This window comes from Festucalex cinctus, chromosome 3, assembly GCF_051991245.1.
Source record: "Festucalex cinctus isolate MCC-2025b chromosome 3, RoL_Fcin_1.0, whole genome shotgun sequence".
NCBI lineage: Eukaryota > Metazoa > Chordata > Actinopteri > Syngnathiformes > Syngnathidae > Festucalex > Festucalex cinctus.
The window spans coordinates 16,447,770-16,517,361 of record NC_135413.1 but is presented as its reverse complement, the minus strand read 5'-3'; the positions used below and the strand labels follow the sequence as shown (position 1 = coordinate 16,517,361).

The 69,592-nt window shown below is 38.9% G+C and overlaps 2 protein-coding genes across 2 annotated transcripts in view; both read left to right on the top strand.

Moving 5' to 3' along the window:
- The window catches only part of lmo2 (LIM domain only 2 (rhombotin-like 1)), a 4,245-nt gene extending 1,684 nt beyond the window's left edge, over positions 1-2,561 (top strand). The window contains exons 2-3 of the mRNA XM_077516135.1: positions 1-88; positions 1,811-2,561. The exon at positions 1-88 is cut by the window's left edge and continues 128 nt beyond it. Coding sequence (XP_077372261.1) covers positions 1-88; positions 1,811-2,033 — 311 coding nt within the window. The 3' untranslated portion in view covers positions 2,034-2,561. The remainder of the gene's footprint in view (positions 89-1,810) is intronic.
- A 29,987-nt stretch (positions 2,562-32,548) lies between these two features.
- LOC144015795 (homeobox protein aristaless-like 4) lies at positions 32,549-64,179 on the top strand. Its single transcript, XM_077516133.1, has 4 exons — positions 32,549-33,158; positions 53,726-54,036; positions 60,619-60,747; positions 60,832-64,179. Exons 1-4 carry the CDS (start codon positions 32,816-32,818, stop codon positions 61,150-61,152), a joined length of 1,104 nt encoding a protein of 367 aa, XP_077372259.1. The 5' UTR covers positions 32,549-32,815; the 3' UTR covers positions 61,153-64,179.
- Positions 64,180-69,592: the final 5,413 nt, after the last annotated feature.

Sequence of the window (69,592 nt, the reverse complement as noted above, 5' to 3'; positions counted from 1 at the left end):
GCGACCTGTGCGGCTGCCGGCTCGGGGAGGTCGGCCGACGCCTCTACTACAAGTTGGGAAGGAAACTGTGTCGCCGAGACTACCTAAGGTTAGTCTGTCTGTTTTAAAGGAGACATTTTATATATATTAAAAATAATAAAACACAATTCAAAACAGTTTCGATTTGTCTAAATAACACGACGCGTTTGTCACAGTACTCAAGAATAAAGATTGTAATGCACTATGCAACATTTTAGTGTTGTCCCGCCTTATATACCGCTGGGCCAATGGCGACCATTCATCATGACGATGGGGTGGAGCTTACGTGGTTCTGCACAACAAATTACTTTTACTTTCTGAGGCGTCCATAAAGTCCATAAAGACAATTTAAATGTGTTTTCACTTGTGGAAGCAGCACTTCACAAGCTACACATCACTTATTAAAACCCTTTTACTGCCACACGTTATCATTAAAAAAACAAACAAAAAAACAAAACAAAACAAAACAGTGCCAGCCTATTTCAAGCATTTTATTTTTAACAAATCTCTGAAGGCAAACAGAATATTGTGTGCTTTTACTACATATATTATGTGGGTACCAAATGAAAGATTGTATTCCATTCTTTCATTAGAAAAAAAAAGTAAAAGTACTTTATTCCGTTGCTTAAGTAATCACTATTTGAAAATAGTTACTTTGAGTGACATTGAGTGAAAATTGAAAGGATGAGGAGAAAACAAGCTTTATGTGAAAAGATACATTTTCTCCACAGCAGTGACTTTGACACAAATATTTTTTGTCTATTAAGACTGTGAATTAGGTCTAATGCGATCCTTGTGAGCTGTGAGCGGCTCTGAAAATGGACGGATGGATGACAAAGGCTTTGATCATTCACATCATCCTTGAAAACGTTCGATTTCATCAGATTTGTCATGTTTCATTGTAATTTCATACAGCGGCAGCCCATTGAAAAGACATGCATTGCTGCCATCTGCTGGCCATAGTTAGTGTTTTTGATTCCACAACCCATTTGACCAGGCAGCGCTGCACTTAGACATTGCACTTCCCACTGATTAAAAAAACAAAAACAAAAAACAAAAAAAAAACGTAATTTAACGTTTATGGCAGCATACATCACGATTTTACTAATCGTTATTAAATGTTTTTGGCGGTTAAAGAGTCAAATGCCACAATAGAAAATAGATGCATCTAGCTGTTTGATGTCACTCACACACTTTGGGTTATTTATTTAACCCAAAAGGTTCGGTCAATTGAACCCACCGAAAAAAAACATTTGTTGTTGTTGTTTTGTTTGGTTGTGTTTGTACATAAACCAAATTTGGGTCAACTGACAAACCCAAAAACAACACAATGTTTTGTATAAAACGTCCCAACTTTTTAATTTATTTATTGAACCCAAAAAGATGAGGCAAATGAATAACCTACACAAAACCCATTTGTGTCAAATGTATAAACCACATAACCCAACTTTTTGGTTTATTTGTTTCACTCAAAAAGTTGGGTCATTGGGTCAAATGGATAATCCACAAAACAGTTGTCGTGTATAAAAAAAAAAAGCTACAAAACAACTCAATTTGGGTCAAATGAGTAATCCAAAAATAGCCCAATGGTTGAAGTTGTTTTGTTGCCAACCTATTTTTTATTTATTTTTTGTTCTTGTGGGTTATTCATTTGACCCAACATTCTGGATTAAATGAATAACCCCAAAATTCTTCCCACCTCCAAGTGCATCTAATGTAAACTTTATGCTGTAATGTGTAGCTTGTCTCACTTGAAGTAGCCTTTCTAATATTCACGCCTTCCTTCCGCAAGGCTTTTCGGTCAGGACGGCCTATGTGCGTCCTGCGAGAAGAGGATCCGAGCGTTCGAGATGACCATGCGCGTGCGGGACAAAGTCTATCACCTGGAATGTTTCAAGTGCGCCGCCTGCCAGAAGCACTTCTGCGTTGGTGACCGCTACCTGCTCATCAACTCAGACATTGTCTGCGAGCAGGACATCTTTGAGTGGACCAAACTCAACAATAACGGCATATAGAGCAACGTGGCCGTCTTGGATCTCCTTGGATATTTTTTTTTTTTTATCACTGGTTTTGCAGATGAACAACAAATAATACACAGACTTTTCCCAGCTTCCCACAGACTTGGAACTGTCTCACCTCTTCATGTTGAAACTGTTTTACTCAAAAGTGGGGGAAGCTAATGATCTCTGCACTACGACTGGCAGCTTTTTATCTCAGGCCTTACAAATGCAAAACAATCAGAATTAGCATGCAATAACAGGTATTTGTTAATCTTACGGCACTTTTGCAAAATGGAGCAAAGTTACAGCAACCTTCCAAAAATCAGCAACAAACTGTTTGATTTGTCTTTACCATGTTTGCACAAAATTACACACATTTTGCATTGTAGACTTTTTTTTTTTCCCTAAAAAGATACATTAAGTGTAAGTATAATCATAGAGGATCTGATGACAATTTTAACTCTCCAAACATACATTGAAAATGTTTTGAATATTTTTTTATATAGATGTATTCAATCAATACATTAAAATTTTGAGGAATAACAGTTGCCAGTGCTTTTTGTTTCATGCATCCACAGTACGGGAGCATTCTAATCGAGAAACTGGTGTGTCCTTACACTCCTTCCAAAAGGCAATACCAGGAGCATTGTATTTACCACGTTTAACCACAAGAGGTCAGTAGAAGATTTATAAATCGTGTTCAATTAATGGGTCAGGCTTTATTACCTTACCCGATCGTGTATGAATATGGACGTACTAACGTACTAGTTTAGCTTGCAAATCCATTGCACAGGTTAATAGCAATTTTTAATGCACGTGTCCATAACTGTTCAGTGTTTTAGGATTTGTTGTTCTCACGGATCCATGGATGGATCAAATACATTTCCCGGTTGAATTTGAATTGCTTTTGAAACAGTCCTTTTGAAAACACTGTTAAGGTTTTGAAGACGGTTTTGAACAAGACGACAACTAACAATTGATTAACAGGATGTTCTCAGAGGGAAGTGGCCACTAAGTGTCACAGTCTGCGCATCGTCATCAAATTGCAACACAGAAATACAGAAAGTCACAGAAAGGCATAGGAGGGAACGTTCTTAGAAATCAAGGAGGGAATACAGACACATAAACATAGCTACAGCTGGATATGAGTGTTTACCTGCACAAGGGTGCCATTACAAGGAACACACTTCTCTCCTTGCAAAAACACATCAGCCTTGCGCAGCTGGTGAATGAAACAAGGAACCTTTATTGAGTTCCGCTGACTCTCTGCTAAGGCAAAGATGCACCTGCACACTCAGATTGGCAACTTAGTTTGCGCATGTACTGTCAGGTGACATGGGTGGAAAACAAGCAGAAGACGACTGGGAGGTAAACTGCAGTGTTAATGTTAGGACAGCAGATGGCGCTTCTGATCTGAGCACAACGTGTGTTCCAGAAGTGTTTGCACCTTTCAAACAAACAAAAAAAATATCATGGAACACCAACAAACAAAAATGTCACAAAGAATAGATATATGTTAATTTAATTTTCTAGCAGCAGAGTGTCCTTAATAACCCTGTCAAATTGTAATAATAATAATTGAAAAAAAATATATCGAAAAAAACTTCTCGTCATCTGGTACTGTTGTACACATCTCTCGAACATGCTATTTTTGGTACAGTATAGTATAGCCTACAGTTGTTTTTTTTTTTTTTTTAAATCAAACTCTTATCTATATTATGCTGCATTCAAGGAAGGTTTGAAGTCAGATATACCCCACTCAGAATTTCTCGAAGGGTTCAAGTCGAATGTAAACAACAAATATGGTTGATTCTGGCTGATGGCTTCCTGTCAACTGAAAATGACTTCACAGTGCCGAACTGCTCGAGTAATGACCAATCACGGCTCACCTGTTTTCTGGGTCTAGTCACGTGACATTTGCATTCTCAGCCTTAGGCACTGTGACGTAATTTACAGCCGGCAGCAAAGGGCAAAACGTGGGTGGATGGGCTCCAGGTGGAGGAATGGAACCGTCACCTACGTTCGGTGCTGGTTGGCGTGGGTTCGCTCCTCCGCCTGGGAGACCCATGTGGCTTACATGAAGTAAGCTTGTGTGAGGGAGTTGTTACAAAACAAACCAAAGTGGGTGGATTTTGGCTGCTTAAGTCATATTCCATAAACACAATTAGTTTACACTCGTGTGGTCGCATAGAACATATTATAAAGAAAGTTTTGGACTTGGCTTTAATTTTGTATTTCATTGGGCATTTTTAGGCCACATTAATGCACAAAACATTTTTGTACTGTTGGCTATTTGGTGGTTTTAGGCTTTGAAAAACAATACTTCCATTTAACACTCTCAATGTTAGTCTGTTTAATTGAGATTTTCCCGGCACACAATGGATTTTGTCTTCTTTTATTTATCCTGCCGCAAAAAAACTAGGGATTCTGTAAATGAATCATTTTATGAGCAATTAGGTGAAATTCTCAACTCTCACTAATGTCCCATTGAGCACTGGTTGTGATTCTGCGCTAGCATGTGTGAAATATGAGCAATTTAAAGCAGATAAGGTCCTTACGCGGCTGTCAGCTTGAGGAAGGATTGATTCAAAGGGAAGCGAAGGCGATGAGCCTCGCCGTCCCCGCTGCGGACATGACAGGAGAGTTCAGCGACACCTACAAAAGGAAAGATGTGGTCAGACAATTATCTACAGCATCACGGCGATTCATCACACAGCGGCCTGCCAATGTCAAACCCGTATGACAAAACGAGTCCCGAGCTATTGATCACGCCCGCCTTGGGTTTCACTTGCACTCACACTTTATCAGATGGAGCTAATTGGGAACATATTCAGACCGTGGTCCTGAGAGATGTGTCTGTCAAGAGTCACATTCCTGCTCTGATTTTCCGATAGCACGTAGCGCCTGCTGTCTGGATGGGAGGGGGCAGCTGTGGGAGTTCAGGTTGGGCGTCGGTTGGGGGGGGGGTCGGGGCCTCAGCAGCACATCCAGAAGTGGATAGGTGAGTAATAAGTGTACATCCTTTAACTCTCAGCGGGCTTGTCCTCTGACTGGATTAAATATGTGCTGAGGATTTATGAGCTTGAAGACCCCCGGGGGCCCCGGAGAAGTCCAGCACGAAGCTGCCTGCACGTCAGCTTTTCTGCAAGACAGTATTTTCTCTTTGCTACATCACACAATCTTTCTCTCTATTACTTAATCTATTGTTCTGTACTATATTACTTCCCATCCATTTTTCCCCCCGAACCTGCCATCATTTTTTGTACTTACGTCTCTCCGTTGTGATGGCAATGTGTACAGATGTGGGATGTGACGGAGAAACTAGTTATTTTGCTCTATGCTATTTGGGCTGTTATTTTCTGCTGTGGTCTAGAAGCAGAATTGAACTCTCTTGGTAGGCCTGTTTCTCCGGAACAGCAATAATGTTGCCGGGTCAATTTGATCCAGGGTATATTTAATGATAAAAGTGCATCCCAATAAACATTTATGAACTGCTTTCATTGCAAATATTTCAAATGAACCATGGGTCAGTTTGACCCGGGATATGTTTAATGTTCCAAAAGCTCCCTGATAATAAATTATAACTAATGATTAACAGTTTAATGCAAATATATTAAAGTGAACCATTTTAATTGTGTGTTGACAAGTATTCGTTGTGAAAAATTACTCATTTTAAAATGGGTCAATTAGACCTGAACCATAAAATATATGAGAGAATATTCTGATTCTTTGTAAATAGAGTATTGGTCCTTTAGAACAAACATTTTTTTTTTTTTTGAAAAACAACTTCCACATATGACTTTTGATTTGTGTCATATTTAATACATCCGGTCACAGTACTTTAAATTTGTACCTTTATAACTGTCATAAATATAATAATAAACAGAAATATCAAACATATTAGTATTTACAAAAATAAGAAAGAATATTTCCTACAATTAATAAGTATAGGTGTCTCTCCTTTCTGAATTGGAACGATCTTGCAAGGTTGCTGGAAATGCCATCAGCTGGGTTATACTGCCCTCTAATGGATTATCTGTGCAATGCATGTGTCAGATCATATACGTCAGGTTTTTAATGCTCCAAAACCATTCAGATAAACATTTAACATTTAACTGAAAAGATGTCAAATGGAACCATTTTAATTGAGAAGTTTCGTAGCATTTTTGTTTTTGTAGATTTCAATGTTAAAATGGGTCAATTTGACTCAGGCTTTGTTTAATGTTCTAAAAGCATTCTGATATACTTTTAAAATTGATTTGACAATGTCAATGTGAACAATCAATGAGACGTTTCATAGCAAAAAAATTTTTTTTTTAAATAAAATTAAAAATTAAAAATATTATACTAAAAATGTTTAACATTCCAAAACCAATGCCAATACTCCCCAAATAATATCTATTTAAAACAAATGCAGTTGTTATATGTACACTTAAAGCAATAAAACAAACAATAAGCAAAAGTCTTATTAGAAAACATTACAAAAATGATCACATTCAGTTTTGATTGACGGTGTCATACGTGTTAGACTGTTATAAAAATAGTTTCTTATTGTGGTTAAGTGCAGTTCTCCACCATTGCAATCTGAAACCACAAGAACAAACTGTGAAATGAAAACTCCTCTGACAGTGTTGAAACAATTTTCTTTATTACCACATTAAAATTTATCTCCCCTTTTGGAATTTCGTCCTTCACTGAATATGTGCTGTGTGTGTGTATTTCCAATGCATATTAGTTGTTGCTACATGTAAATTGGATTCCATTCAATGAAGATGAATTGCTAAGTAAATAAACTCTGAATTAAAATTGTAAGTGTATAACTATGAGTGATTTCTTTTGGGTCACAAGTGGGGTTTTGTCTTCATTAAAAATAAAATAAAATTTAAAAAAACTATCAAGAAAAAAAAGGGATTTATTGCGATATACCCGTAAATAGTTTATGGCAAAAATAATTTAGTAATTAACTTCTGAGGTTACTTTACATTCAGCCAAACATTTCTTTTGTTCTATAAAGCACAGCACCATTGTGGATGTAGTACTTTTTCTGGACATGAGAGAAGGTGATGTCATACATGCCCCATGTCTTGCCAATACATCACAGGGACCTCGTAAGTTAAGACTTACTCGGTTTAATATGTTTTTTGTTTTTTTTAAGCCCTGCTTGTATATGTAAACGTGACTTTCACCTCCTTCTCATCAAACATCAGGGAGAAGCAAGACTATTACCAGGAAGTGGACCATGGCAAACTGCCACAGAAGTGATGGGAAAAGGTGATTATTATTTTTTTCATTGTGTTTGTGATAGTGTTGTTCCGATACCGATACTGGTATCGGCAGAGGTGCCGATACTGCATTAAAACAGTGGTATTGGTATCGGTGACTACTCACAAGTAACATGCCGATACCATTAATTCCAACGCTGATATATGATTTTGGATGCAGCATCTTGTGTCTTGCTGGTGCACGACATTCACTGATATGTGACATGTTCACTGCATGCCGATCTAAGATATCCTATTGGCCCTTGAATGCTCTGAACCAATGGCAGGACAGATTTTTCATGTTGAGGAAAAAAAACGGTATCGGTATGGTATCGGTATCGGCCGATACTGCAAACCCGGTATCGGGAGCCAAAAAACGATATTGGAACACTAGTTTGTGAGTAGGATGTCCAGGTAAGTGACCGTGCAGCAAACCTTGTTTCAGCCACAGTGCAATTTCCGACTCTAATTAGACTATGAAGTCTGCTTGGAATCAATCCAGGGAAGCGGCACATGCAAACTGGCATGAAGCTGGACCACACTCGGATCATGGACAACTTCAACATACTTTTGTTGAGGCAACTTGACCAGGCATGGATGTTAAACTTTCTGCTAAGCAACAGCTGGTCTGTTAAATGTAAGAGCCTCACCAACAGCAAGAAGGAACCTATGACGTTAACTACCCACGTGTAGAAAAATTTTGAGCCATCTTGAGTCTTTTCACCTGCTGATGGGATTCTCCCTCAAATGCCAAAATCCCAGCGATCTCTTGTTATGAATTCGTCTCTTCCATCCTTCTGAGTTTCCTCACCTGGAACCAATCTGTAACACAATCACAGTGTCTTTACATGAAAGCTCAGTTCCTGTCTTTGATTGTCCGTTTCGCTCCGCACTTGTTCCTCTCCCCATTCTCTGATCCCCCAGTGTGGAAAAGTCCTGTTTTGAATAGAATCTTAGCCGCTAACCATCATGCAGTTCTCCTTGAAGTACAGTAATTAATCGTTCCACTGTTTTTTTGCTCAGTAGGCAGCGGGGGGAGGCCCTCTGTCCGAGTATGAGCTTCCTTGTTTCAATCACGTTGACAAATTGTAGATAATTCTACTGTATGTGCACTGGGTTGATTGTGATGGCTGTTATGGTGGTGGTGGGGAACACATTTGGACCAAAAATAATATAAAAAAATTGGGGGGTTTTTGCCAAGGTTGCTACTGTAACAAAATGTCAGACCATGTTTGGTACCAGTGGGACTTAGTAACTTTAATCTAATATGTAATTACCACCATTATATCACATTTAGAATCCATCAATACTAAAAGAAAAACATTACTATGTTGCCGTCTTCTAACATCTTGGTGTCAGAGAACTATGATGGAATAAGTTGAGTAAGTTCCGTTTCATTTGGACAGAAATAGAATAGTGCTTTGGACCATCAATAGGCAATTACATAACATTTTTTTTGGGGGGGGCACATCACATTACTAGTGGTTTTGCGATTCACGGCAGCATTCGGTTCCGATCCTGATCTGAAAATAAGCAAGTCACTTAGATTTCTTTGCCATGTACATCATCTGGAGCAGTTCAGAACCAAGGAGGGTGTGTGGCGGGGCTCAGTGGTAGAGTGGTCATCTCACAACCAAGAGGCTGTGGGTTCGATCCCATGCCATTGTAACCACGTCGAAGTATCCTTGAGCAAGATACTGAACCCCCATTTGCTCCTGATGCTGTCATCAGTAGGTGCACAGAAAATTTCATAGAGTAAATTTCACTCTAAAAGGACTATATTTGGTCCCACTTTAAACAAACGTTTACACTTGGAAGAGAGTAAAATACTGAAAACAACAACAACAACAATAAAAGACTCAAGGGTTAAGAGAGTCACTCTCACAACCTTTAGCATGGAAGGCAGTCAATCTACCACTTGAGCTATGCTAGACTTATTTTTAGCTAACATATTGCTAATGTATCCTAAAGGAGATCAAAAATGGAGGATTCCACCTGACACCTGCGATAGCTTGACACCAAGCCTGCGTCAGCGATTGGGTTGGCTGTCTCCCAACCTGAAGGCTCTGTGATTGTTCCTCAACTGTTGAGTTTTTTTTAATTATTATTATTATTTTACTCTCCTACGAGAGTAAAAATACGTTACAAAATTTACTGTGTGAATAAGTAGTCGAATGTAAAGCGCTTTGTAAATGAAGTACCAATTACCAATATGTGCACACCAACTATGAATCAGTCTCAACATTAGTTTGGTTAGTTTGATGTTGCTGATGTTGTTGTTTCTTTGAATTTAATTAACTTAAATAATTGGGACTGAATTTATTTAACTTCAATAATAGGGGCTTTAGAGCGCTGTTCTTACATAATTAATAAACATGACAAAAGCTATAGTCGGACCATTTCAAATTGGAATCCTACAGGTGAGCTTCGATTGGTTGTTGCCTGAGCCCTGAGCAATTGTGATGTCATCTTCAGTCGACAGCAATTGGCAAAATGGCCACCCTCTGAGATGCATAAAAACGGCTGGGTTTTGCTTCATAAATAATATTCCACAAATGTAATATTAATTAGAATGTCATGTTTAGACTAGTGAGGTCACATATAATACATTATTGTCAAGAAATGTTGAAGGTTGACTTCCCTTTTAAGGGGTTCTGTAATATCCATCCATTTTCTTGACCGCTTATTCCTCACAAGGGTCGCGGGGGGTGCTGGAGCCTATCTCAGCTGGCTCTGGGTAGTACACCCTGATTGGTTGCCAGCCAATCGCAGGGCACACAGAGACGAACAACCATCCACACTCACAAGCACACCTAGGGACAATTCGGAGCGCACAATTAACCTGCCATGCATGTCTTTGGAATGTGGGAGGAGACCGGAGTACCCGGAGAAGACCCACGCGGACACGGGGAGAACATGCAAACTCCACCCAGGAAGGCCGGAGCCTGGACTTGAACCCGAGTCCTCAGAACTGGGAGGCGGAAGTGTTAACCACTCATTCACCGTGCCACCCCAGTTCTGTAATATGAAAAGGCCAAATGTAATTTATATAATCAAGTTTCATGAAGCTAATGCTAAAACTGGTGAATATGAGGAGGGGAAAAGGTTATTTTACAGGATTATTCACGATTGTGCTTATCCACTAAGAGTTGATAGAAGCTTCTGCTTCTCGTTTATGTGTTTCATGTTCATCAGTCATCCCTCACAGCGAGTGTCCAGTATTGTGGGGCGATTCAAATCTAATAGCAGCCTTTTTTTCCCAAGTCCAGGGGGATTTTCTTCTGAGTCAACATGCCAGACCTTATTTCCTCCTCACTCATGGTTGCCTCTCAACACCCAACTGGCTCCAGCCACCGCAGATCTCCACATGGAACTTGTATAGATTAAGGAAACCTTGGAAGTGACCCCGCAAAGAGCCTTAGATACACACAAGGAGCCAAGTTAAGAAAAGTTAATGTTCTGCTCTTAAGTAATTTGTCTACACACATGATTAAGGAGGTTGACCCTCATATTAAGATGACAAACACAGTACCTGCCTACACAGTGGCGGTTCTAGTGGAGGCACAATAGGGGCCATACCCCCTTTAAAACTGAACGGGACCCCCCCCCCATCCCCTCAAGCCAAATGAGGGTTATACAATACTATAATTATCAAAATTGTCACAATAACGCAAAAACTCAACAGTATGTTAGGATATTTAGAGAGCTTATTATTATAATTATGATTATGCTTATTAATTTTACATCTGTTATAAATGCACTAATCATTGCCATGTATTTTACATTTTAAAGGCAAATAAATATATAAGATATTAAAACAATTGTAGTGTGTGACTTTTAAAATATCCTTTTCCATTCCTCTTGTCAGTATGAGTTTGGTCCACTACAAAAAAGTCCTTCATACGACTGGAATGTCCAATTCCATAAACGTAATGAGAGAAATTTTCCACCCGTCATGAAACAAAACGAACTCCGTGCCGCAACCGAGATGCTCGCCGCATTTCGGACATCTTGTTTTGATGCTTCCCACGAGCGACAACACTGCAGCCGTTTATCTGGAGTCCAGTAGCAGGGTTAGGACAACGGATGATGTTCCTCCATGTGACTTTAATTGAGTGATTAGATGTAATTCAATAAGCAATTGAGAGGCAATGCGCGTGAGTTTGAGGCGTAAAGCAAAAGAGGACTTGGTGAGTAGATCCTTTGTCCGTGACCCTCCGTCATTGCTGCTACCTTTCAGCAGCGATCACGCGCTCCGATAGGCCTCGGGCCAGCACCCCGAGTGGACCGCTCCAACCTAATTGTCGAGGCCCATCAGCTTATGGAACCACGGAGGTTTAATGTTCGTGCCTTGTGTTTGCCATGTGAGTCAGTATAATATTTGGAGAGACATCAAGCGCACATAAATGCAGACAGAACCCAACCCTTGGAAACTGTGGGTTGGGGAAATTATTAGCTAATGCACATATGACTTTCTCTGAGCTCAGGGGTCGACAACCTTAAATACTCAAGGAACCATTTTGACTGTCCCACACAGGAAAAACAAAACAAAAACAAAAACACTGGGAGTCAAACAACATTTTTGATATCTAAAGTGAGGATAACATAACACTGCATATAAGTACAAAAAAGTTTAAGTATTCCTCCTATTCATGAAATTAAAGAAATTTTACCACATGTGGCTCATGCAGTCAGCCGTCCAATTGAAAACTGAATGAAGGACTATTTCACCAAGTGTAAAATCAGGGGCGAGTCGAGGATTAGAAGTTTGAGGATGCTAACAGTTTAAGAGCACATTTGATTGGGAATGATTAGGTGGATTCAACCATTTCTGAGGCAAGGGGAGTTTTACTGTATGGTTTTAAACAATGGACGTCCTGAACAAATAGTTATTAGCTGATCGGAATTGGGGGAAACAGATCATTATTTGTTTATTTATTTTTTAAGTAGAGCAACAAAATTATCCAGAGGCACACAGATTTTGCCAAAAGATAAATCAATGTTTTATACTACCCAACATAGCTGGAAAAGGCGTAAATAAACACAGACAGCAAGGGAACGTTCTGCTAGTTAGCGTGGCAAGCTAATGAGAAGCTAGCGTCTTGTAACAATGATGATGATCTCCAGTGTGGAAATATTTGAATGTGGAAAGTGGCGGCAGTGCAACGGCGATTTGCAATGTGTGCAAATTTAGCATTTCGTGTGGTGGAAAGGTCGAGTTGCGTTTAACACAACAACCTTTATTTAAAAATTGATTTGGACATTGATAGTTTCAACACTTCTAGCATGTTTAAAAAAAAATATTTCTAAAGATCTGTCAAATTTGGGGAATGCTTGGATTCATTGCAAGGGAGGTTGAGTAAGCCCCCAAAATGATCTAGAAAAGTCTACGTGTAAAATATAAATTTGCAAAACAATAGCCAAATAAAAGATTTTATCTGGTTAATGTAATTTTTGCTCCTGAACCTCTGCACACAAAGTCTGGAAATCATCACCTACATCTTTACACGATTGCAAGCTATGACCAATTAGACTATGTGAGTGATGTTTGTTCATATAGCACGTAGCATTAGCATTCTATTTTCTTGAGAAAAATTTCTTGGATTTATGGTTAAGGTATCTCAGTAAAACTTGTCAAGTGATACACATTGGTGCTTATAGCAAATATTTAAACAAAAAAAAAACATCGACAAACATTTAATTTGATTGTTCAAAGAAATTCATATTTAAAATCACATTTATAAAACCAACAAACTACTGTAAATTAAATTTAAATGAAGTACTCATTATTTTCCAAAGTGACAGAGGCACAGCAGGAAGATGAACAAGCCACAAGCTTCGACTTCATAATCATTGATGACAAAGTCACGTCAAGCCAGACACATTACAAGCAACGTATCACATGGGCCAGTTGGCTCCCAAGAGTCATTTAGCAATCCAACTGCTCAAGCAAATTTTTATTTTGGCAGAAAATAACTTTATGAAATTGAAAGACGCCATAACTTCAGGATGACGCATTTAAAATAGTTCCATGAGCTATTTCAAGTCGGTTAAATTGTCTGCTAAGTAAATCAAACCCAAGTGCAGTTGAAGTCTGAAGAATGCGGCTTATTACAAACCAAAGGGACACAAGAACTCAGTGAAATTAGCATGTCAAAAACTTGTAATATAACGTCTTGAATTAAATGTTATTTAAAAATCAATGCTTCAAAAAAAACCGTCAGGGAATTCTGGCCAGCACTGAGGAGGCGCTCCCTATCTTGGGCCATTACGATCCAACATGTGTCTTCAATGTTCGGCGGCCCACTTGCCAAGTGTCATATTAGACTGTTACCCTTTAGGCGTGAGCCAAAAAGACCCATCGATTTACAGTAATACCCTGCAGCACAATAGTGAGAGAAGAAGCTTGCGGGGTAGCTGCAGGCCTCCCGAGTTGTGTGTTGTTAAATGTTATACTACTATAATTGCATCAGACTCCTTGAAGTCATGACGATTAGTGCAAGTGACTTCGCATCTCCAAAGAGCCAAGATTAGCAAACCAAATGGGAGTTCAATTAACGCTCGGTTCCTAACTACTCATTTGAACAAGCAGATATAATTTTTATTTTATTTTTTAATTATTATTAATGATGATCCGTGACGTCAAACACAAGTCGTCTACAATGATTTTTGCCTCATAGCTATAAGCTGTGACTTTTACGTGTAGTCCCCAACTAATTCACTCCCAGCCATTTTCACAGAAGCAATCCCGTTCGTTCCCGGCTGTTTTACTAGATTTTGACTGATTTTGCAAGGCCCACAGAATATTGTGTTCTATTGCTATAAAAGCATAAAACCTATCAAAAGAAAGTCTCTTCTTTCATCAGGAAAAAAAAAAGTATGTTTCCATCTGTTTCCGTTTTGCAGCAATTAGCATCAGAAGACAGCTACATTTAATCAGTTTTCACAAATCAATTTAAAATTGTAAGTAATTGAGCTTTTTTTCTAGATGGCCCTGGTTGATCTCCTTTGCTCTGCTGCCACCTGCTGGCCGTTTGTGTAATAACTACCATTTCTCTAACCGTTCTTTGCAGTTGAGAGGCTGCATCAAAGCCTTTTGTTTGCTCTAGCATAAAACACAAAAAAACAAAAAAACAAAAACGTATAAATACGTCTTTAGGACACTTAAAACATTAAAAAAAAAACAAAAAAAACGTATTTACACGTTATTGGGAGCAAATGAGTTAAAGGTATTTTAGTTAACTAAAATGAAAAAACTCAAACTAATATTCAAAAAACAATTTTGTTAACGAATGCTACTACAACTAATCATAATTATAGCAAAAATGTCCTTCGTTTTAGTTTTGGCTAATTAAATTAATGCATGAGCCTTTGGGGATGATTTTAAATGTGATTATAAGTAGATTTATTTTTATATTAACCATTGTCGGTGTAAGATGTGATCGGGCTGCCAGATTTTATCGGTGTCGCCTGCAGATGACGTCACGCTTCACGATTGTCCAGAAATTGTCCATTTACAATTGTTCAAAATAACAACATTTATGGACTAAAATTGTAAAAACGTAAATAAACCTAAAAATATAAAAGCATGATACTTTAAGAGAGAAAAAAAAAAGTAAATAAATGACTGAAGCGCCTTCGAGCTTGCCGATTGACATCAGTACAGCAGCGCTAACGAAGTTACCTTCGGTTTCTTTTCTAGCTTTTCACAAATCAGTCTTAATGATAACACATTAACAATATAAACTGACAATATATGTCATATCTGAGACAATTATTTTGTGCATTTATCATTTAGTCAATCTATTTGATTATTTATTCAATATATTTTGATTTTATATTCTTAGATTTATTTACGTTTTTACAATTTCAGTCCGTACATTTTGTTATTTAAATTAAATCTTTAATATTTTCTTTCCAATGTTTGACGTCAACTGGATAATTTCCAGCCAATCCTGTAGCGGGACGTGTTCGTCAGGCGACCCCGATACGATCTGGCAGCCCGGTCACATCTTACGCCGACACCGGAATAAGGATGTTTGAAAGTGTGCCACACAGAAGTGGTGTCATCTAGCAGCAGCCAATAGAAAAGCACCTACAGATGACGTCGCTTTCATGGTGTTTTTTAAATATTGCGCACAAGGAATACACATTAAAAAAATAAAAAATAAATAAAACTAATACTGAAACTAACTACAAGTAAACTAAAACTAAGCCTTTATCAAATAACTGAAACTAATAAAAATTAACAGAACCACCCTGAAAACTTAAAACTAAATTTAAAAAACAAAACTCAAAACAAAATAAAAACTAACTAAAAAGAAAAATGTCAAAACTATAATAGCACATCTGTAAAAAAAACAAAAAAAACAATTTAATTTTCACTAGGCATGTTTTGGCCGTTCTATGTTTAAAATCCACGGTAATGGTCAGATGAAGGGGAACGTAATATGCTTGTGAAGCATGTATTTTTCATTGCTGTGTTGTACAAAAGCACAATATTTTAGTATGCTCTGTTTTTTTTTGTTTTTAACAATATTGTGACTTTTTTTTATATCGCCATCCTCCCTACAATATTGTGATAATTATCGCATTGTGGCCTTCATATCGTGATAATACCGTATACCGTACATCCCTACTATCTATTGCCATAACTTAGATGGATCTACTCTTTGAATTTCTAGCAGCGATCAAACGAAGCAGTAAAAACAATGGAAAACAAGTGTCCCGGAGACACTGATGAGGCTGTGAACCAACATCCCCCTGTGGAGGTCCGGCAGCAACGAGCGGGACGCAGAATCTCTGCAGTCATTTGAAAGAGGACAAGGCCGTTGTTCAACAAGTGTCCACCCAAATGTAAGTGCAGGCTGCATGGCTCTGATTAGCGACCCATGTGAAAAGACTTCTTTCTTGTCTCGATGAGGACATTCCAAACAATTAGCAGGATGAGTACGGTACTGTTTGTCTCTCCGAGGAAACGTTGTCTCTGTGGTCCAGTGACTACCTGGAAGCCCGAGATGCGCCCGAGCCATGTGAGCCGATCAAGTTTAACAAACAGCTGGGGAATAGTTTCATTGTGCAAAAAGGGGTCAGCGATCATCTAAGGGTTTACAACAAATACGATGGCAAGCATTGTTGTCAACTGAACCACAACTTGAACAAACAGGACCCGACCATTTTTCATCCTGGTATGCGCTGATCTGTTTTGAGTTGAAAAATGATGCTATTGTTCCGCAATTTGCAACACAATTGTTGCTCTCTTTCAAAACATTTAAGTTTCACTTAAATCAGTTATGTTGCTACTTAAAATTTCAGTTTCAGTGATCAGGATCATTATCAGGCTCCTGCAGAGCTAGCTAATGAGCTGATCATTTGATTCAGGTGTGTTGGAAGACGGAAACCTCTAAAACAGGGGTGTCAAACTTAGCTCAGGGGCTGCATGGAGGAAAATATATTACCAAGTGGGCCGGATCGGTAAAATAATGGTATATAACTTTTGCCGTCAATTATACGCACAATTTTGCTATTTGTGGGCTAGCCCTAAATTACGGAGCTTAACTTTAATCATATTGTTCCAAAAACATAACATGCAAATGTAACATGGCAACACTTTGCCTGTATGTGTTCTGGATGTGTTAAATCTACCAGTTTTGCATATATATTGTTCCCAGAATGCATTGTGTGGCGCAGTTAACGCATTCACTCACCGCCATCTTGACTGAAGCAACTCCCTTCGCTCCCGGCTGTTTTCCTGGATTTTGACTGATTTTTGCCAGGCCCATAGAATATTCTGTTCTATTGCTATAAAAACATGGAACCTACCAAAAAGAAAGATCAGACTTTTTCTCATCAGGAAAAAAAATTAATATATATTTCTATCTGTTTCCGTTTTGCAGCAATGAGCATTAGAATATAGCTAAGTTTTATTATTCACAAACCTGCTTAGAATTGTCGGGAAACAGCTTGTTTTCATCATGGCCCTGGTTGATCTCTTATACTCTGCTGCCACCTGCTGGCCGTATTTGTAATAACTGCCATTGCTTCATCAGAGTCTGCATCAAAGCATCTATCATAAAAAACAAAACAAAAAAACAACAACAACGTATAAATACGTCTTTGGAACGCTGTTAATATTTAAAATAGAACGTATTTATACGTTTTGGGGAGAAAACGAGTTAATGATGTTATTAGGATGTTAATCCTTGTCATATCTATTGTTTACCAGTAATGAATTTGTGTCGTATTTAACATGTTTATGTAGGTCTATGATTTAAAAATAAATAAATAAATAAATACATAAATAAATAAATAAATAAAAAACGTAACTTTAAGTTGTGTGTAAAATAATGACATCCAGGACGATTCCTCATACAAGTTGCATTGCTCATCTGAGGACTGCTTGTTAAATTATAAATTTATATGTTTTGATTGTGGCCAGCTGATTAATTGGTCCGGCATTACAAATTATTTTTTTACTTTACAAAATCGTCTCAATGTTTGACACTCCTGCTCTAAAACATGCAGGATTTCACTTTTTTCATCACATTTGCATTTAGTCTTTAAATCAACTGTCTGATTTAAACATTTATTTTAAAAAAATAAATGAAATACATTTTATTTTAATACAGAGCCCCTAAAGTGACCTCATTAGGATGAGAAAATTTCTCATCCTAATGACAAAACTTTTGAAGTTTTGTCATTTGAATGAGAAAATTTCTCGTTAGGATGACAAATGTTTTTACCTGTGAGCGTTTTTTAGCATACTACAAGACGTCAGACGACTTGCAATAAAGTAAAGAATTGCAAACCAAAATGTAGTTATCGGGTCTCCCATGCTAGCATGCAATTCAAACGAGAAACGTTCTCGTCCTAATGAGAACGTTTCTCATTAAATATTTCCTCTCATAGTTCATGATTCAGAGATATTTTTTTCAGTAACAAAAAAGCTCACAAAAATGTGTACAGATTCCATTTTTATTGGGTATGTTGACTATACATAATAAGCCAAGCAGAAGCCTCTACTGAAAAATAACATTTACTTCACAAATATGGCACTTTACTGTACTATAATTTATTTAATTCAATCTCCGGTGTAATAACCTTATTTATTGATTGATTGAATTTTTATTTTTTATTTTATTTTTCTTCGTCTTATTATTATTATTATTAATTCAATCTCTGGTGTAATAATCTTATTTATTGATTGATTGAATTCTTATTTTTCATTTTATTTTTGTTATTATTGTTATTATTAATTGAATCTCTGGTGTAATAACCTTATTTATTGATTGATTGAATGATTTTATAATAAATAACAATACAAATAAATAAATATTTTATAATTATTTTATTATCTGTTCTCATTGCTGCTGGACATGTACATTTCCCAGATAGAGCCATCCCAAAGGGATCAATAAAGTCAAGTCTAAGTCTAAGTCTAAATGGGTCAGTTTGACGCACAACATAACATGAGTGTTAGTTCAGATTTTACATTTTGTTTACATGACAGTGACATTTGATTATCTACTTTAGCCATGGAAAATATTGGCGGACCAAGCAGGCCACCTGTCTTAGTTTTGGTGTTAACGTTACTGTTTAGAGTGTTGTATCTTAAACACATTTTCATAATAATGATGATGATGTATCTTGGGGGGTTAGTCAGTAATCACCCCCACTGTCTTCCTGTTAACCCTTCTTTAAAGAGAGACTCTATTGGATTAACGCTGGCCTGAGGGTGCGAGTAGGTAGGGGTAACCTGAACATAGGGGAAAGTGAGGTCAGCCAACTGTTTCAAGCGAAAGTGGAATTCAGGGGCATCTGTGTTTGTTTGTAATCGGCTGTGTTTGGGGGCTGATGCTGACATCCTGTGCAGCCTCAGGGGCAGGGCAGAGGTTACCACGAAAGTGCATTTCGCTCAAATCGAAAATTTCGACCATTTCAAAGCTCAGGATTGTGCAATCATCCTTGGTCAATTGTGAATTTTCATCTTCGGGCCCAAAGAGCCTGTTGGACGTCACCATGCCGACAGGCCTGAGTTAAAAGCATCAAACAGGTTTCTGATGACAGCTTCTGTCCCCACCTCCTCACGGAGATATGATTATCTGGAGCCTCCAGCTCACCCAGACGTGCAAATCTGGACCTCTGCCCAATATCCACATGATTTGCTGCCAATATTAAAATCTCAAACTGTGCTTTGGATCGGAAAAAACAAAACACCTTCTAATAGAATACAAACGGTGTCATGGGATAACTCAACATTCAGACCCCCCCCTGATGGGCCACCTCTGAATCTCCCGGGGTGAAAGTCACTGCTGTGACAGTGCCGACTCATCAGAGGGTCTCTCTTTACGCCAAAAGCAAAACACCAGAGGGCAGAATGGTGGCTCGTCGAGCCACCCAACCCGACTCCTCGGGTTCCTGGCAGGGAGGCACAGAGCCCAGGATCATGCCCCCCCCTGCACAAATACAGACGGGGTCGTGGGTCATCTGGGGAGCTCACACAAGGCTTTCATCCCAGAGAAGCTCATTTCAAGGGAATGTGGCTCTTTCCCCATCGAGATAGGAGTCCTCCTTGCGCCCTGTGTGGCTGAGTTGAACCCTGGATCGACAGACATGTTCCCTCGGACGCGTTTGTTTTGCTTTGTTCCCGCATCTCTGCGCACATCGACTGGCCTGGCCCAGACACTGTGGTGGGAAGATCAGGTTGGGTCAACATACACATGGTGCTCTGTTACAATCCAAACAATTGCTAAAACTGTATCAAACAGGCAGATAAAGGAAACCTGGACAAAAAAAATAGTGCAGTATTTTTGGCCTTTACCTTGAAAGGCCTTGAGACGAATGAGAGATATTCATGTGGTTATGTTGTTAAATGTGAGGCAATATTACAATTTGTCACAAAATAGGAACGTTTGTTATGTTCATCTTCTATTGAATTATTTGAATAAAATACATTTGGGGACAGTGGCTTACCTCACAATGCTGGGTAGAAAAATGCAAAAACTGTACAAGCAGAATGTTTTAAAGACCCTGAAAAGGAAATTCAGATTTTTTTATTTTTTTTATTTATACTAGTGCCTGGACTTGGGGCCATCATTAGCACTTGAAATTCTCAACAACGTCACCTAGTTATTTTAAATGAACCTTATTATAGTTTACAGAACAAACATGGGAACAATTATTCTCTGCATATGTCAAACAACATAAGGAGATTGCCAGAAGGAACACGATATATACAACAAATATAGATGATTGATCACAGAAATGTAAAGATTAATAATAGGCAATAGCATAAAGTATTGATAAAGAATAACAAAAAGTAAGAAAAAAAGTAAATTTAATATTATGCAAAGGAGGAAAACAATTAAATCATGGTCAGTAGAGAATTCTTTTAAATAATCATTTTTTCTTGTGCTTTTGTACCTTTTACTAATTTCAGAGATGCATCCATCCATTTCCTTGACTGCTTATTCCTCACAAGGGGGGTGCTGGAGCCTATCTCAGCTGGCTTTGGGCAGTAGGCGGGGTACACCCTGAACTGGTTGCCAGCCAGTCGCAGGGCACACAGAGATGAACAACCATCCACGCGCACAAGCACAACTAGGGACAATTTAGTGCACCCAGTTAACCTGCCATGCATGTCTTTGGAATGTGGGAGGAGACCGGAGTACCCGGAGAAGGCCCACGCAGGCACGGGGAGAACATGCAAACTCCACCCAGGAAGGCCGGAGCCCGCACTCAAACCCGAGTCTAATTTCAGAGATTTCAGGTATAAATTGAATTCACTGAGAAAAACAATACATTTGGGAGATTACTTTAATATTCTGTTCTAATGCTAAACTAGTTCGCCTAAGCCAAGAAGGCGTGAAAAGCGGCTACGGTCCACGTTAGAAAAGTCCCTTTCGTTTATTGCAAGAAAGGCCAACAATTATAGACATAGCAGCCATAGCATTATTTTTATTTGTATTTTTTTGTTAAACCATATTGGTTTCCCATATTTTTGAACACGCCAAGTCACGAACTTGGCATGAGTCTCCGCGGTCCCCATCTCTAAACTGCCCTTTGTTTGCACCAGTGATTATCCAGTGCAATTGAAAAGTATTCTAGTCATTATTACAAAGCCTTATTTCTACCATTACACCGAGCTAGCTATGCTTATGACCCGAACATGCATCTGCTGACTTCTGACCTCTGGCACACTATCTAAAGCCAACAGCCTCAAACCTGCGTGTCAAGATGGACTGTGACTTTAAACTGGAACGGCAAATTGCCGCTGTTGTCAAATCCAGCTTTTTTCATCTTAGGCAGCTGGCTAAGGTCAAAAATCTCCTATCTCAGCAGCACTTAGAAACAGTAATCCATGCCTTTGTTACATCTCGGCTGGATTACTGTAATGCACTTTATTTTGGAATCAGCCAGTCCTCCCTGCAGCGTCTCCAGCTTGTCCAAAATGCTGCTGCTCGTCTCCTTACTGGTGCCCGTAAGAGGGAACACATAACCCCTATCCTGGCCTCTCTTCACTGGCTGCCCGTAAAATTTAGAGTCCACTTTAAAATTCTTTTATTTGTCTTCAAATCTCTAAATGCCCCACCTGATTTTGCTGAGCTCTTGCACCCCTACGCACCTGCACCGATACCGAGGGCAAAGCGGAGGCTTAGAGGAGATCGAGCCTTTGCAGTTGCTGGTCCCTCCCTTTGGAACGACCTTCCACAAAATATTAGGCAATCCGCCTCTTTATCCTCTTTTAAAACACGTTTTAAAACCCATCTGTATTCTTTGGCTTTTGGTGCACCATGAGACTTAACATTGTTTTTGGTGTTTTGTGGTGTGTATGGATTTGATATTTATTCTATTTATTTATCTATGTATTTATTTATTTATTTATTCACTCGCCTACTTCTTATTAATTTACTGATGTAAAATTTATTTACTTGTAAAAAAAAAAAAAAGACTCCTGTTTCATGTACAGCACTTTGTATATAGCAATGCCTGTTTTTAAAGCGCTTTATAAATAAAGTTGAGTTGAGTATGGTGTCATTAGATTGTTTAATATTGTCGGACTGCTGCGAAGCAAAGCAATGGATGCACACAAGCCAGTCAGCAGTGAAAGTATGTGTAACCAACTGTTTGGGAGAGAAAAAAAGGATAATCTGAGCATTGACATCACCCAGTCCCACATAAAACAATGACCATAAGAACACGTGATATTTTCATACTAAGACCACTTGCATTAGCTTGCCATTGAATGTGAATCTTCGTACAAAGTTGTTGCGGCGGCACATGCACAAGTCTTTGTGCCGAAAACCACAATTGAAGTTCACGTTCAAAAATGTGGAAAATTGGAGAATAAAAATGGAAGCAAAACGAGTTTTACAATTGCACCCTCGTAGCTGCTTTTCATGAGGATCTGGAAACAAGCACATCTGGCTTTCAGGCCCATCATAGTAAAGCTAATGTCAAAATTGCAGGACATCAGCGTGATCTTTGAAGAATGTTTGGCACAAGGCGTCATTTTTGCCTGCAATTACTTTGCATGGCATTGAAAAAAAAAAGATTATTATTGTAATTATCCTGTGTTCATTTTGCAGGGACTGTGCTGTGATCAGCTAGTGCTCAATATCGCAACATTTAACGCCATCCGAGATGTTTTTACTTGTGGGTTGCATTTCTGGTGTGTACGTGCTTGTGTGTGCGTGTGCATGTGCATGTCGGTATATTTGTAGCATGTGTCCGCAAATTGCTCGTCCTCTGAAATCTTCCATATGTCCCGCGTTAAAACAATCAAGAGTGCTGTTTCAGTTTTGACATTATTAGTGCGGGACGCCTCCATGAATATGTTAACACAGCAGAGTGATAAAATATATTCCACATTTCAGCCACCGAATGTCAAACGTTTGATCCATTGTTAGCGGCCCGTTTAATAAAATGGGTCTCTGCGGGAAAATATTAGTTTCTTATGATTTCTTTGGCTTCAAATGTCCCTCCGAATCGTGTTATTGCTGAATGCTGCAATAATTTAGAATTTATCCCAATACACTAACTAGAGTGTACAAGCCTTTTTATACAACTACATCATTTACAGCAATAACAGTAAATGGAAAAAAATGTAATCAGATTCAAGTTTTAATCATGTTATCTATAAGATATATATATATATATATATATATATATATATATATACACATTAGTGCTGTCAAAGAAAAAGTCAAGTTAATTCATTAATCACAAAAAAAAATAAAATCACATTAATCATGTATTAATGCAGATTAATCGCACTATTCATTTTGGCCACAGATTATCATTTATCTTGATAGCAGATGGTTATGTGAAAGGTAGCACAAGTTGTGTTTGAACAATAAACATAACTACATGCATTAAAGTAAAGCATTTAATAAATGTTTTTGTATGAGATTTAAAATATTCGGTAATGTCAAAATATTGGGGTCATTTTAAATTAGGCAAGTCATTAACTGATTAGAAAAAGAGGAGGATGAGCATGTGCAGTGGATTAAAACATGTTGAAGACGTCCTCATAACATTAAATATCAAAAGAATTAACATAACAGGTACTCTTTAAATTTGGCAGGCAAAAAATGTTGATAAAAAGATGTTTTAATTATGTTGATGTTTTAATTGTGATGAATCAAAATTCTAAGATGTGATTAATCTGATTAAAATTTTTTAATCGTTCGACAGCGCTAATATATATAATATATAATATATGTTTACTATAATGGAATTTCCTATCGGCTTAATAAAATATTTATTCACAAGTATGAACACAACTTCTGCTTATGTCAAAACACACAGAAAATAAGCAAATATACATTTTAACAAAGCCACATTTAAAGCATTATTTTTTGGTTCTGGTTGGTTGAAAATCGTAAATATTTCTAAATCTTGGCATTGTGTTGCTTAGTGATCATTTCCTAGCATGGGGGACCCCAGTAGGAACCTTGAATGAACTACAGTAATTGTTTTAGCCCCATACAGGATACAAATAAGTATCACTGTTTTACATTGCGATGATGGATTGATGGTGAGCTAACAAAGCGTAGAGCCGTGAGATGAAGGCGGCACAGCATCTCCTCTGTCTGTCTGTTTGGTCCGGTTTATTGAATTATACATCAGTACAACCGCTGGCTCTTTTTTTTTTTTTTTAAACTTCCTCTCATCTCTGTTTAATTTGATCAGAGAATCTGCTGATGCCTCCGACTCATGTGAAACCAATTTGAAGCTATATGCATATAACTCGAGTGCATCTGTCGCCGGCACACACATTCAGGGTGTGGTGACGCCGAGACCTCTGGCTGTTAATTAACGCTCAAATCCCAGCCAGGAACATGCGTTTGTGGCGTGCTCACAGGTGAGAGTGTGGAAGGACTTCAAATCATCATAGTGGATCAAGACTTTCATGTCTGACTTTAGAGTGGAACTTCTCGTTGAACTCTGGTTGTAAAATTAAACAATTATTCCTTTAACTCATTGACCGCCCATTGACGTTTAATAACGATTAGTAAAATCACAATGTATGCCGCCATAAACGCTAAATGACGTCAACTACATTTATTTATTTTTTTTAATCAATGGACAGTGCAACGTCTAAGTGCAGTGCTACCTGGTCAATGGGTTGTGGAATCAAAAACACCCACTAATTATGGCCAGCAGATGGCAGCATTGTATCTCTTTTCAATGGGCTGCCGATGTATGAAATTACAATGAAACATGACGGAATCTGATAAAATAGATCGTTTTCAAGGATGACGTGAATGATCAAAGCCTTTGTCACATTAAACCTAATTCACAGAGCGTCACTAAACAAAAAATATTAGTGTCAAAGTCACTGTTGTGGAGAAAATGCATCATTTCACAAAAAGTTTGTCTTCTGATCTTCAATTTTCACTCAATGTCACTCAAATTAGCTATTTTCAAATGGTGATTACTAAAGAACGGAATAAGGTAGAAAAATACTTCTTTTTCTAATGAAAGAATGGAATGCCATCTTTCATGTGGTACCCACGTGGTACCCATGTCGTAAAAGAACACAATATATTTTGTTTGCCTTGAAAGATAAGTTAAAATGCTCGAAATCGTGTGGCAGTAAAAGAACCCATCTGCACCAAAGTTAAAAATCAATGTTGTGGATATGACACAATTGGCCAAGCATAACACCTTTGTCATTTGTCTTCAGATTATATAATTGTTTTTTTTTGTTTTTTAGGGATGTCGATACCACTTTTTTTCCGACTAATACCAGTACGACTACTCAACTCTTGCGCAGTCATTGTTACCGATACCACTGAAAATTTTGATTCATAATATTTCCAATAAGATAATTTTACAGGAAGACTTAATATCCCAATAGCGTTCCCTTGTTTTCCACTGGGGTTAGGTTCCAAAAAATACTCGCAATAAATGAAATCCACAAAGTAGTTAGCTTTATGTTTTACATTTATTATAAATGTTTTAAGCCTCTAAAACCCTTCACCACACAGTTTATATACACTTTCTCATCGAGACTAGGGATGCACGATATTTATCGAACCGATAAATTATCAACCGATTTGGGAAAATATGACATAATTTTTTTTAGTCGGCCCGATAGGTACGTTTTAGCCGATAAAAAGGTCCGATAGATTTAAAGTCTGTATACTGTTTGCCACACGATCAGCCCACAATAGACCAAGTCACGCTGCTTACATCATGTATAGACCACGTCGCGTTGATTACATCATCTATCGCGCCTCCCGCTCTCGTAGACCGGCCCACCCTACTGTAGTAACAAACTAGCATGTAGCAATCATATGTCCTCTTCACCAGTCTGGTCGTTTTTTTCCATGGAAGAAGATCGAAACATTTTCAGCAAGGATTCTAAGATTGGGAAAGAAGGCTTTTGCTCACCTGAACATCCGTCATTGCGGCGAAGCCATTTTGAACTAACGTTAAGCAGCAGCTAATGGGACTAAGCTAACGGCGCTAAGCTAACAACCCAGCAAGGCAGAAACAACAACAAGGCTAACGCCATTAACGTCAAAGTTATGTCATTCATAGCGCTAGACAACCAGCCTTTTTCTGGAGCCGATCCGGGATTTTGCAAGTTAATAGCACATTTGGAGGTGAGCCACGTTACATCCTCCCAAGCTGTCGCTTCTTTTCGTAAGCGTCCCTCCCCGCCTGTATAATGATGTCACTGATATTCGACCACAGCTTGATTGACAAGAACGGACTTCACTAAACGTAGGTTTCACCGCAGTAGGGGCGTGGGGGATTTCGAGTATGCGTGTCATAAGTTATTTTATTTTTAACTTGTACGTTTTCAAAGAAATCTCTACTATGCCCAGTGCCGTCAAAACATTAATACTGTAGTGTTTGTAAAATGATCAAGCCCCAGCAGTGAAATAACTAACGCCAGTTACCCCGGGTTTTCACTGGATGCGGTTGCGGTGCGGTTGCGGTGCGGTGCGTCTTGACTGCGTGCTCCGGACGGGTCAATTTTTTTGTCAATCCACACCGGCTCCGCACAGCTGCGGTCCGGCAGCTCCGTCGCCGCCCACTTCCCAACGTGTCTCGCGGGACCGCGCGCGCGCGATCATGTGGCATTTCACAACGAGAGGTGGACTTCTTTTGATTTAACCTTTTCTTCTTCTTCTGCTATGAGATTCCATGCAGCATCCTTTTTTTGGTTGTCCTTGTAAAGTATATTAATAACGAGAGTCGGGTCAGTGCGGGTCCACTCTTTATTTCTGTCTTCCCCGTCCGGCTGCCGCTCAGTACGGCAAGCGAGTCGGGCACAACAAGCAATCGCGAACATCAAACTCACAATACATTACAGTCCTTATAAAAAGGATGTGCCGTGTCATATATTATTTTGTGGTTTTCCACCTCCAATATAAACCTCTCCTCGTCCATGTTCGCTGGTGTCTAAACCGTGAATGAGCACATGGCCCGGCGACGCCCACGTCACGTTTTGCTGAAAAACTTGCGAAATAGGAGCTGGCGAGTGTTTTATTCTGAAAGGTAACCGGAAATTTATTTTGAAACTGCCTCGGTCTTCCTGTCCCGCTCGATGTGTTTTGTGCTAGCTTGCCATTTGCCGGAGGCCTACCGCTGCGGCGTCCGGCAAAAATAGAAAATAGGTCTATCCTTGCGGAAGGCTTGCGGCACGCCGCAGGCCTTCCGCAGTCGACACGCAACGCACCCGCAAGCGGTGTAAACTGCACCATTCGAATGAATGGAATCTAATTGCTTGCGTCGCCGGACCGCACCGCAACCGCACCGCAACCGCACCGCAACCGGTGAAAACCCGGGGTTACTGTCGGCCATAACCAATCCACAACACAGCACGCAAATGTGCGTAGCTTATTTAATTATGTATTTATTTATGTTTTTTATTTATTTATTTTTTAAGTGTGTTGCCTTCGGGGCCCGTCCAGACCACGTGAAACTACATAACCAACCACGCACCCACAAGGGTTGCTGGCTTGCTGCAATACCAGTAATTCTACAAACCTGTATGCACCTTTGTCTATTTATTTGATTTTAATTTTTAATTTTTTTTTAATTAAGGTTGACAAATATCAATGTATATAATTTTACTTACCGTTCACCTACCTCATCCTCATGCACTATTGCACTTAGGGTTGAATAAATGCATTCCTATTGCATAATGCATACAAACAGGAATGTTTTGTTTTTCCAGATAAACCAGTTGTAGTTCTATATTCATTTTCAAATTAACTTTTTATTTTGTGTAATTATTTGTTACATTTAATAGAGAAAATAAACATTTGAAAGAGACATTTTTTTTACTGTTATAATTAGAGCTACTAAAACATCACAAATCGCAAATTATATGAAGACTATAAAATATAAAAACATAAATTTATCAGTTATCGGTATCAGTATCGACCATACAAAGCAGCAAATTATTGGTTATCTGTATCGTTGAAATTTTTCATATTGTGCGTCACTAATCGAGACATTTACATTTTTTTTCACATTTCTCTCTTGTTTAAACATTCTCAATGTTCAAATCTACATACATTTTATAAAATAGGTACATTATTGTTAAAAAAAAATGCATGAAAAATTGCACTAAAAAAAATCTGCGATACAGCGAGGCCGCAAAAAGTGAACCGTGGTAGAGCGAGGGAACATTGGATAGCATTTTTCTTGAAAATTGCAAGAAATCAATGGCCAAAAAATCACAACAATCGACTTATAAATTCGTATTGGGATTAATGGGTATCGAATCGAATCGTGACCTATGAATCGTGATACGAATCGAATCGTCAGGTACTCGGCAATTCACACCCCTAATAATAATGCATGTACATGTCTGTGTATGGGTGAAGTGTATCATATAAACACATCATATAAAACATTAACAAAACAAATTGACCTAAGCACTGTTTGTGTCTGCCTTTTTTACATTGTGTCTCTAATACAAGTACTTCAAAATGGAGCTTTTGTTTGCTGAAAAGCAATCTTATGTCCATGGCTTACTCCATCGACTACTTTTGTCTGTACACACGCACGCAAGCGCACACACGTTAGTAAGCTAGCCAATAGCAGCACAAGAGAGACATTAACACTTGTTTTCCTCATTACCAAGTAGCAACATGCTTGAGGAGCAAAAAAGCAGACTAGTAATGAAAATAATGTGTTGCTGTTAAGTGGTAGAAGGTAAGAAACTTGTCACATATACTGGTAAAAGTAAGGAACTTTCACTCAACTACTATCCGCTCATCTGCACTTGGAAGCAAAAGCACAGTTGGGAGGGGTCGAGGTGGATCAAACCATTTTCAATCGGTATTTTTGTTGTTTAAGTATTACTTTTAAACTCTATGCTTTATGTACATTATAGCTATAGGTTTCTAGCTTCTTAAAAAGTACACAGTAAAATATATCTACATATATACTTTAAAATTTTGGGAGTGCTATGGTTTAATTTTGGGGGTGCTGAAGCACCCCCAAAAATGGGCTAAATACGCACCTGGTATAGTCTATTAAAAAAAAAAAAAAAAAAATCTATCTATCTATCTATCTATCTATCTAGTGAAAATTCCACAAGTCACACCAACTGGTATCTGAATTCCCATCATTCCTGTTATTACTTAAAATTCAACTATGAGTTGCATCTGTTCAGCACCAGAGCAGATTGTGCAGCTCTAGTTTCATGTAACATGCTCTAAAATGTCTCTTAAGGCCTGTTTTGCTTTTTTTTTTTCTTCTTCTTCTTTATAAGCATGTCCAACTGAATAGGGCATCTCCAAAAAAAATTGACACAACAATCTTCCTCATCATGTCAAACATGAAATGAGTAGCCAGGGAGCCTGTTGCTATTCTGAGAGGCCTGTGCCAAACCGAGAGTGTTGCGAGGATCGCGTTTAAAGCAGGGGTGTACAAACATTTGCGGTCCACATCCTATTTTTTCAAATGTACTTATAATAACGTTAGGCATGCTGACCCGTATCTCTTTTTTATTTGATTTCATTTTTTCTTCATGAAAAGTGTGTCAAAATAATTAGTGGTTTGCAACACCCAAATCCCCAATTCAAAAATACTACAAGCCTATAACTATAATTACAGTACTATTAAAAACTTGGTTCAGGTAAAGATGTTCTAAAATGTCATCAACATTTTTGGATAAAGAAACAATTTTTAAAATTTCAACAAAACTCCATTTGCCACGATTCAACTTTACAGAAATTACATAAACAAAAATATTTAGCAATCACATTGGGATATTTTACTGACACTGAGACAATAAATTAAAAATGAACTTGAGCAGTTATCCTACTACAACGATATGCAAAGACAAAGAAACTGTTGACAACTAAAATAGCAACAATTCCCTTCATCGAGGTGAATAAAGCTAATCAGCAAAATGGTTTCTTTCCACCACTTTCTGTCTTTTGTCAAAGTCTAATCAATGATCCTAAAAAAAACAAAAACAAAACAAAACTTTAAAAATACATTCTTCTACTTGCTGTCGACTGAAAATGACATCACAGTTACTCAGGTATAGCAACAAATCACGGCTCAACTGTTTTCTGAAGCTGAACCGTGAGCACACGTGATGTCATTTTCAGTCGACAGCCAGTGACAAAATGGCTGCCCCCTGAGATGGTTAAAAACAGGTTGGTTTTGCTACTTAACTCATATTCCACAAATGCAATATTCGATGTTTATACTAGCGAGGACCCATAATGAAAGTTTTTGGGGTCGACTTCCCCTTTGAGCATTTTCTTCTCCATCAACGCTCGCTATAGAGAACAAGCTTAACGTCTGAAAAATTCACTCACTGTCACGCTTAACATCCATAAAATCCAAAATATAAAATATTGGGGCGATCATTCTAATATTGAAGTGGTTAACAAGTAGACATCCACATAAATTTGGGTGACAACTGATCACTTTTCTGACTTTAAGCAATGTTATGCCTTTTCTTAATGGAGAGGAAAAATGCTTTAATGTCCATTAAATCCAAAATATTGGGGTGATGGTCTGTCTGATATTTTCCAAGGTTGAAGTGGGTATAAGTAGAGATCTCCACATACATTTTGGTAACAATTGAACCTACGTTTTTGGATACTAAGTGATGTTAAGCTTCTAAAGCTTTTAGAGAGGATGCCAAGTAGGGACGATTTATATCTGTGACAGATGAGCTTGCCGCCTGAAGCACACGAGTGGTTTGTGTTAAGCGAGCACATGCGACTGGACTCCAACGGTGACCTGTCATTCACACGCATTTGTTTACCTCAACCTGCTTCGAAAACATGACGTCCCAGCACTTTATTTTTATTTTCCTCTCTCTCTCTCTCTCTCTCTCTCTCTCTCTCTCTCTCCCTCTCTCTCTCTGTCACACACGCGCACGCGCACACATGCGCACACAAGCTTGAGGTTACTTCGTGAAAAACTAGACTATACAGTGTTCTCTCGAAGCAACTAACAACAGCAACTGAATTTGGATTTAATTAAATAAATTGACAAAACTGTTTTTTTTAATCAACTAAGATTTTGGTAGAAATTTGAAAACTTTTCACATTTTCGTTTGTCCAGTTTTCCGCGTGTCAACTTGACGCACACATGTGGCTTGTTGATGTGATCGTTGAACCCAGTTAAATTTTTCAATTAGGCTAAATGAACGGAATTTTACTGACAGTGAAATGAGCACTAAATTGAAGTATAAAACATACTGTAATTAAAATATGTCGAACAAGAAGAAAGTATGCAATTAACAGGGAGTAAAATTAAAAATAAAATAAAGAATAAGAATATGATCCCACAGTATAGGAAAACGATCTGCACAAAAACGCAATTCATAATGGTAAATTGAATGCTGTTAGGATATATTATCTGCAACACAGCATCTCGTTGCTGATTATTAATGGCCATCTTTTTATACAAATAATTCGGTTCTTATAGTCGAATTATATAAACTGTTGTAAGAACAACATGTTAAATGGAGACTATATATGTTACGAACGAAAATAAATCACGTTACAACTAAACTAACTGGACAGATAAACAGGGTATATTTTCCCATTTATTTTAATTGTTGTTGACAGATATTAAGTCATTACCTTCGTTGGCTTTCGAATAAATTAAGGACGCGATTGGAAAAGACTTATTCAATTTGGCCACAGACCCAACTTGTCTCCTGTAACCGCGATTTAATTCCGGTTTTTATAGCTTGCGTCGTTTAACCAAGCCAAACATTTCAACGAGCAATATTGGTGTGATGCTTCATCAGTAATTTAATATTTAAACTGCAGCTGGTTTCCAAATAAACTGATTGCAGCCGTTTAGCGCGGTGACTATTGTGCATTGTGCGTCCTGCAAAGTGGGACCAGGCCAGGGCCTCCTCGTGTTTGGCTTAATAAAGACTTTTTAAAACAAATAGGCCTCAGACATTATTGACATTAGAGCGAAAAACATCAGGCCGCGTTAAGACTTGATCCTGATGTCTTGCTAATTACTCTGCCTTCAAACGAACACGATGTAAATCCCCGAAAAAAGAATAAACAGCGCAAAAAGACACGCACTAAATAAATTCACCCATTCATCTCCTGATCGCATCAATGTCATGTGCTGCGTTTCCCAAGCACGTGTTTACCGACAAAAATAAAGGAGAAGGAGACGAAGAAAATGCAGCCCCCGCAGCCACCCTCCACCCCTTTCCTTGTTTTTGACCTCCCATCGGCCCGTGCATAATAGCGCGGTCAGAGCAGAGTGGGCCTGTACTCGGAGTGCATGCGTGCAACTTGAAGGTCAGCGAAGTTCTGCGTGACACTTTCTCACTGTGGGCTGAGGCATCTCGCTTTCTTTCACCAGAGAAGGGTTTTTAGCATTTGTTCTTTTTTTTTTCCCTCCTCCACTAAAGCAGTCCCAGATGCGCCACTTTGAGCGTGTGCGAGCAAGGGCGCGTCAGTGTGCATTGCGTGGAAGTTCGAGGAGTGCCGTTTAGAAGGGGCAGGGCGAGAAGAGCTGTTTGGATTTTTTTTAATAACTTTTTTTTTTTTTTTTTTAGGTATGAACGCAGATACGTGCGTTTCATACTGCGACATGACCGCGATGGATGCGTATTACAGTCCGGCTGCCTCCCAAGGTAGGGAGCACCAGGCGAACCCGTTCAGGACTTTCGGCAGCAGCGAAGCCAAATACAGCCCCACATTCGCGGCGAGTAAAGGGCAGGCATACGGGGAGAAATCCCGGAGTCCTTTCCAGAGCGAATGCCAGTCGCTGGACGGCGCGGAGGGAGAGGGCCCCTTCCATAAGTACCAGCTCTTCATGCACAGACCCACCTGCAAGACTCCTCCCGAGGGTGGCAAACTGCACACGGACGGCGGCCACAACGGCATCCTACCCTGCTACGGTGAGTGGGGCAGATGCGCAAAAACCGCAGTGGGCATTCGTGGGCATTATGCACAATTGTGCTGTGCATGAAACTTAAAAAAAACACACACACACACAGAGGAAAATATTTAATAAGAGTTACCAAAGACAATCTGATATTGGAATCTGATTATTGTTATCATTCACCTTGACGTTTAAAGACCACACCAAAGTCACACTGGTTGCTCTGGCCACAAAAGGTGTCATTTAATACATTGGCAGCATCTACAAGAATGCAAAAAAAAAAAAAAAGTAATTAGCCATCACAGAACAATATATCAACATTTATAGATTAAAAAAAAAAAAAAAGTCTAGTATAGCCTATATTGAACACACTGACAGACATTATAAGGACGACTAGTTTGTAGCAGTGCCAAATATGCAGTAGAAACACATGATGACAAACTACTATAAGTAAATGAATGAATTAAGTAAATAAAGAAATAAACAAATAAATAAATAAATAAGTAATGAAACGAGAAAAAACATCAGTGTGAATTACCAGTCAGGGTGTTTATTTACACTAGTTGCACCGTGTTTTACCGATCATATCATGTGATCGGACATCGGGGCATCACTTGATTTTTAGCTGATCGGTATCGACAAAAAATAAATAAAATAAAAAAAATCGGATTTTTTAAATTTTCTTAATTTGTAAAGTCGAGAATAAACTAATTTATAAAAAACTGTCATGTCGGAATGGATGCCTTCATTCTTCTTCTTCTTCTTCTTCTTATTATTATTATTCTAATTGTTATCATTTTAATTTAATAAAAGCTAATTAAGTCAATTAAGATGTGCTCTTTTAATGCATTGCCAATTATCAACTCTTGTTTGGAAAATTCTTAAAAACAAATAACTGACTCAGACATGGGTGCAAACAAATGTGATCGGGACATCTTTAGTTATGTGACCTCTTCAGAATTAGCATATTTCTTCTTCTTCATATATATATATATATATATATATATATATATATATATATATATATATATATATATACATATATATATTACATGGTCTTGGTGCACATGTGCGTATACAGCTAGGGTATACAGTGTATACAGTATTTAGTGTCTATATAAATCAAAGTGAAGTCTGCCAATGCCACACTTCGCAAAATAGTAAAGTGCAAAGTCATCTAGTTTTTCGTGGCGAGCGTGTCTCCAAGCTTGTTTGGAGCAGTGCTGTACTTTAGTGAGCTGAATTGGCAAGTGCATAGACAGAACCGTTTGAACGCAATCATTAAATGCAGCATGCATCCAAAGAGAAGAGGCTCTGCAGTGTTATTACTGAAAATGTTGCAGCCAGATGAAGGCACTGCGGCTCGGGGGAGGACACTTTTGGGGTCTAGTCAAAGCCTCAGGCGTCAACAGGCTTGTGCTCTTATGTGTGGTCCAACACAAGAGATATATTGCTCAATGTTGATATTTTATCTCTTTCACCATGACAAAAAAACTTCTGATATACAGACGGAGTTTTGTGTGCCAACATCGAGTGACTCCAAAGTTGTCTACATGGCAACCAGGCTGTTGTGCGCTGTTCAGTTTTACGGCCATTCTGGAACTATTACTGTCGAGACTGAAATTTGGGATTGTGAATAATTATTTTATTTCAGGCCTTGTGTGCTGCCCTTCTCTTTTCTCAATAATTGACTGTTTTGATGTATATATATTATTGGTTTTTCTTCATTATAAGAATAATTTTGGGTGATGGGTGATTTTGTATTTATTTTTTTGGCTTGAGCACCTGCCCAGAAAAATGTCTGGCACATGCCTGCTTGCCATATCGTATTAGTAGATCCAGAAGTACTTGTTTGGAAAATAAAATAATCAAGATGTAGTGTCGAGATATTCACTGAAATAAATTATAAATCTTTCAAGTCAAGTCAGAAGTATGATCTCAATCTAACATCACACTTTTCACTTAGGCTTTCGGTTTGTTGTGAATATTATATGTGATTTTTTTCACATCAGTCACAAAACAATAACTACAAATACTACAAAGTGTCCACAACAAACTGGAGTGTGACGCCACTGGTGCAGGTACTACCTTTCAAAATAAAACAAATTCTAACAATAATAATAATAATACTGGTCATTTTCATATAATTTGATCAAAAACGGTGAAAACATACACCACTGAATTTCCTTTTCAAAATGAATTCATTTCACTAACTGACGAGCATTTGAATTTTGACAGTTATCAGTAAGTGGTCATAAATGTGTCTAAAAACAAACACAAAATATTTTAAATAGGGATGCACGATAATGCTATTTTCAACTGACACCGATAAACCTAACTGATAAGTAAGCCGATAATTGTTTGCGAAATTAACTTGAACACAAATATGCTTTTGAGTCCTACTATAAGTCTAACAAATGCCGTGAAACATTGTATAAACTTTGTACAATGTTTCAATGTATGTAAAGCACCATGAAGCTGAATTTTATTGATATGAGCCACAACCACAACAGATGGACCAACGTGGCATGTCTATAATTAATGCTGGATTTCTTTATTATCTGGTTTTATCTGTATGAAATCAAATTGACGATAATTATCGGCAGATTTCGCTATTATCTGTTTTATCTGTTTGACGTCAAATTGGTCGATAATTGCCGATAATTATCAGCCACCGACATTATCGTGCATCCCTAATTTTAAACAATATTTTTTGCATCCAAGCAATGGCATATAGTAAATATCTCTTTATTGTCTTTAGTTTATATATATATATATATATATATATATATATATATATATATATATATATATAGGTCTTCTCCGGGTACTCCGGTCTCCTCCCACATTCCAAAGACATGCATGGCAGGTTAATTGGGCGCTCCGAATTGTCCCTAGGTGTGCTTGTGAGTGTGGATGGTTGTTCGTCTCTGTGTGCCCTGTGATTGGTTGGCAACCAGTTCAGGGTGTCCCCCACCTACTGCCCAGAGCCAGCTGAGATAGGCGCCAGCACCCCCCGCGACCCTTGTGAGGAATAAGCGGTCAAGAAAATGGATGGATGGATGGAGGGTTATTATAGTTTTGGATTTTTAGTTAGTTTTTATTTTGTTTTTGAGTTTAGTTTTTTACATTTAGTTAGTTTTAATTCGTTTTCATGGTGGTTGTGTTAGTTTTTATTAGTTTTACTTATTTAAAAAATGCTTAGTTTTAGTTTAAGTGTTTCATTTTCGTTTCACCCCCCCACGACCCTTGTGAGGAATGAGCGGTCAAGAAAAAAAAAAAAAAAAGAAAAAAAAATATATATATATATATATATATATATATATATATATATATAATAATAATAAAATAATGATTACCAGTAGTTTGGATCGTTTATTCACTTGACTCTGCAGAACCTGAAGGGCTCTACATATGTAAGCTGTGCAACTTACACGAGTTTCATGAAGCTGCTTATTTCTTTACCATTATACAAGAAGCGTGTTTCAGTGGCCACCATCATCTGCTCTGTCAATAAGGATATTTTTTATTATGAATGGCCACAAATTTGAATCATCAATAACCTTTTGAAAAATTAAGAATGGCTACTTCAGTGTGTGATAGACATGAAACAAAAATGACAAAAACTGCTTTCAGTAAGTAAATAAGCTTTTGTTTGTATAGCGCTCAGTTTTTTTTGTTTTTTTTTTAAATTAAAAGAACACTTTGTTCCCTCCATTTTTTGGAGCAGTGTACATTCAGTAACATCATGGTTGGCGCCACATATTGCTGTGACTCAGGAGTGTGCATGTGAACCACTGAGCGTCCCACAGGGGCAGAGCATCTACCTGCTCACACCACTGTGAATGAACTCAAACCCCATGGAGCCGATGGAGTGCAGAGGAATGCAAGTCAGCACCGCAGAAGGGGTCTGCATTAATCGGAGGCAGATGTGCATCACTGGCTGCTATATGGTTATTATTCATACTCGCCAAACATCAGATCTCCAAAGCAACCGAGATTCCCCGCAATGACAAAGTGGGACTGGTTTACATAACCTTGTCTCCACAATACCTTGTAAAAATAAGCAAAATGTCACAAATGGACAGGGGTAAAGATCTGAGAACCACTGGAGAGATTTTTGCACATGCGTACACACTTACAGGCTAATTTTGCAAGTACGCCTGCATGCACGAATTGAAAACAATAATTGAAGCGTATGTTTATTATTGTGGTTGAAGCTTGACGTGGAATTGCACTGCATCATATTGAGTGGTGTATCTGATATTTGGATGATAGTAGCGAGTATATCACAGCCACCACAATTTGATGTCGAGCGGTTCTACACCACGGCAAACCACCACAATAATAAACACATTAAATCATTGCCTCACTGACAGTATCGATCAAAACTAAGCATTGCAAGTTTTGGGGGAAGATTTTTGGTGGCGCTGATGCATTAGACATTATTAGATGAAGCATAATAATGTGTCCATGTTTATTATTTAAAAAGACACAACATGCAGGGTAGCTCGGCTCAACTGGAATAGATGTGCCTGTAAAAATGCAAGAAGAAGAGAAGTACCACATTTTGCCGTTTTAATATTTGTTCATCCGACACACGAGAGAATCGAGTGTTCTGTTTGCTTGTGTTGCTGTTCTGTCTGTGTTAAAGTAGCAGTTGTTTGTTTATAATGATCATAACAATTTAGCCGGTCTGTAATTTCACATTATAGGCCAACAATGTCAAAACTCTGTTATATTTTAAATGTGTATATCTTCTTTATCTTACCATTTGCATAAATCTACGAAATATTCATTCTAAAAATCTACAGTACTGACTTGTGGCCACCATGTTTACTTCTTTTAGGAGTAGGTAAATATCCAGTGCCCTGTGATTGGCTGGCAACCAGTTCAGGGTGTCCCCCGCCTACTGCCCAAAGACAGCTGAGATAGGCTCCAGCACCCCCGTGACCCTTGTGAGGAATAAGCGGTCAAGAAAATGGATGGATGGATAAATATCCAGCAAACAATAAGCTACAGATCGATCAGATCCAATTAACAAACTAGTGAACGGCTGTTTTCATTGATTTAATTTAAAGGGGAAGTCAAACTTAAACATTTCTTGACAATAATGTGTTATACGTGACCTCACTAGTCGGATTAATATTACATTTGTGGAATATGAGTTATGAAGCAAAATCTAGCCATTTTTAGTCATCTGGCCACTTGCTGTCGACTGAAGATGACGTCACAGCTGTTCAGGTCTCAGGTAACAACCAATCACAGCTCAGCTTCAGAAACAGGTGAGCTGTGATTGGTCGTTGCCTGAGCAACTGTGATGTCACCTTCAGTTGATGAAATGGCCGCTCCGTGATGGCCGTGATGCATAAAAACGGCTGGATTTTGCGTCATAACTCATATTCTGCAAATTTAATATGAATCTGAATGTCATGTTTAGACTAGTGAGGTCACATATAATATATTATGGTCAAGATATGTTTATGGTTGACTTCCTCTTTAAGTTAGTATCCTAACTTATATAACTGCTATATACTCAGGTACTGTTGTCCGTCATTTAACACGCTATAAAGATCACTAATTCATTACGCCGTCATTGATTACATTCGTACAAATAAGTTCCTCTTTGAAGATACAATGTTCAATTCTCAATTGTTTTATGTAATTTTTACAGTAAACCTTGACTGAGTGTCAAATAAACAGCCTGAAGAAAGCACACTGACCTTTTGGAGAACTGTGCGTGCGAGTGTAGGAACACGCACGAAGGAATACTTTTAACTCATTCACTGCCAATGACGACTATAGACGTCAAAAATCCAAGCAAACAGCCAGTGCAAATTTTGACAAGAAATTTGAATTTAGTTTTAGTTATTCATTGTTTTCATTCATAGTTATTAATCCTCATTGTTATTAATAACAACAATGACAACAATTTCGTGCATAGTGATCGGTCTTGGTCTTACTGAGACCACAAACTGGGTCTCGACCTCCAGAAGTCAATTTAGTCGACTAAAATTGCTCCTCATTTTTGTCGACTAAAGTTGGATTAAAACTCCAATACAATCAGGTGACTAAGTTATGACTAAGGCTTTAATTATATTTAGTCAGAAGACTATAACTAAAACTAAATTGAATTTCTTTTTTTTTTTTAATTAAAATTTTAATTTAATTTTATTTATTATTATTTTTTTTTTCAAAATTAACACTGGCTGTTTGCCTGGATTTTTTTATGTCTATAGTTGTCATTGGCAGTGAATGAGTTAAAAAGTCTACATTAATCAGTTCAAGTGTGCTTTAAAGTTTTTTATGCATTCAAAGAAAGTAGGAGGGGTAAAACTATATATACACAGTAGTATAATTATATAAAATTTAAAAAGTGAGCTCCTCAATGCTTGAAATAATTGCTACTGCTACGTGTGTCCAAAATACGAAACTGCACACTCCCTTCTTCACGTATACAACACGGACATGACGCCACACATCCGCAGGCAGATGGCGGGAAATTCAAACCCAAATTCAGTTTATTGGACAGAGGCTTGCAAGTGTACCCATTGTGAACAGCTAGGGTGCTAATTAGAAGCTGTTTGAGTCATAAATGCTTCAATGAAAAGGTTATTGTAAAGATATTTTGGGGCAAATTTCTACATCGAGCATCTTTAAGATCTTTCTAAATCTTGTTGGTACTTGCAGCCAGTACTTGCCAGCAATCTCTTCGCCTCCTTCAAAGCTGCTGTCGGCCTCTTCGCTCGCTCCCTTGATTAGTTTTCTTTACATGTTTGCATCAAAGAGGTTTGGAGGAATGACCAGTTCTGGCTGATGTCCCTGTTAATCAGAGTTGCATTAAAAGGTGTGTGTAAAGATGTGTGCTGACTCACATTTGGCATTAGTTTGAATGTTAATTCTCGATACCACCACATTGTCAGTTATAAGTTTCAGGGGTTTTGCCCATACAGTTATACAGGTTACATAAATGTTTTAAAATACAATTATTAAAATAATTTATCTAGGCCTCATTGTTTGTGTCAAAATTGGCATTTGGACAGGGGTCTGTAGACTTTTTAGTACATCCATTGTATGTTGCGGATTTTCAGCTTCTTTAGTAAATGAGAAACTATCTGCGATAAACGGGGGTTCACTGTACTTCTAAATATCTGGAAATGTTTTTGGGTTGATGGAGCCAAATGCATCCGGCATAACAAATACCCACACAGGGGTAGATTCACTAAGAATGCGCTGCGTCCGGTAATAGCACGAAATATTGCACCACAACTGCACCCGCAGTCTGTTACCCACCTATTCACTATAAGGATATTGCTCTAATTATATACCGGCGCAAACACGCCCACAAAACTGACAGCTTGGAGCAAATTTGCGTCTGATTTAACACACATGGCGATGGACTTGCAGCAAGAACATGGTAGTATAGCAACAGTTGCGAGAAAGATGACATTATCAGAAAGGGAGGTTGGACCGAGCGGTGCAGAAGCGTTTTCCTCATTTAGCGCCATACAGCTGTACAGAGCGGAGAGGACGACAACGACGTCATTCATTCATAAAGTACAAATTATTGGTGCGACCATTTATTAAAAATATATTTTCAGACGTTGATGTATGCATACAGTATGCATCTGGCACGTAAATATGATCGTAAAATGCCGCCCACTCCACATACTTCATAAAAATGAATAAATAAATACATTAATTAATTAATTAATTAATTAATTAATTAACATAGAAAAAGGATCCCCCCCACTCTCTCTTTCCTCTCTGCGTGATCAGCCAGATAGGAACGTGCACCATGCGTCTCCATACAACCATGCACTGCTGTCATGATGCCGGGATCGAGGTTGCGGCAGGTTTATACATGCTTTCCATAAATGTTATTTGCGTCACGCAAACTCCGTGTTGCTATTAGCGCTGGCGTTAGTGAATTAGACGCTGTATATCAATGAGTCTCATTTGCATTGGGGTTGGCATATTTTGTGTCAAATGTATGCAAATTACCTAATTTACATAGGTGCAAATTCCACCGGCGCACCGGGCACAATCTGGTTGGCAGGGTACATACTGATGGATTTCCCCATCTGCACGTGTTTCGTGAATTAGGCACTCCCGAATTGCTCCATTTTTACCGGTTAGCGCCGCGCAAAGGCTATGCAAACCATTAGTGAATCTACCCCACAGTGTACAAATTGTGCGAACAGAACACTGATACTGATTGCACCAATTCTTTCTTGCCTTTTCCCCGAGTAATATCATGTTCGTATAATACAGTTCAAATAGCCGCTCTGACCTCAGTGTGAAATTGGAGCATCCTGTGATATGTAAAACATGTTTCTCAATGCATGAGAGCAAAACAAGGCCACAAGAAGGTTCTGGCAGTGCTTCAAAAGCATCCTGTCAAAATATAGAACTCGGAAATTGGAGGGAAATGATGTCAGAGGATATGTATGGATATTTGCTGTGATGACTACCACATTTTGACCATGTTAGAGGCTGAACGGTGACCTGTGATCATGCCCTGAAACTACTACTCAAAGTTGAGGGGAAAAAAGCCTGAAAGGGGAAGTCAAACCCAACATTTCTTGACGAGCACCACTAGTCTAAATACAGTATTGTGGTTAATATTGCAGTAGTTGAATACGAGTTAAGCAGCAAAATCCAGCATTTTTATCAATATCAGAAGGCGGCTATTTTGCCACTTGCTGTCAAGTGAAAATGACATCACGCTTGCTCAGGTCTCAGTTTCAGAAAACTGGTGAGCTGTGATTGGTCGTCGCTTGAGCCCTGAACAACTGTGATGTCATCTTCTGTCAACAGCAAGTAAGCAAAATGGCCACCCCCTGTGATGGATAAAAACGTCTGGATTTTACTTCATAACTCATATCCCACAAATGTAATATTAATCAGAATGTTATGTTTACACTAGTGAGGTCACATATAACATATTGTCAAGAAATGTTTAATGCTGACTTCTTCTTGAACGTTTTCAGGGGATGCTTTTCTGTCTTGGAGAGTTGAAGCAACAACACCAACCTGCTTGCTCTGAAACATTCTTTCTACATTGTTCTGCTGAAGTACATGCGGCATGCTTTGGCATTTAAATACTTATTTCACTCTATTCACAGGTTATGAGCCACATGGTAAAAATGACCTGGAAAATTCCAAAAAATGACCACATGATAAGCCAAATTTGTCATAAAATGATGGCCGAACCGTCTGAACAAACATCTTCACAATTAGGTTGTAAAGCAGCAAAATTCTAACCTTGAAAATTGACTTCTGACGCTTGTGTCATGAAATTGATACTGTCGAGAAGGAAGGCTTGGTGATTACACGCTTTATAAATACGTCTTGCACTGCATATGCGTAACATACTTTACTATTCATCACAATCCAACAATAATCCTGAACTATTTGTGTGCTCTTCGAGACGAGACAGTGACAACCACGGCCTAAAGTCTTCGGACACTAGTGAGGTAATGATTGTGTCAGTGTATCTACCGCTGATACTAAACAGAACGATTTCAGGTTTCCCATGGAATATAAGCATTCCTTTGTGGGCTGCTGCCATAGATCTCTCCTCAACAACATCTGGGAGCCTTCCTTTAACGGATCAAACAATACTCAAATCTTGTCTGAGTGCCCCGCGAAGAAACGATTCTACATATTAACTCTTTCAAGGCAAACGAATCATCCTAAAAGGGATTTAGCGGGACATTTTGCCACTGGAAATGATAGAAAATTAAAAAGAAAAGCTATATTAAACGTTGGAAGCATTGTTGCACGTCTGACATGGAAAATATGCTTTAGGCAGTTTGTAAAGGTTTTCCTCCTGTTCTTCGATGTGGTATTGACGATCAACCATCACATCTCCATAGGGCTCTCACAACATTTGCTTCATTCGGTGCTCGAGAAGAGGCGAGAGTTAACTGTTTAGTAAGTTCACAACTCTAATTGAAGTAGATAGACTCCCTTTCATATTAATTCAAGGTTCAGTTGCCTTTATTTTAGCATAACACTAAACCATAGGAGCAAAACATTTATGTTTAATAAATCTGATAGTGTTTATTATATTACAGATTAGAATTTAGACCGATTTGATCAGTAGGATCGGGATCAGAGGATATGTTCACTTTTATACAAACTCGGCGATCAGCTGTAATGCTTACTTGCCCAATCGATCAATGACATCATTGATCAGCTCTGCGAAATAAAACATTACATGTCATATTATTTAAAGTTTATCAGCATTTCAATTGGCGTCAATTAACAAAAAACGAGAATGTCAATCACAACTCAAGAGGATGTGGAGATTTTATATGACCTAAATTTAGAACTGTTCGTAAAAGTTTTTGTGTGTCTGTGCGTGGGGTCAAACTTCAAACAACACAAGCAATGCCAAAACATCCACAGATTCAAACTGACTTACAAACATATGGTTTGGTCTCAGTATTTGGAGAGTGGATCTTAAACCAACATCAATTTTTCAACTTATTGTGATAGTGTATACTTGCTGCCTTCTTATTTTACATACTTTTACATATTTTACATGCCATTTGTGGACTTGTTTTGTTTCTAGTTTGTCCTTTGCCCAAGCTGGTATTTTTATTTTTTATTACCATTGCTGGTAAGAGCTGTTGATGTCATGTTACTTAATTAACACATTGTTTGTAAACACACAGTTTTTCAGTATTATGACAACCACTGTTGGTTAGTGCAAGTTTGTAGGAAAGTAGCTAAATTTGTTTTTGATGCTAATGATATTGGGGGCGGGACTTAAGAAGTTTTTCTTCCTCCCACTCCTTTTCAGGCTAGGTTTAGAAAAAATTGTCTAGAAAAATTGATATATTGTTAATGTTGATATTATCCTGAAATAATTGAACAAATGAAAATGAAATGAATTATATGTGGGTTTTTGCTATTTGTGTGCTGATCCATGCACGGCGCCCTTGGCTCTATTGCTAAATCGCTTTGTGCTTAAAAAGACTTGTTATCCCCTCAGGAGGCAGATCCGACACAAAAGCGAGTGGCCCCGTGCTCTTTCTTTACTACGTGACCGGGCGGTGTTCCCATGACTACAGGGAATGCGCATACGTTTCCATTTTTTTCTTGTTTTTCTTTTTAATACCTCTTAAATACCTCTGCACATACATCAGCCAGAAAAGAATCTCAATGTACAATCTGAGGCTGAAAGCACTTTTTTATGTTCATCCATCATCTTTTTTTATATTATTTGAAATGGCCAGATGTGAGGTAAATTTATATGGCTTCTTTTCGTGAGGCTGAAAATAGCTTGTTAATATTGACAGTGTCTTAAGTTATTATTATGTTATATATTTCACATTGCACATCAACTTTTGTTTTGAAGGCAAGTTGATAAAAATAAAGATGAAAATTTCTGCACGTTTTATAGCTTCATAACTCTTTTTAAATCGTTTTTTTATATTAGTATTTTTTTAAGTAAAGTAACTTAAAGTAGCTACTTTTATTATTAACGAGTAAATTAATTCATGAATTTTTCAGAGAAGTAACTATAACTATAACTCTTTACTTTTCAAAAGTTGAACAACACTGCGTTTAACCAATTAATACTGAAAAATCACAGTCAGTCCTCTGGTCCAGTTATTATTAAATTATTTCGTATTTTTTTTAACCAACCCTAAAACAAAATGAGAAAAATCTAGCACTTTTACATGTATTTCTTTTAATTTCCATTTCAAATGGAAGGAATTAACAATACGTGGAATGGTAACGAAGTAGGTCTCAGTACAAAATGCTAGCGATTCACCACGTCTGGCAGTATACTTTTTGTTGAGGAAAAGCAATCGATCTGTGTATCTGTGTAGTTTGGTGATAATTTGATGATACAAATATGAATGTGTTTTGATTCAAAGTAGGCTTTGTCATGCAGTGAACAGGTTGGCAGGACCCATGAAATAGCGAGTGGAGGTAAGATTGTCGGTGGTGGTGGTTTCCACATTAAGTTTTTATTCTTAATCGGCTCGTACTGTCTAAGTTTGTGCCTCTGCCCCTCAGCCTCCATTTTGTGTGCGTTTCTTTGTTCTGGACACCACATCAGCGTTTGCATCACTCGCTGAAGTCTCATTTGTAGAACTGTGACTTGCGTTGCATTTCAAACAACCTCTTCATGTGGTTTCCATCACTCTTGTAAAAAAAAAAAAAAAAGTGTTTTGATGTGATTTTTGATGTTCAGGCTTCATAACATCGAGCTGGAAACAAGCTTGAGATGACAACAATCGGATTTGAGGCTGGCAACGTGAAAGAGGTCCGTGCGGCAGTCGAACCACATGATTTCGTGCAACCATTCATCGAGGAAAACAAATGATTATTACGTTTGTAAAATTCAATTTAAACTTATTATAATGACACATTTTAATTAAATATAGTAATAATGAGCCATTATTGGTTATTTTATTTTTTTTTAGCAATTTTGTGAAGTGATTGGATTTGGACTATAAAAGGGCAGAATGCTAATCATAAATATAATCACTTGATTTTATTCTGATGAAATTTGATAAGAGGATGTGCAACAACTTTTGTGGGAACCCCTTTGAGCACTCTGTTTAAAAGCATTCTCCTTCCTCGTTAGTACAAGGTCATTAACCCTTCCCCAGGTTACTAATTTATAGTGTTTCTTTTATTTGGCTTCACTTGACCCTCCCCATCCCATTCCATAAAAACTGAGAGGGTGCCTTGTTGCTTTACAACCAGTTCAATTACACTTTGATGTTTTCTTTCTGTTTTCAGCAGCGATTAAATCGCTGACCCTAGTAAACACGTGACCTCGGCTAACCAAAGAGGTCTGCAGGTTGTCAGAAAATGACGGGCAAATTGAAGGAGCAGGCGGCATTTATGCCTCACATTTAATGTACGCTGATGCGCGCTACAAGGAAGAAAGAAAGAAAAAAACTATTCTTCAGAATGCCAAGAAACTGCTGCCAAGGCACTGGAATCTTGGCTTAATGGAAGAAAGCAAGACTTGACGGTTTTGTTCTCGAGAAGAGGAAAAAAAAAAAAAAAAAAGTCTCGGCAGGCATGAATCCTGCGTGATGTTGGCGGGGATTGTGTTTGGTTACAATTAGCTTGCCACAAAACAGATTGTTTAGAGTGCAAGATGAAGAGAAAGTACATGTTGAGGTTATGTGATCTGTATATCGGGATGAGTATAAAACTTAAGCGTGGCCAGCTGTGCCTCACATGTTTATGTGCCTTGCTCAGGGGCAAGGTTATTTTAGTCAACGAAAAAATTACAACTCAAAAAACAATTCTGTTAATGAAATAAAATAAAAATGAAAATGCTTTTAAAAAAACTAAAACTAACTGAAACTATATTTTACGTTTACAAAACTAAATAAAATTAATTTTAGTGAAAATGTCCTTCGCTTTAGTCTTTGGTAATTCATGGGAATGATTTTAAATGTGATTTTAAATGTATTTACTTAACCGGAATAAGGACGTTTGAGAGTGTGTCACACAGAAGTTGCAACAGCCAATAGAAAAGCACCTTCAGATGATGTCACTCTTAGGCGACAATTTTGTGTGCTTGACTTTTGGCTCCAATGGCTCGGCTAGCCTACTTTTTCTATTTAACGCCGCCAAAAATGCAACGCTAGGTAAGAAATTACGGGACAGTAGTTACTTTTTTTCATTTTACCATGGTGTTTATTAACTATTGCGCACAAGTAAAACACTTTAAAAAAGAAGAAGAAGAAAACAAAACACTAACTATAAAACTAAACTAAAACTAAGCATTTTTTAAACAACTAAAACAAATAAAAACTAACAGAACTACAATGAAAACTAATTAAAACTAACTAAATTAAAAACAGCAAAACTCAAAAACGAAATAAAAAACAACTAAAATGAAAATTCCAAATTTTAGCGAAAATGTCCATTTTAGTCTTTGCTAATCAATTTAATGCATGAGCCTTCGGGGAGGATTTTAAATATGATTTTAAGTAAATTTACTTAACCAGGATAAGCACGTTTGAGAGTGCGTCACACAGAAGTGACGTCATCTAGCAACAGCCAAAAGAAAAGCACCTTCAGATGATGTCACTCTTAGGCGACAATTGTGTGTGCTTGACTTTTGGCTCCAATGGCTCGGCTAGCCTACTTTTTCTATTTAACGCCGCCAAAAATGCAACGCTAGGTAAGAAATTACGGGACAGTAGTTACTTTTTTTCATTTTACCATGGTGTTCATTAACTATTGTGCACAAGTAATACACTTAAAAAAAAGAAAATGAAACACTTAAACTAAAACTAAGCATTTTTTAAATAAGTAAAACTAATAAAAACTAACACAACCACCATGAAAACGAATTAAAACTAACTAAATTTAAATAACAAAACTCAAAAACGAAATAAAAACGAACTAAAATTCCAAAACTATATTAACCCTCCATCCATCCATTTTCTTGACCCCTTATTCCTCACAAGGGTCGCGGGGGGTGCTGGCGCCTATCTCAGCTGGCTCTGGGCAGTAGGCGGGGGACACCCTGGACTGGTTGCCAACCAATCGCAGGGCACACAGAGACGAACAACCATCCATACTCACACGCACACCTAGGGACAATTCGGAGCGCCCAATTAACCTGCCATGCATGTCTTTGGAATGTGGGAGGAGACCGGAGTACCCGGAGAAGACCCACGCAGGCACGGGGAGAACATGCAAACTCCACCCAGGAATGGCCGAAGCCTGGACTCGAACCGGAGTCCTCAGAACTGGGAGGCGACGTGCTAACCAGTCATCCACCGTGCCTCCCACTATAATAACCCTGGCGCACAATTGCATCCACACTTTACCGTTTCAGACTTGAATTGACCCAACTCACTTCTGAATGTTTCTGTCATGTTCCCGCTCAGAGGTTGAATGAAAATATCGCACCGGGCCAAAGCAACGGCAGGTCATGTCAGAACATCTGCCTGCATGTGTGGAGACGGTAAGCGGCTCTGACAGGTGGCCCGCAGCGATACGAGGTCGTGAACCCCAGCTGGGCAGGACGCGTTGTTTCATTAGTCTCAGTCGGAGCGAGTACGGGACCGAGAGCAGGGGAGGGCTGGCGGCGCGTTTGGAAGGACGACTATTGACATCACATCGCGGGACACGCCAGCCAAAGAATATTAATTCATGAAAACAAACACGCATGTTGCAGACAGCCGACGCCCAGCTTCATCACTTCAAAACTATTCCGCCAGCTTACTCACCATTAAAAGTATGGCTGACAGAGTCACCAGCACCGCAAAATATCAACAATCCTTCTCACGATGCACTTTGTTTCTAAGACGACAGACTGTGGAGGGCGTTAAACACGAAGCTGCAAGGAAAATGCAGGCGCATAATAACTCGAAATGTGATCTAGCAGCAGATAAATGTACTGCGGTACCAAGCTCATCTGTTCAGGGACGCTGCTTGACCTTCACTTTGGGTGAATTGAAGCCACACAAATTAACAAAACAGAAGTGAATCAGTATGGGGGTCAAACTGCTGCTGTCATAAAACGTGCATTTAACTGTCGTTAAAGTGTAAAATAGGAACACTTTATAATAAAACCCAAAAGCAACCTTTGTACCCAAACTAAAGGATGATGCGTGACAGATGTGTAGCATGTGGAAGGAAGGAGGATTGCGGAAGATGACTCAAAAGTTTGCACCCTGCAGCTAACGTTCTGTGCACATGCACAGATTCTATTACAGATGTTGACTTTTTGTCACTTTAGACATTTTGGGCTGAGCAGCCAGGACTGGGACACCTTTCATTTCCGGTCCATTTCTCCTCTTTGCTGTCACCGATGCTCCAGATGTGCAAGTACCTGGGTTATATTTGGGATTTTTTTTTTCTTTAATGAGTCAGCCAGTTTTAGATTTTAGAGAGCAAGTTTGTTAGCTTTTATTATTTTATTGCTTTTGAAAATGCTTCATTTAAGTTTTATATGCCCTCTGCCCTCTTATATTTGTAATCTAGTCACATTGAAAAGTGTTGATTCTTATGGTCTGCGTTCCAATGATCTTTTGTTGCTCTCTGTTCCATTTTCCCGCACTGAGCTGGGGAAAAAGGCTTTTGTTTTCTCTGCCCATTCTGCATGGAACATGTTGCAAAATGACTGGAAACTAACGAAACTTGTTTCATTTAACGGTTTTAGATCCAGATTAAGAGCACTTGAGACGGCCTCATTGATTTGTAACTGTTTTATATAATTTTTGTGTGATTGTAAGTGAAACTTTTATTTGTAACTGTAATGTAAACTGTTTTGTTGCCTCTTGGCCAGGACTCCCTTGGGAAAAAAAAAAGAAAAAAAAAAAAGAGGTTTTTAATCTCAACGGGACTATCCTGGTTAAATAAAGTGTTTAAATGTATTGTTTGTGGAGTACAAAAAAATAAAAAGGTCTCTATCATGTAATAAATTACTGTAAACTTCCATTCCTAAATGACTGTACGATCTTTCTTCCGGACCCCCGAACAGGAATAAAACATACATTTCAAAGATGAAGTCAAACCAAATCATTTCTTTAAAATAATATGTTCTATGCAGCTCCACTAGTCTAAACATGGCATTCTGATTAATGATGCGATTGTGGAATATGACTTAAACAGCATAACCCACTTGTTATTAATCCAGCTCAGGGGCGGCCATTTTGCCACTTGCTGTCGACTGAAAATGACATTGCAGTTGTTCAGGACTCAGGCAATCACAGCTCAGCTTGCGAATGTCACATGATTAAATTTAGAGAGCAGGTGAGCCGTGATTGGTCGTTTACTGAGCAACTCTGATGTCATTTTCAGCAATTGGAAAAATGGGATATCCCCCTGAGATAGACAAAAAAAAAAAAAGAAAAAACGGGTGGGTTTTGCTGCTTAATTCATACTCCACAAACACAATATTAATCAATGCTGTGTTTAGACTAGTGGGGGGCATATAGAACACATTAATGTAAAGAACTTTTTTTTTGGTTGACTTCCCATTTAAATAAGCCCCAAAAGCTCACAAATAAAATTGACCACGATGAAAACAAAAAGACATTTCATGTAAATATATTTGTTTGTTTTAGAAATGTATCTTCAGTAGGCTATTTTTTCCCCCAAAATCACTCTCTTTTTAATTTGTGAATACAAAATGTTTTTCAATCTTAGTTTTCCTTAATTCATTAGTTTTTGATAACGATGGCAAGTAAAGACACCTGGTATTGGTATTGGACTGATACAACCTTATTTCAAGATATTGGGTACTCGTGAATGCTGCCGATACCAGCTACCAATACTCAAGGCAAACAAAATTTGACATTGACGTGCCAACCTTGCCAGTGGTTGGCGCTTAACCGCAACTTGTGTGTGAGAAAGGAAGGTCTTCTCACAATTATGCCATTGTGTTAATTGACATGTTGTGTATCAAAAGTTGTATTGCTGCTCGATATCGGTGAGTACTCCAATGATACATATTGGTCTGACAAAAAAAAAAAAAGTGTGGTCCAAGTCTTGTTCATCTATATGCCCTGGTCATATGTGACAAACCAACTTCATTCTGACTTCATTCAAATGATGTTTGAGAATTTTGGTCTTTCCACTGCGATGATGGAGACTATTTAAAGACAGAACCCTCGTGCCAAAGCAAAAGCAAAGGCGGACAGAAAAACTGACAGAGCACTGTTCTGGCTGGCCGGCCACCCGAGTCATACATGCTTATTTATCCACATCGATGTTTGTTTATATGAAGGAGAAGGGACAGCCTACTTCATCTCCTAAAAGGAAACAAACAAAACAAAACAAAATCGAAGCTTGCTTGTGCTGACAGGAACAGAGCCAGGTTTGTCACAAAATGGAGGCTGTCCAAATTGGATGTGACAAACACAATGTTGTTTACATCTGAGGGCCAAAGTGTGTCGGCAGCGGTGGGCAAACGAGGCCCATCGCACACGCACCAACACACAAACTGTTTCGAAATGAGTCCGGTTTTTCATTGGCTCGGATTTCAGGTGGCGTGATTGAGCGAAGTGGGCGCGCCCCCCTGAAAGGTTGTGTCGCAGTTCACCCCAATGTGTCGTGACAACCCTTTCAAACACGTACAAGTGAAGTCTAGATTCAGCATGCACAGACGAGGCCTTTGAACCCCAAAATAAAACATTACTGAGGTGATGTAAGCATAAAGTAGCCGCAACTGTGTGTGGATGTTAGAGTGTGATGGTGTGCAGATGCACTTGCGGACTCGTTAGGCAGGTTTTTTTTTGTCCCCCCCCGGCTATATTCACCAAAAGCAACATACATTTTAAGGAACATATTGCTCTTCGCCTGTCGCTGTTTCCCTTCAGGCCTAATTGGTTAGAGAGTTGGGCGGCTGCAAGCTGCAATACTGTGAGCAGTATTGGGACGATGTCATAATCTAACATCACTCCTAATTCTTTTCTGGAACTGCATGATTCTTCCGCATACGTCATGCGACCGACCAATACTGCCTTTGTCATCGACTGGTCCACCTTATATCACTATTTAAGAACTTGAGCTCCTTTGTTCGCATCAGTGATTATCCAGTACAATTCCGTCTTCATGAATACTAGGCCTAACTAAACCTGTTAGCTCGCGAGCTAGCTGATGGCTAGGGCTTCTTGTTTCGTGGCTAGCCCAACGACGACCCGGTGGGATAAGCCCTTTTCACGCTGCATTTAGCAAGGTACATCGTGTCGTCATCAAACTCAAATTTCAATGTGTATGTGGTGAGGGGCAGGACTACAGAATGGAGTGTTGCACAGTAAGTAGTGATGGGAAAATGAAGCTTCATGAAATACTTGATATTTTGTTTTTTACGGCACTCTTAGTTTAAAGATGCAGGGGAAATGTAATCCATTTCCATTGCACTAGCCTTTATTTTTAAACCAAAAGCACTATCTAGAGGAGTTAAAAAAATATCACAAGTGCTTCATGAAGCTTCATTCATCCATCACTAGTAGCAAGTAGGGATGTAACGATATCCAAATATCACAATACGATATTATCATGATATTGTGGGGAGGTTGGCGATATTTAAAAAAAAAGGTCACAATATTGTAAAAAAAAAAAAAAGAGCTCATCCTAAAAAAAGCCCAATATTGTGCTTTTGTACATAACACCAATACATATGAACTACCTCTAATCTCTAATAACACTTAATATTGAGGGACTTACTCGCATTAGCGGCTAATGCAGCACACATTGAGTTCCTCCACATATTGACTCACTTCACAAGCATATTACGTTCCCCTTCATCTGACAATTAGTGTATTTTAACATAGAAGGGCCAAAACATCCCGAATGAAAATTAACACTAAAAAAAATAGCCACCAGAGGGTGCTACAACTGCACAAATGGAAATCAACCTGACTTTTTTTTAACAGGATGTGTGGCATTTAAATATCATGAACATGACGACGACGACATTGTGGCAGTTTTAATATCACGATATCACGTTATTGCCTGTATCAATAAATCCCTAGTAGCAAGGTTCCTTGAATTGGTAAATGTTCTATTCAAAAGCATCGTGGTCGTAACACCAGACAAGCAGCTCCAATAGGAGAGGAGCTGGCGGAGTGATTTAATGTTATTTTGGTGGACTTATTTACAGGTATTATTATTTTATTTACAGGTGATGATTAATGTTGCATTCGAGGACTTCATACCAGGAAGTACGCACGGGAATGCTACCTTTGAATTCAGAAATCCGAATCGACAATGGCGAACCCCGTAGAGACGAAGACCATGAATGGCAAAACATAATTTACATGATTCTAAACATATTTATCTATTTATATACTACAACATTAATTTATTTATTCAAAAGAAAAAAACTATATATGCCAACATGATTTGGACTCACCGTGTTAACTAGAACAACAAACAATTCATCAGAATCAGCCATCTTTGTTGTTTACATTCACTTGGAACGCTTTGAGGTTGAAACTGGGAGAATCCAAGTGGAAAATATCAGAATTCCCACTTTCCTCAAAGGCAGCATAAGCTTTCCAAATATCCATCAAGCCATTATTTTTCTCTGCTGCTGTTGTCTTCCTTTTCTTCTTATAATGAGCGAAGTCAGCACGTTGTTTTATTTTTCTCTCTTTTTTTCGACCAACGACATCATGTTGAGGTGCGGTTTAACCATTGGCAAAAACGCAATTTTTATTTCCTGGTTAGGCGAAAGTGGACATGCTGGCAGCCATCTTTTCGTGATGCTGCATGACTTTTTCACATTAAGTGTGAAAAGGGCTGAATATTCCAGCCACTGAAACAAACATGAAGGGATATATAAATATATAGGTAGAAAAAAGATGCAAAATGAAGTAGCATGCATTTTGTCAGCGGTGTGTGGTTTCAGTGGGCACGCCCCCAACTTTTCAGAACAGAGTTTGATGCACTATATGCAGCTATCTACTAAACGTACACATTTGGCAGGTTTGTCAACACAATTCTCTGTGATATGTCAAACTTAGAAGACATTTATTTTTACTGTCCAGCAACTTTTAATGCGTGAATCTCACCATTTACACAATAAGGTAAAACTGACCACAACTTTCCACTTATTCTTTCACCCAGGAAAAGACGACGGCCTAACAGAGTCTGAGCTGCCCTCCAGCGTCGACCCCCCTGGGATGGAAAGCAGCTACCTAAATCTCAAGGAAGCAGGAGCGAAGGGGTCAGGCGAGCATCCAGGCTCAGATCTCTCCAGCCCTCTGGATAAAAGCGAGGCCGAGAGCAACAAAGGCAAGAAGAGGCGCAATCGCACTACGTTTACCAGCTACCAGCTGGAGGAGCTGGAGAAGGTTTTCCAGAAGACACACTACCCAGATGTGTATGCCCGTGAACAGCTGGCACTGAGAACAGACCTGACGGAAGCTCGTGTTCAGGTGAGACCAGATGACATGTAAAAAGATGAGCAGCGGCGTATTCGCACAGATGTCCATGTTTGCATGTTAACCATCGCTAGAGAGCGTGAGAGAGAGTCAAAGCTGATGATGGGACAACAGAAGATTCTATTGTTCTCCTTTTTCATCTCGACTTTCTTCCAGCCAACCTTAGATCAGAGTGGGATGGGCGGTATGAAGGGAAGTCTCTTTGCGATTACTTTGCAGCAGACTCGGCACGAAGGTCAGAGGCCAAGGGTTTGTCCCTGGTGCGACGGTGTTTCAACTACTTCCACACAAAACTGCAAAGGCAGAAGGTGAGGGACGTGGGGAGGGAAGAAGTCATTGGACTATTTGGGAAGGATATAAAAAGCACTTGAGATGCCAGTTTCAATTTCCACGTGCAGTCTGAGACATAGTCAGGGACGGTCTGGTCCATGCGGTGGTACAGTAGAAAAAAAAAAGTTGGTTCACACAGATCCATCCATTCCCCAGATGAATATAATTAACGTTCCCAACCCAACTGACAGGCACACAGCCCACTCTTTTGAGTCACTGTGAGGTTTGACCTGAGTCGTACAAAACAGACCCTAAACATGCACGCAATCAAGTCTAAATCCCACAATTGCAACAGAAGGCCCATCAGGACAAAGTCCAGGGATATGCAACTGTGGAATACCAAGGGGCATCGCAAGCTTGCCAAGCGACTTAATCATCCTTTTCATCTCGGAAACAACACAGATGTTTTCTCCACAATAAGCCAATGTCAGAGTCTGACTGTTCCATCCGTAGTTTAACGATGAAGGTCTCTGTGTGCAGCACAGGGCTTTTGCTGCTATTCAATTACTTAGTGATGAAAAAGTCGCCATACCTTCCTTTTGTGGAGGAAGGGGCCGTGCGCTGCGAGTGAAGCACTGCTGAGGCACTCGATCAATCGCAGTGGTCCGGGATGACAGAGATGAGGTGAGACGGCTGAAACTTCAAAGCTGCTTTTGGAGTTTGTGCACTCTGCCCTCCCCCCCCTAAACTCACCCCCTCCCAACGTCTTGCCTGCTGGCCGTGCAGCGTAAATAAAACTCTTTAATGGTTCTGTTAGCTGCCTTTTGCTGTCAACGTCTTCAGCCATTACTGTAACAACGCCAAGTGCATCGAGCTCAGAGCCGTCTTTCTTGCAGATGTGTCTGCATCACCGAGACAAACAAGAATACCGTCTGTAGTTGGTAACTTGAGGCATGTCACACATATTGGTGTTCACTACGGAAAGAACGGGAACTCTGCTTGTCGTGAGTAATCATTTTTAAGATGCAGCACTGGACAGGCAGAGCAGCAAAAGACACATCTGACTTCATAATGCTTGCACCACAAATGATCTCTTTGCCAAACTATTTGGCTTATGTCGCCTTCTTTCTGCCGTTCAAAGGCAAAGCAGCTCGGCGCAAACTCTCTGTGAAACATGACTCACTCAGTACACAAACCAAGACAAGGGCTTCATAATTATGCGCTCAGCCATTCAAAAAAAATAAAAAGCTGACACTGTTCAGGCAAAGGGAATGTATATGTCAGTGACAGATTCTCAAGTTTGTAAATGACACGGTATGTAAATGTGTGTGTCCTGTGTGCGTCTGGTCGACCGCCTTCGTCTGCACGCCTCTGAGAGGTCAAAGGGGTTAGCTGCGGAAAGCCATGGGCTTTGGCGTCAGGAAATTAAACATGAAATGAAAACAAGCTCCAGTTTGAACATTCTCCCATCTCACTTTCCAATATCCCCACTTCCCCTCGCAGACATAAAAGGGAGGTGGGAGGAGAGTGAGGAGCTTTATGGGGGACATGGGGGGGGGGGGGTGACACTGCGGTGGGATTATAACAAAAATCTGATGACCCATTACACTCATTAAAATTCAGACATTTTCCAATAAAACGGTTAGACACAATCTACAGTGGCTCCTCAGATTAAACCATTTAAGGCCTCCTCCTCTGACGTCATTGATTGGCTTCATAAATTAAGAACATTACACGTTATATTTAATTTTTATACGCATTTTAGAAGATTCCCCTCCAACCCATGCATTTTAATTGACGTCAATTATATATGGTTTTTCGCAATTCGAGGGCCGGGCAAGTCTCTATCCTCCGCTAATGACAACGGTCGACTGTAAATAAATATATATTAAAAAAAATAGATATGTTGCGCCATCTTCTGATTGAATCGTTTTTTTCCCCCCCCAAACTGATCAGCTAAAAAATCCTGATCATGCAAGGCCTGATATATATATATATATATATATATATATATATATATATATATATATATATATATATATATATATATATATATATATATATATATATGGTGTTGGTGTTGTGCGTGTGTGCGTGCACTTATAACCAGAGGTGGGTAATCCAGGTCCAGAAAGTCAAAACCCTGCCATAGTTTGGCTTTAGCCACAGGTGCATCTAATCAACCAGCAGGTAAACAAGTTACTTACCAATCGGTCAAGTAGAACCTCCTGTGACTAAATCCAAACTACTTTCTGGACCTGGATTACCCACCTCTGCTTATAACTCGTGTTATTGTGCGGACGGATAGAACTGATTTAAAGTCATGTCTCGGTTGTTGCCGATGGTGACGGCCATTTCTCATGTAACGGTATGGAACGTGCATTGAACGGCGGCATATTGGCTCTATAGCTAAATGGCTTTGTGCTTAAAAAGACTTGTTATCCCCTCGGGAGGCAGTTTCGACACAAAAGCAAGTGGCCCCCTACTTCCTGTAACCCTAAAATGTTGTTGTTCCCGAAGACTGGGTAAAAGGCGGGTTAAAATAGTTTAAAGTTTCTGATGTTTTCTGGTGTCTTCCCTGCTAAATTAACCATGACTGGCAGGAGCTCAAGCTCCTCTCCTTTTATTCAACTCCTTCCCGAACGAGGTTCGCTCGGTTACACCTCTCTCTCTCTCTCTCTCTCTTTTGCGCTCATGACGTGCAGTATACAACATACTTCAGCATGTAAAACTAAAATACAATACCGAAATTAATAATCCTCAAAAGAAAGAAATATTAGTCAATTGTAATTAAATAAAAATACACAGTGGCAAACAATGTGTTACATTCCTTTCCTCCGTGATCGGGTGGGTGTCACATGACTATAGCAAGAAGTGTTTCCATTACACTTTTGTGGAATACTTCTATTTCGACACGTCTCAAAAACCACCTCATGAGCGCGCAAAAATGTTTTTGCGATATTTTATTTATTTATTTATTTATTTCGTAAATCCAGTGTTTCCATTACCAGCTTGCTTTTGCGAAACTTGCCTTTTGTGCAAAACTGAAGGTAATGGAAATACACCTAGAGACAGAGAGAGCGAGAGAGCAAGAGCGAGGGTACAGTACTGTCGAATGGGCTTTGCATGTTGGTATTTTTGTGTCAAGTCAAGGCACCACTGGATTGGAGGAAGTGAAAAGCATTCCAATCAGGGCTTTGTGTACCGAATATTCTATTAACTCATTCAAACCCAAAAAAGTATAAATACATTTTTCTTTAATACTTTGTCCTTCATTCCCACAAACGTATTTATACAGTTGTTATGTTTTTATGCAAGAGCACACAGAAGGCTTTGATGCAGCTTCTGACATGAATGGGTGGCTTAAAGCAATGGCGGTTATGACAAAAACAAGTGGCAGCACACTATATGAGATCAGCAAGGGCCATGTCTGCAACAAGCTCTTTTTGACAGTGTTTTCACCACGAATGTGAATATCGATTAAAGTTAGCTATATTCTAATGCTAATTGCTGCAAAATAGAAAGAGATATAAATAATCTTTATTTCTGATGGGAGAAGAGACTCTAATCTTTCTTTAGGTTCCGTGTTTTGATAGCAATAGAACACAATGTTTTGTGGGCTTTGCAAAATCAGTAAAAAGCGAAGGGGGTTGCTTCAGTGAAAATGGCTGGGAGTGAATGAGTTAAGAACATAAGAATAAACCAAAAGAAAAAGACATGGTAAACATCAAACAATAACAGCCCACCTCCCTCCCCCAAACCTCAGGGGGCTGTAACAGAACCCAAGCCCTCCTGCAAACGTATGATTTAATTCAAAGGCCAACAACCCCTCACCTTGACATTGGGGGGAAGCCACAACCTTCCATATCAGTTTACGACTTTGGAAGGCTAATCTCACCAGCTGACCTGCGGAATGTCGGAGTGAGATTTCTGAACATCATCTTGTCCCAAAGGAGGCCATACATGGTCCCCTTTTTGAAAAATGAACCCATTTGTGGAGAGACACATCCCTGAAAAATAAATGCACTTGAGGGCACACTGTAACCCTGCCCATTTTTATTGTGAAAACGACAAAGAAGAATGGTAAACGCAAAATGAGGAGGGGGATATGAAGGGTGGCTGGCGAAGGGGAAATTGCATGTCGGAGACGGTTAAAACCACAAGCTGATTAGGGTTGGAATCAAGCAACAAGTTCCAACCCCTGTTAAAGGAGGATGCTTCCTTCGTTGTTCGAGACATTTCCTCTTGGGAGGATAAGCATCAGACTTCAGACTAATATGGAGATTCTCACCATGCTCTTATGCTCTATTTTATGGGAACTTTGGAAACAGGTCAGATTGTTTGTACCCCAAGTACTTCCGGGAAAGAGTGATATAATATAAAGAGCAAGTACTACAGTACTAGTAAAACTGGATTACAAAGACATTCTGTTACATCCACGAAGTAAGAGCTCATGAAGTTGACAAGTACAATGTAAGAATTAAACTGATAAAACTGGATAAGCAGTCAGGGGGAGTTGGAACTCAGATTTAGATTCAAAATGATTTGATTGACAATGAATTCCGCTTCAATTTATAGATGTTAAAAGAACCGTCATGATCTACTCCAGTCTGACTCGCTAATGCTAATTAGCGCACTACGCGGGGCACTTTTATTACTCAAAAGAATGGCTATTCATACAAAACGTTTCAGGAATGCATACAGAGACGCATATTAACATTTCTCAGCGGCATATGCTCTTCCGACGCTGCATAAAAACAACAACTTGATCGTGACTTTCCTTCTACTCTCTAATGTGGCTCCCACTTAACAGTGTATCAGCAAGCGTGGAACCACACTTCCCCTAAGTGGTCAAACGGGGTAAAACATGAACAGGACTACCAATAAAGCATAGCCCTACTTTTTGTTGTTGTCCAGGCAGATTCAGAAATTTGGTTTCAGAATGTAAACATCCTATTATAATTTGGCTTTAGCCATAGGTGCTTCAACGCAATTGGCAGGTAAACTAGCTCGTTTACCTGCCGATTTCCCATCTTTGTGTCCAGCTCTTCAGCTGTCCTATCAATTAAAGGCTTGTTTGGCTTTGCAAAAAAAAAAAAAAAAAAAAAAAAAAAAAAAAAAAAAAAAAAAAAAAAAAAAAAAAAAGACTACTAATGATACAGGAAGTCTGTCATTTTGGTTTGAAGTGGCTGGTATTGCTGTTATTTCTGGACATTTCCAGTGACACTTCAAGCACACGTCATAGATATGTCAGATAAGATTTATTCTTGTGAACCAAACTTTATCACAATATTGTGCTGCTCACCAACCTTTCTGTTCTCCAATAGCCAGTTTTAAGGATCTGTAGTCATTTTGTTCATAGTAAAAATCAACTGCCCACACACAGGCAATTAAAGAATCATCAGTCAATCTCAAGACTTCAAACATATTAACTGAGAATAATGCCAAGGACAAGATGGATACGCAAGTCGTGCTGGTTATCAAATCCGCCCACTTGTTTTTTGGTGGGATTCCCTTTTGTTCTGCTGCGTCGACAGGTGAGGGAGAGGACATCTTTCTCCAAATGATTTATGAATGGCTACAGACCCAGATGTGGATCTGTCGACGCAGGCAGTCTGAAGGGAGGCAGACGACTGCGTATCAAAGGCAGGAGGTAGAAAAAGTGCAGTGCCAGGGGAGATTCTCCATTTTCACATCAATAGTTCCATGTGGATGGCACTTTAAGAGACACGTCAAGCCCTAAAACCTGGTGTTGGACTTTCATCTGCTATAAAATTTATCTGCTTCACTTTCTTAGTTTGTCTTTAAGAGTGGAGAAGATAGATCCTGCATACACTCTTAAAACTGTTGTGTTCAAACACATTGGGTGAATGGATTAGCTACACAAGACACTGGGTTGAGGATTTTATCCAGCACATTGGGTGAAGATTTTGATCCAACAAGGGGTTAAAACTACCTATACAGCGTTAAAGCCACCAAGTATTGGATTACCAGATAATCAGTATAGCTATGCTTAAAAATAATACTGATTTTATTACCATTATTTACTGAGAGCAAATGGCAACTTTTCCCTGTCACGGGTCACCACACGCCACAGTTTGTAGTATACATTTGACACTGATTTTACATTGGATGTACTTCCTGACACAACCCACCTGTCAGACCCAGTGTAATTAACCCAACCTTGGGTAAAAGCGACCCAAACTGATCAAAATCCAGAGCTACCGAGTGAGTGGTTTAGGAAAACAAGCCAGCACTTTTTAGCATGTAGTGAATTTATTCCCTGATGTGTTGCCTTCTTTGCAGGTGTGGTTCCAAAACCGCAGAGCCAAGTGGAGGAAGCGGGAACGCTTCGGCCAAATGCAACAGGTTCGAACGCATTTCTCTACGGCTTATGAGCTGCCTCTTCTAACTCGGCCTGAGAACTATGCACAGGTAAATAAAGATACTGTATTGCCGCGTCCATCAGCATTGCCATGCAGTGTTTGTGACGGCCTCATCATATCGCTTCGCTTTCAGATTCAAAACCCGTCATGGATCGGTGGCAGCAGCGGCGCCTCTCCAGTGCCAGGTTGTGTTGTTCCTTGCGATACCGTCCCCACCTGTATGCCCCCTCATCCTCATAGCCATGGAGGGGTCCCCGACTTCCTGGGTGTGCCTAGTCCAGGGAGCAGCCATATGGGACAGACACAGATGGGCAGTCTGTTTGGGGGACCTGGAATGGTGGGGGGGATTAATGGTTATGATCTCAACGCTGATCCAGACCGCAAGTCTTCCAGCATAGCAGCGCTGCGTATGAAGGCCAAGGAGCACAGTGCCGCCATTTCTTGGGCCACATGATGTTCCAACCAAGTCTTACCCCCGCCCCCATTTGGCCGCTTCTCTTGAGCAGCCATCATCAAGCACTGTGGGGGAGTCTTGCTGAGAGCACTAATGATAACACAGGTCAAATGAACAGGGAGGGACTGTCGAGATAGCAGAGACCATTGTAGCGGTCAACACAATGGAGATAACTGTGACAGTGACAATCAGCAGAAACTGAAAGTTCCAAAAAGTAGAGGTGAAAATCAGACCCAAGCGTTACTGATTCCTCGCAGTATCAGGACTTGGTCATAGCAATCATTTTCTGTAAAATAAGCAAGATTATGAATAGGATTTAGGAAAGATATTGAAATCCGGTCGAAAAAAGATGCGCATCACGTTTGAGTGTGTGGTTTATTTTGAGCTGATTCACATCCCCACCGTTCCAAAGGAACCACTTTAACTCTACCCCTAAAACTCAAAAACTTACTTAAATTGAAAGCTTGTGAAGTGTGTCAAATTGTTACATTCTATTAGTTAACCACCAGATGGCACCAAATAATACACACTGTCTCTTTAAATCAAAAGATGCAAATTTTAGCTGACCGCACATTGCAATCATTTTCTTACATATATTTAATGGCCATTGTGTCATTATAATTTTTTCCCACTGATACGATCTGATGTCTGTCCTTTAAGTATCTGAATTGTATCACATTAACAATGTGGTACCACTTCAAAGTTGTGCAATCATCCACCAATAAGGAATGACAATAATTCATGCCATTTTTATTTTTTCTTCATCAGTAAATAAGTTATTGCACGTGAATACCCAGATTGGATGCAATAGGCAAATTTAATTGAGCGCAAACAGAAATAGCCCGAGCCAATTTGCTGAGGGAGGAGAGGAGACGTTAGATGGGCAGCAGTTTCAAGCCAAAATGTCATTTCCTCCCACATTTGCAACCTCCACAGGTTGCCCCATCAGGCCCGGCTTCAAGTTACAGGAAACTGGCTGTCTCCAGTGGGAGACAAGGCACAGTGGCGGCCTTCAACACTAGTCACGCCAAATTCAACCAGTGACCGACGCAACTAGACACACTTAATTAGCATCAAAGTGAGCCTTTCTGCCCTGCGAACACCAATGTGCATCGCAGCATACGTGATGGGAACAAACTGAAAAGCTAATGACCAGGTTATGGTTCAACATGGGCCCAACAGAGATGACTCCTGATTCACAGAATCCGGCACATGCCACAGACTTCAGCCTGATTGCCTAGCGGGAGAATTCTGTAATGTTTAGCTAACAGTGATGACATTAGTGCTGGAGTGCAGGAGAGTATGTATTGCAGGGGTGTCACTGAGTGTTAGCCACTCGGAATAAGTTTGGCCGCAGGCTGACACTAAAGACAGATTCCATTAGCGGATCTCGCTATGACGCCCACAAGGGGGAGAAAAGTAAGAAAGAAAAGTGTCCTGAAGTTTTTCGTTCAGGACTCCAAAATATCAAATTGAAATGAAATCCTCTCATGACATTACCTCAAATGAGCACTTCTTGATACAGGGATAGTTTTGGGTGAACAAATTCTGATACCTCCATCATACAGTTTGACATTTATCAGAAGGCTTTTGCCCCAAATCAAATTACAGGACTTGTTTCATTAGAAGAACTAAACAGAACTTTCAGTTTCTGAATTTAAACAAAAATACACTAAAAAACAGTTGGGTCAGAAGTAACCCAAAATTTGGTCAACAAGGGACAGACTCAAGTTTTGGGATTGCTCAATTAATAAAAAAAAAAAAAAAAAAAAAAGTTGGGTCAAATGAATTAAAAAACGCAAAACGCAAAAAGTTATGTCAGTTCATTTATGAACGGATTCAATTTATCCAAAACAGCCAAAGAATTTGGGTTGGTTTGTGGGTTATTAATTTAGTTTTGCCCAACATTTTTGGTTCAATCACTCAAAAGGTTCAGTCTGTTCATTTTTGACTGAATGCAATTGTGTTGTTCAATTAACCCAAAAAGTTGGGTCAAATGGATAACCCACAAGACAACCCAAGGAATTTGGTCATGGACCCAGAAAAATTGGGTTGTTTTGTGGATTAATATGACCCAACATTTGGGGTTAAGTAACTCAAAAGGTTGGCTCATTTCAATTCTCACCAATTTGAATTGTGTTATTCAGTTGACCCAAACAGTTGGGTCAAATGGATCACCCACAAAATAGCCCAAGAAATTAGGTTGCTATGTAGGTTATTAATTTAACCCATCATTTTGGGTTAAATAACTAAAAAAGTTGGGTCGCTTTATTTATGACAAATTCAATTGTGTTATTCAATTAACCCAAATAGTTGGGTCAAATGAATACCCCCCAAAAATTGATTGGTCTGGGGGTTATTAATTTAATTTGACAATGCAAAAAGTTGAGTCGGTCCATTTTCGACCCAATTGGTGTTATTTTTTACCCAACCGTTAATAGAGTGCAGGATGCTGTTAAAAAATTGCAGGTATATCTCGTTGGCCCTCCTTCCCGTGCTTTAAACAGCAGCTCTTTCCGTGATACTACTGAAAAGTTTTGTGTGAATGTTAGAAATATGTATTCTGTTCTGTTGCATGTACATTTGTGTCAAATAATGGACCTCCAACAGCCAAACCATTGAAGTATTACGCTGATTTTGCCAAATAATACACATTGTGTTCAGCTATATTTCAAAATAAAATGTTGCTCCGGGCTTTTAACTGTTTAAATTGCTTTCTAATTTTCTAATGGCTTCAAGCTGGGTGTTTTTTCTATAATAACCAAGTATTTCTACTTATGGTAGTGACTTTATATAATGTGCCATTGCAATAAGTTATTGCACTTACAATTTTGAGAATTGTGTGTTTAAACTTCCACTGGGACAGAAGTCTCATGTTGTTCAGTGTTGCAAAAATGTTGCTTTAAGCCATCCATATTTAGCACCGTGACATCTGCTCAAGGTGCTGGATATTTGTTTGTACAGAGGTAACTTGTTTTGCATTTGATGGATTGAAGTGATGATGTAATAAAATCTAAAACACCCCCATGAAGTTTCATATTTCAAATACAATATACACCTTCAGTAGAGTTCATTTTAGGTTACACTATAGAATGTTAACAATTATAAGAGGAGGCCTACTCACTCTTGTGGTAAAAAAATGGTCCGATGGAATACAAAATAGTGTTCCATTTTTTTAAATACGGACTTAATAAGGTAACTGCATCAAAATATGCTCGCAGATTTGTTGAGGTTCTCCAGAAAATATATTCCTAAAAAATAAATATCTGTAATTAAGCCATCCATTATGGTTGAAGTTCCGGGGACAAAGCAAGACAAAAACTTCCAAGCTCACCTTTGGTGCAGTGTGCAGACTTTGCCCTACAAACAATGCATGAACGGTAGACAGTTGCAGCCATTTTTTATTTTTTTATTTTTTTTTTTAGAATTGCATAACAGTTTAACTGGAAGGCTTATTTTAAAAATAATAATACTTTTGCATAGAATAAGGGGGAGGGCTCAATCTGTGTGCTAGATGACTGCTGTCAATCAATTATGAGACCCTGTCTTCTTATTTTGATTAAAAACAATACAATGCAATATACTATAATATAATTAATATACCGGTAACATAACATAACATAACATAACATAACATAATATAATATAATATAATATAATATAATATAATATAATATAATATAATATAATATAATATAATATAAGCACGTCTGCCTCATAGTACTGAGGACTCGGGTTCGAGTCCAGGCTCCGGCTTCCTTGGATATTGGAAAATATGTCACGGGAGTCTGCTGTGCAGCATCATTATCTTGAATGTTTCCAAAATATAAACACACACTCTTACCTATAATCGTTAAAATTGATTACTTTTATTTTAGTACACATTAATTTTTAGTAGCCTGTTGTAGTTTTCTTTCTTTTTTTTTCTTTTATAAAATTGCTGTCATTAATGCCATAAAACAGAAATTATGGCTAAATATTTGCAGAAAATAAAAGTATTCAGTTTTTCTTTCTATTGTGTCTGCCATGTTTGCTGCAAACTGATTGCATAATCAGCAAATAGCTAACAATGTGGGGCTGTTTTATTATAATGTAGGGGTGCAACTAAATGATAATTTAATAATCGATTAATATGTTTATTATCTTATTGTTAGGGTATGGAGGGTAGAGGACCCAGGTGCAGGGAAACAGAGCGAGGAGGCAGGGGTGCAATCAAAAAGGGATTTAATTAAACAAACCAAGGAGGTAAACAAGGATCTAGCTGAGAAAAACAATAACATCCCAAAAAAAAACAAGCAAGGTAAACCGTGGGGGAAACTTCAGGGCAAAAAAAACGTGCAGCATGACGTGAGGGAAACACAATGAATAGGCGCGTACAGGGGGGAAACAAGAAACTAAATACGCATACACTAATTGAGAATTAGACACAGCTGGGCAAGACACAACTAGCAGAAGATGCTGATTGGTTGAAACATGAGGAAGGGCAGAAAAACACAGGTGGACATGACAATGCTTGACAATACTAGGGAGGCACACAAGGACAACAAAACACAAATTATGGCTGAAACTTGAAACAAACATGAGCATAAAGCAAAAAAAGAAAAAACCCAAACCATGACACTTATCAATTCTCTCTCTCTTTTTGTTGAAAAGTCCAAAATTCAGGAATGATTTTTCTTTTTTATGCATTACTATGACCCTGGTTCAAACTCAGTCAGTCAGCCAGCCTGGGATCATATGAAATGAAATCGCAAAGCATAGAAATGGCACGCGACTTAAAGGAAGGCTCCTTTAATTTTACATGTATGGCTTGATCGGCAGTAAATAGTTAGTTTAGCTACGAAAAATGCATAAGAGCTGAAGAATACACCCTTATATTGATTTATTTAACTTTTCTTCAACATAGAAGTACTTCCGTGTTGCAACGCCCCCGAGTGGTGACGTCACTAGTGTGTATACTCGCTTGGCGAACAGTAGTTCACGCAGACATAACAACGGGGAGGACACAAACTGTCACTTATGCCTTTGTGTATTGCAAAATTTTGCAAGGCGTCGGCAAGGAAAAACCCGCGAGACCCCCTAAAAAAAAACAAACAAAAAAAAAAAAAAAAAACGACATGAGTAGAAGGACAAGCAGGCGTGCGCGCAGCGAACATTTCAGGCATGAGGACTTACATACAAAATATGTTACAATTTGAGATGGGGTACGCCACACGCCTAATACTAAAGCCCAACGCAGTACCGAGTATCTTTAAAGAACCAGACGTGGGAAATAATCAAGCCGATGGAGGATCTCTGGCGGCTACTTCTGCTAGCAACACGGAGCTCACTCTCACAACAGCCGGCACAAATCGAGGTCTCCCTACGGCCACTGAAAGATCTCGGAGAAGCGAAGCAAATGTAAAGCGAAAGGTAGGCATGTTTCGGGGGTGGGGGGGCATTCGTTATTATACTGCACGGACTGTTTTATTTCATAATTCATTTGAAGGTGGCCAACGCAGGGGCACGTCGGCACGTTACCGTAATGCACAGTATTAACAATCGTTGGGGCGGCTGGCTTGACTTCGTCTTTTCGAGTGGCGGCTGGCCTGACCGCAGTGGGACGCTCCGCAAAAAAAGAAAAAAAAAAACAGCTAGGGGAGGTTGGGTGCTGTAACGACGATACATTTAATTTTACTATTTTTTCTTTTTCCTGAAATATTTCGTCAGTTCCACACGTTTTGCATTGCTCGTACTGTGTGTCACATTACCTGTTGGATATTTGCTCCTCCAAGACTTTTCTTCTTCACATCTTTCATCGCAACCAAAGCTATCCTGAGAATGTCTATTTAGTATTGCCATGTTGAATGTCTGATGTTCCAGGATGCAGTTGAGATTGTCCGCAAGGAACCGATCCTCGAGTTTTTTCATTTCCAGACAGCACACATTCATTTGCGGATTGTCCATTCATGTGCAGCTCCCGCACGAACACCACTCACCCCCCGCCTGATTCACTCGTTCGTCAAAGTTTATTTTGTGCCCGAAAAGACCATCTGGCGCCACAACTTTCACATCCAAGGCAGACTTTCCTTCGGTAGAGTTATTTTGTCGTGTTGGCTCGAAGCGATAAGGTTTAATCCTTCCGGGTTTGACGCGAGATGCACGGCTGCGTTGCATAGTGCTTCCATAGTGTAGCGTTTACACACTAGTGACGTAAACATCCGGGTTATTTAGTCACGTGTAACAAACATGCCGGCGTTCGATTCATTTTAACATCGGTTTAAAAGTTATTAAATGTACATAAAAAAATAATCACGTCACCAAATTAATTATTGAAAAAGTAGCAACTTTTTGCTGCTAAAAATGGATCAATAAGTAAAGTGTTCCTTTAAAAGGCCAAGTACTCTAAAAAGCAGGTAGGTGACATAAATAAACAGTTTTGTGGAGCGCAGAAAGAGCGGCCCGCTGTGCCCTGGACAGCTCTCATTAAAACTAATGGGTCACACTGCCCCAGCTAGGCTCCACTGACATCCTTAATAGAGGCCTGCATGGTAAAAGGGACCACGCGGACCATTAGGGCACTTCAAAGTTCAGTCCGCTACATTCGGGTCCTGGCGATATGGCAAAGAAGGGAAAGATCCGATTCCTCATTCACATGCTTTAATTCTCCATTGGTGGACCTGTCAGGCAGCATGCTCCATAAACAAATGGAAACTTGAGCTGCTCATTAAAAGCCATCGTTAGCAATGTCAGGGTTGTAAATGGGTGCTAAAATCAAGCACTCAAGCTTACATGAAACAATTCCTTAGTTTGAAAACGTAGCCCAACACGTTGAATGTCATTTCTCCACTTCCTGTTAGACCAATGAAAAGACTCCCCATAAACAGCCCGAAGCTGCAGCAAAAAAATAGACATGATTATTAATTCACATGAACCAATGTTGTTACTATGAAACCAAAATCCACTTCTCTCTTATAACGTCAAGTAACTTCTTGCCATGAATCAAAAATATCCCGTTGAAGTTTCAATGCGCTGATGGTGTCCCGAGGGACATAAAAGACAAATCAGTCTCCTGCTGTGGCTGGAAGTCAGCGGCACAGGAGCAGGCGGCTGAAAAGTAACACAACATAACAAACCGTCCCGATGCACCACTGCTCGAAAAGAAGAAGTAACATCTGTTTAGAAACCTTCGGCAAAGCAACGCAAAGCACGGACCAGACAAGACGGGTCTGCATGAGCAAAAACGTGAGGTGGTATTTTCTGGAAGAGATAAAAATCATCATAGTTATCAGGCTGATCTTCTTGCACTCCACAACTGTTTGTTTATATGACCTACCCACATTTTAGGGTAACCTACTTCGGCTTCGAAGTTGCATACCATTCTACTCTTTGTGATTTTATTTATTTATTTATTTCTGGGCTAGTTTGATGTTTGAATAAGGGTCATGGTAATGGAAAGAAATAATAAAATCAATAAATGAATCAAGTTTGTAATTTTTGTAATTTGTCAGCTATTTTTAGTAAGATTGCAAGTTACTTTAATAGTTACATTTGATCAAATACCGTAAACCCTGCCTAACATAAAAATGACACCCAGTTTTGACTATTAATTGAAAGTATATTTTTCACAGTGACATTTACGAATTTAAAAAAACATTTTTTATGTAATAATTTCTAAAAAAAAAAAAAAAAGGCATCTTTTTTTTTAAATATATTTAAGTATGAATGTTGTATTGCACACCCCAACATTTAGAATGTACATTGTTTATAATATAAAAATTAAATTTGGGGACCTCCTGCAGTCACACAATCTGGTGTAACTACATGCATACTGCCCTGTGATGCATTGTTTGTTTGTTTTGATGTGTTGTTACTGAAGCTACACATTACGCTGTCAACAGCACAGAGTGTGCAGCAAACCTGATTTTTTTTAAATTATTATTATTATTTATTTATTTTTTATTACAAAATAGTGACTGTACTTCCATCTTGAAGATGCGACTCCCTCATGTCTCTTGCTGTTTATGGACATGCTGGTCTCAATGAAAATTCCCACAATGCATTTGCATTTCACTCTGCGTCACACTTCATTACCATAGTTTCTTTTTCTTACATGTTCAATAATGTACGTATTGTATATGTACTAGTTTAGTGACTTGAATCTTAGTGTATTTTATCAACTATTAGTTTTCCATGTTTACATGTTCCTAGTGTGAGGTAGGCAAGGTGGCTGTGAAGTGTGTGTTGTTTAAGTCTTGTCAATACTTCAGGCACTCAACTGCTGCTACTGCCTGTGGTGGCGAAAGGTGACACTCTCCCATATTTGCTTATGTTACTTGCTTGTAGAAGCAAATGTATTCTGGACACATGGATAAAAATTCTGATGCTTAATTCATATTCCACAAATGCAATATAAATCAGAACGCCTGTCTTTAGACTAGTGGGGGCACATTGAACATAT

Bases quoted from the DNA above. Each gene is read 5' to 3' on its own strand.
- LOC144015795 (XM_077516133.1), top strand. From the start codon at position 32,816: ATGAACGCAGATACGTGCGTTTCATACTGCGACATGACCGCGATGGAT. The intron at 33,159-53,725 runs GTGAGTGGGGCA...TCTTTCACCCAG, and splicing joins CGGCATCCTACCCTGCTACG to GAAAAGACGACGGCCTAACA. The intron at 60,748-60,831 runs GTAAATAAAGAT...CTTCGCTTTCAG, and splicing joins GGCCTGAGAACTATGCACAG to ATTCAAAACCCGTCATGGAT.